General features: G+C 34.0%; 2 protein-coding genes across 8 annotated transcripts; both read right to left on the bottom strand.

Moving 5' to 3' along the window:
* Window positions 1-5,922: 5,922 nt before the first annotated feature.
* On the bottom strand, window positions 5,923-17,331 carry LOC18434379 (GDSL esterase/lipase At1g28570). Of its 5 annotated transcripts, none has more exons than XM_088870602.1 (7): window positions 17,068-17,331; window positions 16,760-16,962; window positions 16,348-16,518; window positions 11,558-11,706; window positions 8,432-8,708; window positions 7,305-7,515; window positions 5,923-6,223 (listed from the first exon to the last, which is right to left on the bottom strand). In XM_088870602.1, exons 2-7 carry the CDS (start codon window positions 16,872-16,874, stop codon window positions 6,052-6,054), a joined length of 1,095 nt encoding a protein of 364 aa, XP_088726728.1. In that variant the 5' UTR covers window positions 16,875-16,962; window positions 17,068-17,331; the 3' UTR covers window positions 5,923-6,051. The 5 variants fall into 5 exon arrangements, with proteins under 5 accessions (XP_088726728.1, XP_020522930.1, XP_011623527.2 ...); XM_020667271.2 differs by having other exon boundaries at window positions 16,348-16,548; window positions 17,068-17,321; XM_011625225.3 differs by having other exon boundaries at window positions 16,348-16,548; window positions 16,760-17,321.
* Window positions 17,332-28,361: 11,030 nt separating this feature from the next.
* Window positions 28,362-47,059, bottom strand: LOC18434381 (GDSL esterase/lipase At5g45910). Of its 3 annotated transcripts, none has more exons than XM_088870604.1 (5): window positions 46,726-47,059; window positions 32,199-32,420; window positions 31,080-31,228; window positions 29,111-29,387; window positions 28,362-28,759 (listed from the first exon to the last, which is right to left on the bottom strand). In XM_088870604.1, the coding sequence occupies exons 1-5, from the start codon at window positions 46,991-46,993 to the stop codon at window positions 28,503-28,505; spliced, it is 1,173 nt and encodes a 390-aa protein (XP_088726730.1). In that variant the 5' UTR covers window positions 46,994-47,059; the 3' UTR covers window positions 28,362-28,502. The 3 variants fall into 3 exon arrangements, with proteins under 3 accessions (XP_088726730.1, XP_011623529.2, XP_088726731.1); XM_011625227.3 differs by lacking the exon at window positions 46,726-47,059 and adding an exon at window positions 32,876-33,411; XM_088870605.1 differs by lacking the exons at window positions 32,199-32,420; window positions 46,726-47,059 and adding an exon at window positions 32,876-33,316.
* Window positions 47,060-52,991: the final 5,932 nt, after the last annotated feature.

Genomic DNA, 52,991 nt, shown 5'->3' with positions numbered 1-52,991 from the left:
ACCCATATGTTAATTTTTAAGTAGAAAGTTCTTATATTGTAGTAGTAAGGCGTACCATAAAAATCCACCCAAAAAATATTGTATGGATATGAAAAAAAAAAAGAGCTTCAAAGTCTTAAAAATAGTGTATTTTGTAAGGAAAATTGTTTCACGTGGGCTGGACCGCATTTCTACATATGTGGTCTAATCCATCTTAAAGATGGATGTAAGTAGGTGTTTCAGCTAAAAACAATAGAAACTAACGGTCCAAATGTTTTCTTACTAGAATTATTATTTTTAGTTTTTAAAATTTATTTATTTTTTTATATTCATAATCTCCATTTTAGAGATTACAATGTCCTTAAAAATTAAAAATTAAAATCCATCTCAATAATAGATTTATTTAGAGGCCTGCACTTTTACATATACGGCTTGGCCGAAACTAGGTCCATTATGTAATGTATTATCTAAGGGAAAAGTTTATATAGAGCTGAGGCTCTAAACAATCAAATTTGAACCTACCTCAATATTTTCACTAGAAAAAGTTGTTTTGATGCTCAAATATCTTCAAATTGATCATCTCGACATCAAGATGTATGAACATGAGAAAAAAATGGATTTCAAGTTTTGGAAATAATGCATTTTATAACGCATTTTTGGACTGTCAATTTTCAAGATTTTCAAGTTTTCATAGATCTGTCAATCTATACTATTTTTTAAGCCTTAAAGTTCATAAATAAATATAAAATTACATTTTAAGGCGATCACAAAGATTTCCCGTATTAAAACCACATTTCTCGATACTATTGAAGGTAGGCTCTAATTTGATTGTTTAGAGCCTAGGCTCTATACAAACCGCACCCATTATCTAAACCGTTTATTTTCCAAATTTTGAAGTATTTTGTAGATCTACACAATGAATAATATTTTTGGAGTTTCAAATTTCGAGGTGAAAATGGAGTTTTAGGTCATCGAGAGGTGCACTTTACTTTTAATTGTTTAAAGTTGACACCTGCTCTCATTTTTTCATTCCAAAAATAAAAAGGTGCGGTTTGTATAGAGCTTAGGCTCTGAATTATCAAAATTAGAGCATATTTTCAAATAGTATTGAGAAATGTAGTTTCCATACTTAAAATATTTGTGACAGCCTTAAAATATAATTTTATTTTTATTTATAAAGTTTAAAGCTTCAAAAATAATGTAGATCAATAGATCTATGAAAACTCGAAAAACTTGAAAATTTTTAAAATTGATGGTCCAAAAATGCATTACAAAATACGCTATTTCCAAAACTTGAAATCCATTTTTTTCTCATGTCCATGCATCTTGATGTTGAGATAATCAATTTGAAGATATTTTGGGCATCAAAACAGTCTCTTCTAAATAAATTTTTGAGGTAGGTTCAATTTTGATTATTTAGAGCCTCAGCTCTATATAAACTTTTCCCAAAATAAAAAGGATTGTTATATTATAATATAATAATAGATAGTATTCCCGAACTTTCTTAAAAGATAATATATATTTATTGAACTGGGGTTCCTCATTCTTGAGGTCTCCTAGGCCTCAAGGGACCTTGCCCGCCGAAGGCTTTCTAAACTCCCCATTTTTACAACTTGCATATGGAGAGTGTGGTGTGGAGTTCAGAGATTTCACTGTACGTAAGCAAACTTCACCATTGAGTTTCATGTTTAGGGACTAACATGCTGTGTTTTAGGAAGTCCGCTCCGGGCCCAACTTGGCTTTAGGGGTTGCAATGTGTCGGGTCGGGTCTAGCCGGACCCCGACCAGAAAAATGATATGGGACCCAAACCTGATCAGATCCGAAAATATATTGTGGGAATCAAACTTGTACTAGAAACGGACCTGATTGGACCCGACTCAAAAATTAAAATATCTATGTATTTAACTACATGTAAATATATTTCATATATTGGGACTCAAAAAATATTACCTTATTTAGATCCAGACCCGGACCCAAATAGTATTAGAGACAAAGATTTGGACCTGGACTTGTCTTGTTGGGTCCAATTTTTTGACCCATACCGGCCCTGCCAGCTCGGCCAATATTTAAAAAGAAAAAAAAGAAAAAAAGCTATAAAATATGGAAAATTATATAGATGTTCCATATTAAAACGTTGATTTTAGGGAAAAGTTATATACAAGGTTGCAACTTTAAATTGCAGCCTTAAGATGTACCTTAGATATCCATGGGGAAGGATGTTTTCATGTTGGAAAACCCTCTAATCCATCATCTCGACATTGAAAGGTATGGAAATAAAAAAATATATAAAAAAACTCGAATCCCAAAAATTGTGCATCTTGTAATATATTATTTGGACGGTCTATTTTCAAGATTTTTATGTGTTTATAGATCTATTTGATTTGAACTATTTTTGGAGTTCAAAATTTTATAATTGGAGAGAAAATGGATTCCCAGTTCATCCTAAGAATTTTTGACATCAAAATTACATCTTATGATAAAATTTGGAGGTGTGCTATACTTTGATGGTTTAAGGTTGCAATGCAAACTACATCATTGACTTAAGGGTGCGGTTTGTATAGAATCTAGGCTCTAAACAATCAAAATAAAACCTACATTCCAATAGTGTCGAGAAATATGGTTTCAATACTGAAAATCTTTGTGATAGCCTAAAAATATATTTCATTTTTAATTATAAAATTTAAAGCTTCAAAAAAAGTTTAAATCGAACAGATCTATGAAAATATGAAAATCTTAAAAATTGACGGTCCAAAAATGTGTTACAAGATGCACCATTTCCAAAACTTGAAATCTATTTTTTTCTCATGTCCATGCATCTTGATGTCGAGATGATCAATTTGATGATATTTGGGAATCAAAACAATCTCTTCTAATGAAATTTTTGAGGCGGGCTTTAATTTGATTGTTTAGAGCCCCAGCTCGATATAAACTTTTTCCTTGACTTAAGAGTATAAGAAGTAAGGTGCGGTTTGTATAGAGCCTAGGCTCTAAACAATCAAATTATAGCCTACCTTCAAAAAGTGTCGAGAAAAGTGGTTTCAATACTGAAAATCTTTGTAATAGCCTTAAAATATGTTTTCATCTTTATTTATAAAGTTTAAAGCTTAAAAAATAGTGTAGATCGACAAATCTATGAAAACTTGGAAATTTTCAAAATTGACAGTCCAAAAATGCATTACAAAATACACTAGTTTTACTACTTAAAATCCAATTTTTTTTCATGTCCATGCATCTTGATGTTGAGATGATCAATTTGAGGATATTTGAGCATCAAAACAACCTCTTCTAGTGAACTATTTGAGGTAGGCTCTCATTTGATTGTTTACGGCCTCGGCTCTATATAAACTTTTCCCAAATTGAAATGGCCTAAAAAAACAAAAGGGTAAAAATGATGAAAAAGTAGCCCAAATTATCAAAAAAATCGATTTTCAAGATTTTGGTTTTGATTCGTTAGGGCTTTTGTAGATCAATATAAACAATGTAGGACAATTGGAACTAATGCGCGAAATCTAAAATCTAGATATCTTTGAAGAACGGTTTTATCCAATAAATTCTGAGATTTATTTATTGGAGGGATCTAAAATAATCATTTGAAACAAATTCCAGCAAAACGTTTGGAGGGGATATCGATGGAAAAGGCGGATTGGGGGGTTTGAGCTTTGAAATGACAGTTTGTTGATCATAAATCTAGCACTAAAATGGCTTTGATCCCAAATTTTTGCTCATATGATAGGGCCAGGAGAAGATCAATATAAAGAATTCGCTCAAAAGGGATTTAAAAATGCCATTTTGACTGAAATTTAAAAAAAAATAGAAGAAATACAATACTTAACATGATAATGATAAGTTTTGGCAACGTTTTACGTTAGCTGCCTATCTAATACAATGTATCTATAAAACTATTTTGACACCAAATTTTGGACATCCATTTTTCTATTAAACTCGCACTAATGAAAAATATAAAAACAATATTTTTGATAAAATAAAACGACCAAAATACCCCTGAACGTTTCAAGGGGTATTTTAGTCATTATTTTTTATCAAAAAATTATTGTTAATATTTTTTATAGGTACGTCCCAATGAAAAGTTGACACGTACCAAATTTCATATTCAGAAAATTTGTATTAAAATAAAAATAAAATACTTTAAGACGTCGCATCTAAGATCAAATGTTGAGTGACTTCCTTGATAAAAAATGGATGGCTGGATGGTAGGGGAGGATATAACTTCTATATTGAAGGGGAAACATAAAAAGCTTACCCGAAAGTGAAAGGGTGAAAAACTGTATTTTGGGAAGTGAAAGGGTGAAAAACTGTATTTTACATTCAAGTAATTACTAATGAGGAAATGTATTAGGCTTCAAGTGTCTGAATTTATTGTTAAGTTGGTGACCACTAGCAAATAAGTTAAATGAAGATGCGTAAATTTGCTTGCAAGAAAAATTGGAGATTTTTTTGTTTATAACTCCGGTTTTCATTTTTGTATTTTTTTGTTTATTAATTAAATGAAAGAATTCATTGTGCGTCAGGATTTTCCTAACCGCAATGTGCCTTGGAATTTTCGTAAATTCATTGTACCTTATGATTCATCATATGAACAAGTTCAAAAAATAAAAATATACTTTTAGTTATTGAAGGCCTAGATCACAGACAATTACCCAGAGTCTACCCATTGGATGTCTAGATTCATTATGGAGAAGGACTCATTTCAACCTTCATTAGGGTGCAGGAACCACTTCAATTGCCCACTTTGTATATAAACCCTTTGGGTGCATCGATCAATTGAATAGTGTGCCTTAGGGACTCGGTTGAAGTTAACTCAAATGCCTCTAGTCCTAAGTTGCCTGGTAGTAGGGGTGGCAATGGGCCGGACGACTTGGCCTGGCCTAGTCAGTTCGATCCTAAACAACAAGGGCCCGGGCCACAAGATGTGGCCAGAGGGCCAGGCTAGGACCAGGCCAGGGTCATCGCAGGCCCGAGCATACACATGCTTTTATGTGAAAATGCTTAGATTAACCTATAAGCCAACATTGTACAAGTTCACTGAGGATTTTTGGAATGTCTAAAAATCCTAATGGAGTGGATGGCCATCAGATGATTGAAGGGTATTCCTCCAATGTTATTGCATGGATAAGACTAGAGTTGAAGCTGCATTCGAGATTTAGGAGTCCGTTCGATGAAATTCATTTTCTTTTGCTTCTTTCTTCTTTCTTGTGCATTGTTAGTGGCCTGTTTGATGAAATTCATTTTCTTTTGCTTTTTTTTTCTTTTGATCTTGTGCATTGTTATAAAGAGGCTGATGTGTTAGCTAAAGGGAAGCCAATTAATCATCATTAGTGATCTCTCTTTTCCTGTAGCTTTTCCTTGTATTTCGCTTTGAGGCAATGAAATCCGTGGTTAACTTTTAAAAAAAAAGTTCACCTACCCCTTAATTCGTTTTTATATGTGTGTTTTAGGGTCATTTTACCAGGATGGTCTAAGAGCACTAAATTGGCAATGTTTTTTAAAACTGATAGTTGGGCACATCAAGCCATGAATGTAACATGCAATAAAAAACAACCTTCGATAATGCACCATGTTTAGTCTCTTCAAAACACCATTCTTTGAGCTTTTCTTAATTTTCTTCATGAGGACATTCACTAATGATAACACTTTTTTTAAGCGTTTTCATTATGCGACCAATAATGGCTTGAACGGTGATCGAGGGCAAGTGGGTCCGGCCAATTAATTCAATTGTCACACTCCATTAAATCCAATCCCTAGATGAGGCCATGATAATGCATATGACCATGCTGCTTTCATAGTTGTATGGATCACATTTATTCTTTTCATTCCAACCAGGTCAGGAGAATAGTTTACATGTTATGTATATATGCACTGGACTTATGGGTAAATGTATCATTGCAAGGAGCCATTAAAGTAACTAACTAAAAAAAGATAAGTTTTTGTGTTTTGACTTCAGAAACATGGCCTCATGTGAATTTGAATTTCATTGTACTGATGTAAAAGAAAGAGGATGGATAAATGTGGTCTTCAAAAAATCTAAACACCTAGTGAGGTTTGGGCAAGCCTTACATTATATCAAGGTAAAAAGTAAAACCTTGGTTTAATTCATTCAAACAAAAGAACAAACTTGTGATTAGAAATACATAAACACATACAGTTACATGCATAGCTTCAGGACCTTGGCTTGTTGGATTCGGCATGGTCAGGGGCGGCAATGCAACATCCAAGTTTCCAATCCTACAATTACAATCCATACAAAAAATAAAATCATACAACGTACACGCATAAAAAAAGTTATATCTAGTATATATACAGTAAATTAGTCAAAATACACCGCTTTTCAGCTATTTAACATTTTTATCTTTTTCTACTATTCCAACTCAAAGTCTTTGATGTGCATTTTGAAAATTATATTATAACATATGGCAAAAATGTTAAATAGTTAATTTCTTAAGTGCATTTTGACAAACATATATATCTTATAATCCTCATGACTATGAAAAGTCCATAGTCAACAGGGGTGTCGTAGTCCATGTATATTATTATATGGTGGAGAGACTGGGAGACGGTCATGTTATGTTCCAGGAGGTCCAACTCTAAACATCATGATTCAACCATAAAGTGAATGGTAATGACATCCATCGTTATGCATCTTTTATAGTCATGAGGACTATAAATACATGATTTTGCACAACTGTGTGAGCAAAATGCACACTTATTTATCTTGGAGTATTTCTTTAACCCCAAATTTCCCGATGTAAAATAGTCATCCTCAGCTAATTTAGAACAGAATTTAAAAGGGCCTAGAAAATGTACCCCATGATTAAGGCCTAGAAAATGTACCCCATGATTGAATACTTACCATTATTTAGCTGATCAGAACTGTATGGAAAAGTATACAAGGAGATCACCTACCACTGGTACAATGTGGTCACAATTAATCTTGGCCATTGGATGTGAAATTGGGTGGCTGTATTTATTCTATTGACCAAACTCAAAGTTCAAAAGAAATTTTCTCGAACTTTGTGACACGTCTAAGCCATCAGATTTCACATCGGAGGGTTATAACTAATTTGTGACTTATTTGTATCAAAGATAAATTGTCTCATTGTGTACAAATCTTCAAATTAATGCTTTTGAGTATTCTGCTCAAGGGAGCAAGTGCACCATTTACTACAACAGGAGTGTGCTACACTCTCCCTTCAGATAATTCTAACAGGCTTCTAAGTTGTAAGTATTTTCTTTCATGGTTATTCAAATAGAACTTAGGCATCCATGTATATGGAAATCAGGCTCAGGGCAAGGGTGGTCAGACAACCTCAGGGGAGGATCTGTGAATTCTCCGCTTAGTAAAGATGCGGTGATGAACTTGTAAGCGGTTTCAGTGAGATGCATCCCGTCCCAACTTATATACGAGGCTGGGTCAGAGCATGCTGTCACCCCAGATGTACCACACATACGATTAAAATTGAAGTTGTACCGATCTCCAACTCCACAACAGGCTGAGTGAACTGTCTCCTTAGCCAACCCTGCGATTATTGTCACCGATTAATATCTCAAAAATGATGAAAAATGTGAGATTGTGTAATTCTCTCATGTCGTGAAGGTCATTCCAAAGCTGTATCTAAGATACTGGAGGAATTGGGCAGGGCCTTGGTTGGTCATGGTGCTGAAAACTGTGATGCGCCGTCTCTATGATAAAATCCCATAACTGACCCACTAAAAAACAAGTTTTCTATTTTTTTTTAAAAATGAAATTATGAATGAAAAATGACTTTATTTGGTTCAACTATGGTTGAACTCAGGGTTTGGAAAATCATTGAACAAAATTGGATTAAGGGGGTCAGCGGTCTGATTCCCTCTAGGAAAAGCGATCGGTCCTAACCTACCAATTTGTAATTTACGAAATATGTTTGAATGGAAAACTATATTTTTTGATGAATTATGTTGTATAAACCTTGATCTATTGCCCTATCCTACTGTTTTTTCTATCCTTTGTTTCATCTTTTCCTTCATTGTTCAGCCGAATTACTAATTCGGCTTATCTGGATCATTGTAGCAACTGGATGATTCAGAACCTGATTTCGGGTTTTAAAACATTGGTTCAACTTAAGCAAAATTTTGTGTATCCATCTTATTGTTTGTGTGAATTTGATGTTATGAGAGGGATCCCTAGTTTTCTAATCAACTTCAGTATTTATGTAGAATCCCCTATTCTATTGGGTTAGGGATATGAGTGATTTTTCTGTGTGTGTTTTCAATTGGATTTGGACTTTCAGAAACTTCTCCATTAGGTTTGGTATTTGAAATATGTTATTTGGTTGACATTTATCTCAATACTTCACAAATATTATTGGATTTTACCCCCTAAAATAAAATCAATTAGAGGAAGTCCTAAGATGGTAACTAACTGAAAATGTTTTGAGCATTACGACTAAAACTTACCAAATGCTTCTGGGGATTTGAAGAAGCGCAGTGCAGCGTTGTAATAATCTGCATAGATGGTAGTGGCATGGGGAAACTTCTGTCTCATCACTTGTATGGCATCTTGGAGCTTTGAGTTATAATAAATTGCAAAATCATTGAATCGTTTCAAACATCCTGTATCAGGGTCATATTCTTGTTTGTCTTGTGTTTGGAACATGGTTAGATAAGCAGTGCTGCACCCGATCGGAAGATTACCCGGTATAACAAGAGTCTCAACACCTTCGTTAATGAATTCCTGTGTTTAAGTTGAACGAATTAAGTTAAATTGAGAACAGATGATGAAGATATCAGATGTACAGATGATGAAGTTAATTTTGATAAATTATTTGCCTAGAACTGTTTTTTGTTACTTTTTATTTTTTATTTTACTTGGTCAAAAAGAAAAAAAGTTACAAGCAGTCACGCTTTAAGATGTACAGTGCAAGAACCTCTACTAATTACTTTGTTAAAAGGAGTACCTCCAAAAATTTCATATAACATTATACACTCAAACTAATGCATAGAGGAGCAGCAGGGGGAAACCTTCACTTGTGCTATAAGCTACATATGTAATTGCTATTCTAGACCGTTGGATTTGAATGAATGGCTGAGATAATTTTAGTTATACTATCACTATTTACTTTTGGGTATCTAAAATTGATTCAATGGTTTAGAGTATTTTATTCTAATTTTTTGTCTTTTAACATAAGAAGTGGCTGTGCCTGCTTCTGATAGGGCCATACCCAATAAAAATAAGTTTATGTTAAGATGATTTAGATAAAAATTAAGGAAAATTTATTAAGTTACATATAAGAGATGAATAATTTAATACTTTACTTATATCTTTTGCTTTAATTTTAAAAAATACCTATAAAAAAATATTGACTTGAGTTGGAATAATTCCAAATGGGTAAAATTTAAAGCAGTTAATTTCTTGTTGGTTTTTTGATAATTTGCCCAAAAATTAAAAATAAAAGTTTATTTAAGTGTGACATTATAGCTGAAGTTATCTCAGTCATCTATTTCGATCAACTAATAAAAATAGTCGTCACATATATTTTATATAGGTAGGTGACGCTATATGTAAAGATTTCCCTTTTATGCAAGGACCCAGATGATAGCTTATATAAAAGAGGAGGCCTTCTAATAATTTGTCACACCTAAGAGCCCTAACCAAATGACAGAAATACCATTATTTGTACAAGGTTGTTTATGATGGGGGTCGAGACGATCTTAGGATGGGAATTGACTAGATCCGAACTACAAACTGAATTTAAAAGCGAGTGGCAGAGAGTGGGACAATCAAATCCTGATTTGAGGTCAGATCTACTCAGAAATAAGTAGATCTACTATTAGATCAGTGGCAAAGTCAGCATCAATCCGAAATGCGAAATACTATGTAAAATGCATTACAACTAATTTAAATCTAATAAAAGAAACAAAAATATATGAAAGAGTAAAAATGTACCAAACTAGGCCAGTTGGGCGGCGGCTCCCGAGGCATCGAGGTCTCGCTCGTATCAAGGCATCAAGTTTATGTTATGCGTCCTCTTTGTTTATCTTCACGTTTTGACCAGGTCATGGCTTGGTTGGATGGATTTCTTAATCAAAGGTCTGTAGATGGCCTAAAAGTAAGATTTTCCTAGATCTAGGTTTTTCTTAGGTCTCACAATCTCAAAATTTGTCTCAGCACACAAGCTAATAAAGTCTAAAGAGTCTAACCTAAATTGATCCCGAAATGACCTTTTTATAAGCTGAAAATCGTATGAAATGGGTAATAACTAGAAGATTTTTCAGCCTGAACTGCCATTTTTGTGGTTCAAGGATTGAGCAATACTACTAGTATCGCCCAGACCAAAATGGTCTAGGTTTAATGAATCTAACAAAAAATGATTCGGGAGGGGTTGACATGCAAAAACTGCCAATTTGTCACCCAAATCAAATCTACTCAAAATTAGCAGATTCTAGTTTGCGGTGATTATTGGGTTGTTGGGATGCTGCCTATAAAAAATCAACCGATTTGGGTTAGTCTAGACTAGGCGACACCAGTGGTGTCTCCTAGACCAAATCTGCCAAAAATTGGCAGATTCTTGTCTGAGCTGATTTTGGAGTTGTCGAGATGCTGCCTACAAAAAATCAACCGATTTTGGTCAATCTGGGTTTGCGACAGTATTGGTGTCTCCCAGGTGACACTGGTCGTGTCGTCCAAACCAAATCTACCCAGAATCGGTAGATTCTAGTTCTGGAGGAATCTACGGGCTCTTGTGATGCCTGCCAAAATTTGGGTCAAAATGAGATGCTTTGCTATTTTTAATATTTCTTTACTAAAATAGGGAGTTATGTAGGATTTTTAATCACATGGCAGACAATATATACTATGGTAATCTATGGTATGGGGGTTTACTGAGATAGTGTGGTCTTAAGGTTGTCTATGATTTAGAAAAAAATTGAATTTGTCAGTTTTCAAGATGGGGTGTCTACAAAGATATATCAAATTCCTGAAATGCCCATGCTTGTTTAGTGTTTCCAACCCTAAACAAATGTAGTATAAGTATTTTTGAAAATATTTTTGTGGAGATAGTGAATAAAATAAAAATTAAAAAATAGACCTTTTAATATTAATTGTGAGGTTTTGACTACCAGGATTTTCGACCCCTTGAATACTAGTTCCCCTTTACAAATAATGTGCACCCACAGATTTCATCTTGAAATTACCAATCCGATTATGTATTATATTTTTCTTTTTTGAATCTTAATGAAATAAATCAGACATTTAATTGCATGGCCAATTTAGTATTGTTTGTGTAATATATTTTATGATTGTCTATAAAGATACTATGTATCTTTTGTATATGGAGGTCACAATCATTATTGTCTCTTAAATTTTAAAATGTGTGGTTGTAAGAGCGTCATTGAATAGACACAAAGTTCAAAAAAAATAAAATATCTCAAACTTTGTGGCTCACCCCAAGCCACCCAATTTAATATCTAATGAGTAGAAATAATTATGACCTCTATGTACAAAAGATAAATGATTTTTTTGTATACAATCTTATATACTTTTTTTGCATAAAGCATTACGAAAAAAGAATACATGGTTGTTACCGAAGCAGCTTTCATGATCGTGTTAATGATGGATGGCACAAAAGCCTTGACCTCCTCTGTGCTCTTCCCTTGGAAAAAGGCAAAGTTGCAATCGTTACCTCCAATCTCTCCCACCAGAAACATCGATTTTTTCATAAACTCTTTGCAATCTGCAATTAGAAACAAAATTAGGGAGAGAGAGTCGCTGCAATTTGCAATTCTATAATTCTATAAAAAAGGAAAAATAAAATAAAAAATGAGAGAGATAGGCGAAAGTGATGTGTTCTATTTTTTTTGCGGGGTAAGTCAACAGTGGGAATTGAATTTGAGATGCTAACCACTCAAGCTCAAGTCCAAATTCTAGGTACAAGTAATGTGTTTGCCTTGATGTTTTAAGAATTGATAGAGAGAGAATGAGAGGGGTGAAAATGATTCACTATTAATGATATTGATGTTTAAAGGAATCATTCAAAAATATTGAAAACATTAAAAAACATATATATATATATATATTTCTCTTTCAAGACTATCTTTTTAGTTTTTTTTTATTTTTCAGTTATATAATATAAAGAAAAAAATGTTTCTATCACTTTATGTTTGTATATTAATCATTATTTTTTATATTTATCTTTGGATGCTGATATTATCCTCTCCCATTGAGTAAATAAAAGTGCTCCATTTATAAGTAGTTTTCTTTTTTTTTTGGTATATTTATAAGTAGTTAGTCCTTTGAGCAAACTTAAGAACGGGATAATGGACGCTTACCATCATCGCTCACTTATAAGATTCAACGGTCAGCACTGAGCACCAAAACGATGCACGTGGCAAATATCCACATATTCCTCCATCATTATTTCAGGCCTTGACTTTTTATTTTTTATTCTCTTTATAGAGCTTTTCTTACATTAAAGAGCATGGAAAATACGCTTTACGGGGTGAAAGCCATTTACAATCATTAAAGGGATCTAAATTTCTCAATTGACATTATACTTTCTTCGTTTCACAAAGTATTGTAATACCTCAATTGGTCTTATTATACTTTCTTCGTTTCACAAAGTATTGTAATACCTCAATTGGTCTTTTTCAGCATAACTCTATTTTAATACCTCAATTGCTCATGTTCATCATTAAGAGAACTCTACGGAAATAAGGGATGGTATAAAATGAGATCGTTTAATGCATAAGGTGAAATTTATAGGTTGGATGTGTCACAAAGTTTGAAAAAAATTCTTTTGAGTTCTCATTTACCGTATAATGTGAAATGTGAAATCTGATATACTGGATGTGCCACAAATGTTGTTTAAGAAAAGTCATTTACCGTATACTATGAAATGCGAAATCTGATAGGTTGGATGTGTCACAAAAATTCGAAAAAAATTCAAAAATTCTTTTGAACTTTATCAACCACGAAGGAACACTTTTGCAATTTTTTATAACAACAAGGGCTCTCCCTACAATTGGTTCATGTGGGGCCATATCCCTAACAACACGCAAATCATCTAACACCTCATAAATGCAACATTGTAGCCGGTTATGAATTTTTATAGACTTTGAACTTTTTGTGGTTTTTGATGTGGGACAAGTCTCATTCCTCCTATTTCAAATCACTATAATATATATCTCTTTTTGAGCAACTAATATCTCTCTCTTCGTCCCCCTCACGCCTCCACCCACAACCAACTAATATCTCTCTCCACCTCCCACACGCCTCCACCCCTGACCAACTAATTGTCTCTCTCTCTTCACCCCCTCGTGCCTCCACCCACGACCACCCCCACCTAAATATTCTAGTGTCTCTCTCGAATAATCTGCTATAAAACTTTAAATATATGAATATTTTCACATTAAAATTAATTTAATATTATTATGTTGAATGAATATAATTATATAAAAATTCTTAACTTATTTAATATAATTATGTTAAAATTGTTATTGCTATATTGAAATTTTTATTATTATAAATATATTAAAATGTCACATAATTTAATATATTAAATTGCTTTTTATTTAACGAATTATTATTGTTATATAGATTATGTTATTTTCATATTAGGTCTAGAGTGCATTTTTAAATAATATATTTTAACTTTTATAAATACTAATAAATAATTTATTGTTATTATGTTATTATTACAATGACTTATTTTATACAACAATAAAAAATTGATATATATATTTGAATTGTATAAGTTGTTATATAGAAATTCTTGAATCATGTTTATTATAATTAATAATTAAATATTGATAACCAAATCTTGTATTTTATTTATTAATTATACATCCAGATAGGAAAATAGTGTTTCAATATTCACTTATTTTTTCAAAGTAACGAAAGTACATAATGCATCACTCCTAATTTCTTTTAGAAACTAAAAGAACACTTTTTTTTAGAGATTTCTAGTGATTTTGTTAAAAAAATTTGGGACAAAAATTGCCGATTCCGCCAATTCTCCGATTCGATCCACCAATTCTCCAATCCGACACAAGTATGGGTGTGACCGATTCAAGTTACTGATATGTTTTTTAAAAGCTTGGTGACTACCGTGTACCAAAGATAAATGGTCTCATTGTATACTTTTTCCTAAAAATTAAGGGTGGGGTTTATATAAAGGATGCAGCCTAGGTTTTATGAAAACAAAGTAATGGCTTACTTTGAATCCTCTTTTGGAAAGTACTTTAGGTATCAGAAATATCTATCGTGGCTCTAAAATCAATTTCCAATAGTGTCTTTGAAATTTGAAGTTCAAAAATAGTATAAATATTGTGGATATGTGAACACTTATTTTTAGGGCAAAATAAGCGGTTTAGATAATGTGTTACAATATGCACTATTTTTAGGTTTGATTTTTTTTTTTTTGACTACATGGTCAGGGCCGGAATGATTGATTTGAAGGTTTTCCGAAGTTCAAACTATAATTTTCGGTGAGTTTCGAGGTGAGGATTTACTTATTTTAATAAGGTTGCAAATCTCACAAAATATTTTCATTATATAAGGGGCCCTCATTATACTTTAGAAGTAAGAGGTACCTCTAAATTTTATCTGTAGATGTAGTTTCGGTATAAAAATCTTTTGATGGCTTGACAATCTATTTTCATCTTTAATTATTAAATTTAAACTTTAAAAAATAGTACAGATGAAATATATTTATAAATACTTGAAAATCTCGAATGTAGACAGTCTAGATAACTTGTTAGCACTATGTTTTAGGACATGAAAATTTTTTTTTTTTCTCCACATCCATGCATCTTGAGGTGGTGATGATCAATTGGATTTGTGATTTGTATCTACCTTCCATAAACCGTTTCGAAAAGTAAAAGCATTTCACAAATTTAAAACACCCTGAAAAAACACGGCTATTCTTCTCATTTGGTTGGAGTCTCTCACACTGATCAAATTATTAAAATGCCCCTATTTAATCCAAAGTTCCCAAGATATTTAAGCATTTTTTATAAAAAGGTACTTGAGTGATGCGAATATTAAAAAGTAAATAAATGGGATGTTTTGTCTCCTTTAATCCCCTAGATAATGACTTCCCAAAATTATATAAAAGGTAAATTTTGTATAAAGTGCCTAGCTTTTTTTTTAAAAAAAAAATTTGTTTCAATGTAAAAAAAAGCTAGGCACTTTATACAAAATTTAGAAACAATTTTTTTTTAAAAAAAAGGCTAGGCACCAAGTCCTTTCTATTTCCAAAACCGAAGTAGTTCGAGCATATCTATAAAAAATTTAAAATTTAAAATTAAAAAAATTTGTATAAAGTTGCAATTTTAAGATGTAAAATTAAAAATGTACCTCAAAAATCCATTGAAAAATATTGTTTTGATGTTGAATATCCTTCAAATTTAATCATCTCGATTATGAATGTAAGAAATGATTTGTCAGGATTAGTTTCATGGAAAAATGATTTGTCGGTGAAAGCAATGCCCACTTATAATTTATATAATTTTCCAATGAAGCCCTTTGAAGTTGTCTTCTCTTAAACCTAGAATGCGTCCAATCACAAAATTCTCCGCATTCAACGGGGAAAAGAAAACACTTCTTCTTGGACAAGCCCTCCCCCCAATAATAAACAAATATTAACAGCAAAGCTCTATATCTTTTCATTCTTTTCTTTTAACAAACATTTCATATTCTCGTAAATATTCCTAAAGATGACCATTTCTTTTACTCGGCAATTTATGCTAATAAAATATGAAACATATAACGAATTCTAACAGTTACATATTTATCTCTCCTTCACAAAAATTAACTTAATTTTGAAAATTAAAATTTTGCCATCCTCGGTAAATAATTTTGAGGAAAGTATACAAACAGATGATTTATTCTTAGTACAAAAAATTCACAATTATTTTTGCCAGTCAGATTTCAATGGGGTGATTTATGAACGTGTTATATACTGGACTCAAAACTCAAAAGAAAAAAATATTGAACTTTGTAGTTCAATCCAAACCATCCAATTTGGCATCAAACGGCTAGTATCAATTCTAACCGTTTTGTACGAAAGCCTACAAGCCTTTTTTCTCAATATTTCAAATATACAAATATTATAATTCCAACTAATTTTTATTTATGGCATATCTATCCTTCTGTTTGACAACTTCTAAATTGAATTTCATATTTAACTTGTGTCTTAAACATTTATCCTTCCAGATGGTTTGATGAATGTTCTATTAAGAGTAAGTAATTGTGGATCAAGTGCCCCTGGTTAGGGAGAGGGAATGTTCTTTCAAGAGTAACTAATTGTGGATTAAGTGCCCCTAGTTAGAGAGTGTATTTTTCTGGGTAAATAGAGAGAGAGAGAGAGAGTTACCGGAATATGGTTTACAAATAGAAGGAAGGAGTTGGTGGAACCACTGAAGCTGAGCATTGAGAGAGATGTTGGTGACTGATTGAGAAGAGGAATCAAGGGCCGTGGCACCCCCCACCGCGAAATTCACTCCTTTAGAGAAGTCATCTCCACCGTCCAATGTAGAAAGATACGCTGGAAGGAGAGGCAGACCCAACGCTTGGGCTGTGATTTTTTTTTTCAATCCGATCAAAAAACTACATGAGGAAATTGCATAAAGCTACAAAAGAAATTAGAGTGAAAAAGTGCCTGCAATGCAATGCAAGGGACATGACCCATCCGAGACATGAGATTCAGCCCTATGTCGAAACAAAACAATACAATACAATTCGGTTGGAAAAATGGAAATGGAGAGAAATTAGAAAGGAGAAAGTACCAAAGAAATCAACGACCAAGCGGCCATCAGAGAAGCGACCGGTAGGCCTGTGAAAGAAGGTCTCTCCATAAGGAAGGCGGCCAATGGGAGAGGACTGGCCCTGTAGAGAGAGCATGTTCCCCGTATCGGCAAGCGAATCACCAAAGCTGAACAGAGCTGCATAGGAGCTTGTGTTTGACTCGGCCTTAGCTGCGAATAGGCAGCTGTAGAGAGAGAAACCAAAGATGAGAGAGAATCTCACGGAAGCCATTAGTTCTTGATGAAAGAAAATGGCAAAAGAAGGGGAGTTTGGAATGGGTTTTATATACCGGGGAGAAAATGCTCTCCCCCTCCTAAATTGATTTTGCAGGAGAGTTGGACCTTTGTAATGAAATGGGCCTCTCTCTCTCTCTCTCTTATATACAGGGGAGGAAATGCTTTCTCACTCCTAAATTGATTTTGCAGGAGAGCTGGGCCTTTGTAATCAAATGGGTCTTTCTCTCCGTAAAAGGGCGACAGATCCCGCTTTGTATCTTATGAATAAAAAACGAGATCCCTCTTTGTATGGTCTGAAAGAAAAACAAAAGAACTTTAGTATTGGAAAGTAATGTATTAGTAAATTACAAAGCAAAGCAAAGCAAGCAGAGCCGTCAGTTCTCATGATGGACGGTGAATATGAGGTGATGTTGACTGACAAAGGGCTATCACAGTAGTGACCTTCACATGCATCATATGCCCGCTGTAATATTTTAATGTTTCAATTTTCAAACTGAAATGTCTTCTTTTGGAAATTTTTTTTTTTTTTTTTTGGGTAATTCAATGGTGAAGACATGCCCTGCTTTTGTTTTCAATAGATTGGGGTTTACATTTTGAAGGTATTTACCTATTTTTTCAATAGATTGGGATTTACATTTTGATGGTATTAATTGAAGGTGTCAATGATAGGAATGGATACCACGATGTGGTAACTGGGTGTGGGAATGCTAAACATAACCCCTTTCTCTTTAAAAACGTAAATCGTCGGGGATTGGGGCACTATCTTTTTGGTAAGAATGAAATCTTCTTTGGATTTTGTTTGATAAGAGTTTGATAGGGTAGGAGAGGACTTGTGTCTTCTTAATCCCCTCCCCCCACCCACCAACCAAAAAAAAAATAATATATATAATATAATGAGAACATTCACCTTGTTTATAAGGAGATCACAATTATTTACAATCATTTGATGCGAAATTTGATAGTTTGGATGTGTCACAAAGTTTAATTTTTTTTTATTTGAAGTTTGAATTTGATCAATGAAATAAATGAAACCATATAATTTCACATTCAATGGTCAAGATTAATTGTGGCTACCATGTTTAAAGATAAGGGATTATATACAATGAGATCATTTATCTTTTATACAAGAAAGTCATAATTACTTACAACCATTTGATGTAACATCTAATAGCTTGGGTGTGTCACTAAGTTTGAGAAAATTTATTTTGAAGTTTGAGTTTGGTCAACGCAATGAATGCAGCCATCCAATCTCACATCTATTGGTCAAGATTAATTGACCATTTTGTATCAAAGGTAAATGGTCTCATTATATACAAAAGATAAATGGTCTCATTATATACTTTTCTAGGTTATGTTTGGGTGCTCACACTGTGGAATAATTTATTATTGTACTCAATACTTTTAGAAACTCGGATTTGTACGTGAATCATTTTTTTAATAAGGGTAGTTTTGATCATTGGGAGGGATGTGACGTTATCTATATGGATATGACGTTGCTCACATGGATCACACTAGTGGCACTATGAAACAACCCATGTGGATGATGTCGCACCTCTCCTAATGACTAAAAATACCATTATTAAAAAATATTTTATGTATAAAATAAAATAAATTACTTCATAGTGTGAGCACCCTAAAACTATAGAGTACAATGACAAAACAAGGGTATATATATATATATATATATATATATATATATATATATATATATATATATATATATATATATATATATATATTTGGTGTATGAGACCTCTCTCATAAAAAAAAAGTAGTGAAACTGATTGATTTATTTGGGTTTTTCTTTGCAAAATGAGGTATATGGGCTTTTCAATATATTTAAAACTTTTGTTTTTAATACGAGGTTCCTCAGTTTGTTAATGCACTTTTTCTTTGAACAATGAAGCCTCTATTCATATAGGAAAAAGTTTATATAAGGTTGCAACTTTAAAATGTAGAATTAAAAGGGCACCACAAAAATCCATTATAAAAAGTTGTTTGGATGTTTGAAAACTCTAACTAATCATCTCGACATCGAGATGTATGAATATGAAAAGAAGAAAAGATTTCAGGTTTGCGAAAAGTTATAGATCTACTTGATTTCAACCATTATTAGAGTTTAAAATTGGGAAAATATCCTATTATCCCATATTTTTAACTTATATATCTCATCAGATTTAAGAATTGAAACTATTACTTGTAAGCAAAAAAATTCCATCTTTTCTATCTTCCAACCTCCTAAACCCTTTTGACCATGTATTATTAACCTCAACAACTTATGAAATGACTCTATCTCTCTCTATCTCATATCTCTATCTCTCTCTCACATCATCGTCTCTCTCTCTTAAAACTCCATCTCTCTCTAAAATCCAAACTCCATCTCTCTCTCTCACTTCATCGTCTCTCTCTCTCTCTAAACTCCATCTCTCTCCCTAAAACTCAAACTCTCTCTCTCTCTCTCAAACTCCATCTCTCTCTAAAACCCAAACTCCATCTCTCTCTCTCTAAAACTCCAGCTCCCTCTCACATATAAGAAGGTGTGCTCGTGTTTGAGCTCAAGCTAAACCCCTTGGCTGGTAAATTCACTGAGAAGCGAAGAGAGAGATGGAGTTTTAGTGAGAAAGAGATGGAGTTTGAATAGGGTGTCATTTTATTGTTTATTTGGGTAAAAAATTTATGGCTAAAATGGTCCAGGGGATTGTAAGATATAAAAAATAAAGACATTTTGTTTATAAGTAATATTTTCAATTTTTGGATCTCATGAGATATGAAAGTTAAAAATAAGAGATAAAGATATTTTTTCCCTTCAAAAGTTTATAATTAGAGATAAAAAAAGGAATCAAACCATCTTTTTTATTTTTTATTCCATTGGTTATGGGAAAAACTTCATAATTACCATTTTTTTTTGTGATAAAACTTCATAATTGGCACTTCTCTTTCTCAATACTTGATTCAATTTGGTGCCATTTTTCACAATTTTGCCCACATGCCACTAAGTTTCAAATCCTTCTATTTGACATTTTCCATTTTTTGACCAGAATTTTACACAAATGATACTAAGTTTCAAATCCTTTCATTTGGCAACTTCCACATTTTCAAATAATAATTTCCTTACTTTCCATGCTCAGTGAAGTGATCCATGCTCGCACTTTGGGTTTCCTTGGCACCTCCCTGATGATGATGATCTCAACAACATACTGTTGAAGTGTATCACTCCTCCACTCAAAAATCCATAAAAAATTTGCAATGCCAAAATGCATTTTACTCACAAAAGTTTTTTTTTTTTTGAGTGAATACTCACAAAACATTTTAAATGTCGCATATTGAAAGGATCAAGAAACTCAAGTGGTATTTATATAAGGTCGGAAATAAAGGAGGCAATAATGAAGATCTTAAGAAGAAAGTTACAAACTTTGAATTTCTAAATCCTAGGTGGACCCCTTAATATTTGTATACATACAATTGTATATTTACACATTAGCTATTTATATATGAAAAAAGTTTATATAGAGTCGAGGCTCTAAACAATCAAATTGAAGCCTACTTCAAAAATTTCATTAGAAGAGGTTGTTTAGATGATCAAATATCCTCAAATTGATCATCTCGACATCAAGATGCATGGACATGAGAAAAAAATGGATTTCAAGTTTTAGAAATAGTGCATCTTGTAACGTATTTTTGGATCGTCAATTTTCATGATTTTCAAGTTTTCATAGATCTCTCGATCTACACTATTTTTGAAGATTTAAACTTATAAATAAAAATCAAAATATACTTTAAGGCTATCACAAAGTTTTCCAGTATTGAAACTACAATTCTGGATACTATTTAAAGGTAGGCTCTAATTTGATTGTTTAGAGCCTAGGCTCTATACAAACCGCACCTTTTATATATTAGCATGCATGTCATATGTAATTTTTAAACATCTCTGACCTATGGGATCCACCTTATTTTGGACGGTATTTGTCAAATTTGATGGGGCACTCAGTCTAGGTCCGGCAACTGTAGTCTAAATAAAATATGATATGGAACTATGCAGAATGAATTTGCTAATAAAAAACCTATCAAAGAAATTATTCGCATTTGGTCCACTCATGACGTGTTGTGGTTTTTGTGGGGTATTAAGTCAAAGGCTCAAATACCCCAAAAAATCAAGGAAAGTAGACCTACCCTCTTTCTTTCATTGCGGAAAAATAGGGGTGGGTTCTTGGTAGTTCGTTAATGGGCAAGTGGGGCGTAATTTCCAAGGTTTGAATAGACTCTAACCTGACCTCACGAGGAATAAGTATTTAGTGAAAGAAATTGAAGAAGATGAGTATGTATATATTAAAAAGGAAAAAAATATGTATAATGTATGGATATGATGGAATCACTTTTGACCAGAGTTTAAAATCTTGGCGATTTTCAATATGGGTCGTCGATTTGGATGAAGGATAAATCACTATCGAACGGGTTTGACAATGGTGTGGGTTCCCGGTTCGTTTCCACCCAAATTCTTCTTTTTTTTTTTCTTTTTTTTTTTTTTTCTCTCTTTTTTTATTTGAGTTTATCAAATGTTTTTGTCCCCATTAAATCCCTACCCCCATACACTTATATTTTTATTTTATTTTGTTTTTGGATCACCAATCTAAGTAATTTGAGAACGATTTGAATCGCTGATCCAGCTAGTCTGGACTGGAATGGGGGGTGAACAATCCTCCCCATCGATCTACTTTTTTAAATAGTGCTTTTGACATCCAATTTGATTAAGCGTTTTATTAGGGTACTCCTATACATGAATTATTTTTTTAATCTACATAACATTTTTGGACACTTAAAACTTTTATCCTACAATGTAGTAACATTTTGTCTAATGACACTATTTGTGATTAATCAAAGGTAAAGTAAAATTTATTGATGAAAATAAAAATATTTATTAACTATAGTGGAGAATGACATCTTTCACACAAAAATTGACATCACCCACATGGAACATCAATTGCTTTTAACTACTAATAAAATACCACTAATTTTTAGTAGAAATATCTATTTTACCCTTTCAAATGACAAAAGGTGTCACTCGTGTACAAAAAATAATGGTAATAAGTGTTAAAAAATTTTGAGTTCATTAAATAAATACCCCTATCCTAACATAACCCTTTGATTAATTTCCAGTAGAATATTTCTAGAGTGGGCAATTAAATTTTGGTGCTTTGGTAGGCTCATGCCAATCCAACACATTTCACCCGTTGAAAATGACGAAAGTTTCGTACTTTATCGGGGCAATGGTGTACCCTTTTACTAAGTACATAGTTTTTGTACTTGGTAATTTATTTTCATTAGTTAGCTTAATCCTACCAAAAAAAGGAAACAGTTTGTACAAGGTTGCAACCTTAGATCTAGAATTAAGGTGTGCCTAAAAAATCTATCATAAAAGGTTGTTTTAATATTGCAAAGCTCTCTAATTGATCATCTCGACATTGAGATGTATGAATATGAAAAGAAAAAAAATATTTCGAGTCTTGAAAATAGTGTATCGTGCAACACATTATCTAAATTGTCCATTTTCATGATTTTCAAATATTTAGAAATCTACTTGATTTGAATCATTTTGGAGTTTAAGATTTTATAATCAGAGAGAAAATAAATTATTAAGCCATCCTAAAAAATTTTTAAGCCAAAATTATATTTATTATAAAATTTGGAAGTACACCTTGAATTGATTTTTTAAGGTTGCAACCTCATACAAACTACAACCACCAAAAAAACTTAATCGCTTCTTTCATACTCCCCAGTGCATCTTTCACTTTACACGTATAGAGATTAAACTAAAGAGGGATAAGAAAAGAGACACAGAGTTTTGAAGAGTATGAATTTCTTGGCATGTGACACTTGGTTTTAGTCTGGTTTGAATCAGATGATCATTGCTTGGGTTTCAACTATCAACAGAGAAACCTTCATAGCCGTAGAAGCTTACCCATAGATTTATGTGACCACCAAAGTACCAAATAGTCCCAGTATACACCCAACTTCACTTAAACTTTTACCCATGTTATTAGAACCTTTTCTTATTCCAATCTCATACCATTATGTAAGGATTTGAAACAGCATTCCGACCGATCACGTTTCACATCAATCCGATTAAGAGTTGGAAAGTTAGTCCTGAAATATCATTACTTGCTAGTTTAGAGTTATGCTAGGCTACGTGTAGCTAGAAAATAGCGACTCTCGGTTGGGGGTGAGAATGGGTTGAATACACCGACATCTTGATTCGGATCTAAAAAGTATATATGGGATTTGGATCCGGACCTGATAGGATCCACACTATTTGGATATGGATTCAGATCCAAATCCAAAAGATATACATGAGATCCGAATATGGATTTGGGCCCCATCGGATCCAAAAGATTATTTTATATTTATAAAATAATATATAATATTTTAATAACTAGGTAAGATCCGGATTAGATACACCTACACCCTATCTAAATTGCTATTCGGATCCAAATTTTAGAATCTGCATCCAACCCATCGGAACCATACCTAAATTCAGATAGGATTCGAAATTCGGGTTTCGGATCCAAACCGTGTAAATTCTCAACCCTGATTCTCGGGTGTAGGTGAACCATGCCCAACTAGGTGCCAGCTACATTTGATGGACTAAATCAAGGCCAGGACCCATGTATCTTATGAACTATGTAGAAGCTTCAACAAGATTACTACACCTTGGAAAACCAAAAGACTTGAAGGACGGGTGGCAGTTTTAAATGATTATTGCGACTGGAAATATCTCAAATCCTGCTCCCCACATCACCAGCACTCAAGCATTCATTCCTGCCACGATCCATGCAATGAAATGGTAATGATTGATGTATATGTTAGAATTTGTGGGAGCATAAAATGGAGAATGGAGAGAGAACACAACGTTTATGTAGTTCAGGCCGAGGCCTTCCGTCCATGGATCCAAAGCCCCAACCGGCTACATCTTTACTATTTTGGATGAATGTTTATATCAATGAGTACCTATATATGTAGAGAACAATCACACAATTAGAGGAGATAAGTATGATATGATAACTTGATGGCCAAATAACTTGGTCTCTATCTTCTACATACCTAACATTATCAAGGGATATATACATATATATCGATAATGATGTATATAAATATGAACCCGAGATATTCATATCCTAACACTCCCTCTCAAACTTAAGATACTTTGATACAAAGCAGCTAGAGTTTAACCAATACTAAGTTGTCAAAAAAAAAACAAGTAGTGATTAAATCCATGATAAATTTCACAGGTTACCATGGTCTTTCAAGAAACAACCTTGGGCTCTCTACTTTCTCTAGAGACTTTCTCTCTCTAGGGTCTTTCAAGAAACAACATTTTTTGGGCTCTCTATTTTCTTCTAGAGACTTTCTCTCTTTAGAGTTTTCTTCTCTGAAGATCTTATCTCTTGGAGGCTTCTTTTCTTTCTAGAGGTTTTCTCTTTTTAAAAGAAAATGATATTTATTTATCTCTTCTTCGGAATATCAGGGATCGAGTAACAAAAAACATGACAATCATCACACAGGATAGAGCAACGGAAAACTCCATTATCAAAACAGGATCAAGTAACGAAAAACTTGATCATCAACCAGGATCGAGAAATTCGATTATCAAACTGAAACTGAAACTGGAACTAGAGTTTTGAAACCAAAAAGTTGCCAAAGACACTTGCATTGCTATCACTGACATATTTGAATAGTCTGCAAGAGCGAAGATATGTAATATTGGATACGTGATCACCAAACTTGCTTTAAAGACCACTAAAAGTACTACAAAGGTAGCACAAAGACGGCTCTGCGATAAATAAAGTGGCAACGAACACTGAAGATTTATGAAAACTTCTCTTTAAAAAATCTGTTAATCATGAATGTATGTGTTCCTCTTGACGATGTCACTACAACAATGGTGTGATGAAGTACTCTGCAACATGGCGAGGCACTAGAAGCAAATAACACGCGAGACAACTAAAAAAATGCAAATAACGCGTGAGACAACTGAAAAATGCTCGAATAGCGAAACTGATGTTCTTGTCCACATAGAGGGTACATTAGAGATGTCGACTTCATATCTACTGATCTCATCTCCATATCTCCTATACTTTCCCCCTCAAGTTGGGTGTGGATGCAAAGAAGTACCCAACTTGTAATATATATATATATATAATGAAATTGGGCTTCTAGACAGTAGCCCAAATCTTAAAAAATATACCACTCATTTTTCTCTTCTTGTCCACTTCTTTTTTTTTTCTTTTTTTGCAATTGGACTTATTTGTTTTTTCCATGATGCGCTGCAACTCCTTGTGAGATCCCAAAGTCATGGCTAAAAAGATGCGCTGAGAAGTTGTTCAACACGTCTCTTGAGAAAATCGTTGTTGCTAATAACGATAACTATGAAAACCATTTTTCACGGCATAAAGAAACTGGTCAAGGTCCCCTTGTTTCCTGATTGGAATGTTTGGATGCAATTTCTTGACAAAATAACTGGAGGTCTTAGACTGGATGGATTGGCAGAGTCACATCCCATAGAGGTTGAGATAAACCATGCTCGTGAGGTTGATAAAATCTTTGATGCCATAAGCTATATAAAGGGTGCATCTGTTATTTGCATGCTGCCATAAGCTATATGAAGGGTGTAGAATCGAAAAGCAATCCACTAAACAAGAAAGAAGAAACAAACATAAAAGAAAGAGGCAACCAAGTACAATGCAAAGATATATATGGTTCGGCAACGTGCCTATGTCCACTGGGAGATGATAGCTGCTTTACTGGCAATGGAGAATTGGTTACAATGACTCTCGTCCTTATACCTCTCTCTGTTTCGTATTACAAAGAAATATCCTTTGTTTCCTCAACTCTAATAGAACCCCCATCGCAACAATATATATAGTTCTAGGCAGATGGTACAAATTACCAAAGTACCCCATGTACAGATACTTTAACGGCCTTCAAGAGTCGTCCCTTTGACTCCACCTTGGTAGATCTATTTCCTCATAATACAATACATCAATCATCAACAAAGGGTGCATATGTTATTCGTATGCTGCATGTTTACCTCGAGGCTAAAACTTTTCAGAGATCTTTGGCTTCATACATAAAGAGGCATGCATATAAAAATGCAAAGACAAAAGACTTATGCGCTGTGCTTTCTAAGGAATCTGGAGAACCAACGAATTCGTGAGCAGCAACAGAGATCATGAGGGAAATGGTGGAGGCAAATATCACAAAAGGACGAGCAACAACAAAGATCGGATCTTTCTTGCTCTAATACCATGTTAGAATTTGTGGGAGCATAGAATCGAGAATGGAGAGAGAACACAACATTTACGTGGTTCAGGCCGAAGCCTTATGTCCACGGATCCAAAACCCCAACCGGCTATGTCTTCACTATTTTGGATGAATGTTTACATCAATGAGTACCTCTATATAGAGGACAATCACACAATTAGAGGAGATAAATATGGTATGATAACTTGATGACCAAGTAACTTTGTCTCTATCTTCTAGATACCTAATATTATCAAGATATATATATGTATATATATAATGATGTATATCAATATGAACCCGAGATATCTATATCCTAACAGTATCGGATTTTCCTCTTAGATCCTAGTGGTGGGGTAATGGGCTCTAAACTTCATTTTTATCGATTGATACTTGTGGTTCCAGATATGGGGGATATCAATAAATGCAACGAAAGACTCCTCTTATGGAGGAATGAATTGTATGGCAGTACAAGCACATGAAGATGCCTCCTCCTTTCCAACCCCTTCTTCATTCTCTTTTATCTGACTCTACTAAGGTTTGAATGTATCAACCAACAACATAATCATCATGCACCAAGGTTTGAGTAGAGTGGATACAAATTCGGCTTGCGAAATCGATCCATACAGCGCAGTTGTTCATTTGAAGCCCTCGATCCCAGAATCTGTTAATAGCCCCTCAGCCTGCATTAGTGCATTCAGTTCCTAGAATAGAGAGAAAACCCTAGGATGTTTTTTGATAAGTAGAAGTTCCAAATGAAACTTAACGCTCTAAGGTATAACCGAGTTTTGAAGGAGACTTGAAGTTTGCTAAAAAACAAAGAACTCATTTCCTTCAACTTTTGGACCCAAAGGCATGAGACGCTCTAGCTGATTTCAAGGTATTTGATGGCCAACTTGAAAAATCCAAAACACAATCAGGTCGTGATGAGAATACCCTTAGAATACAACCGATCCCAATGAAGTCTTTTGTAGAATTCTTCAAGTTGCACATTCCAAGCCTTTGACAATGTCGTGCGCTAATTTGTCCTTAAATATACTTGACATGGGTAAATATACTTGATCTGGTTCAAATATGACTGCAGTTCTGTAAGTACATCTTAATTTACAGAAAGGTTTTAACAGTTATGGATGCAAGTTAATTGCGTAAAAAATTAAAACAGGGGAATGAACTTAAAAATCAATCTCAAATGGGTTTAAATGCAGAAATATCTTGGATAACTACAGTGAAAGCTATTAACTATTGAAATGGTGGAAGAAATATGGCAATCATGTGTTGACACACCTCTTGAGAAGAGTGAAACTTGACAAGGAACTTAGGGTGTGGGAGAAAGAAACCATGGCGAACGGCATTGTAGTGCCATAACCGTAGCAAATAGATGTTTTAACATCACAACCAAAGTGAGAGACCCTGAAGAAAAGGCTTTGTAACACCACAATCGCGGTGAAAAGACTTTCTACCATCATAACTCCAGTGAAGATTTGCTTTGATGTTATAACTGAGGCGAAAAATCAGGTCTGAAATCCGAATAGCCAATGTCAGAGGTTGATCCAAATCTGGCTATTAAAGACACAACAAAATATTGGAATCTTTAGAAAAAGGCTACAAATAGGCTTACAAAGGCTTAAACATGGTGAGAAGTTCAGCTTCTTCTCTTAACCTTTTTTAAAGGTTATCAAAAAGTTTTGTCAACAAAAAGATCAACTTTAACCCAAATCCAAACCTTGGACACAGCATATGGCCCAGCCCAACAGGGAAAACATGTGTTGTCAAGCACATACACCCAAAAAACTCGTAGTCTCGCTCTACTTATCCGAGACAGAAATAAGTAAATTTCCCACTTATAAGGCCATAGAGAAGCTTTCCTGCTGGCAGCATGATACAAAATTTTTGACTTTAGCCAAGCCATATCATGCCTTAAATTTTAGAAATGCCCTAAAAATTGGAAAAATACTGATGTTATGTTATAAAACACCCTTTTCATATTGACATGTACGTTACATTTGTTTTCGCTTATAGAGAAGGTTTTCCGCCGGTACCATGAGACTTAAAGTTTGAGTTGATCCATACTTTACCGTAAGTGTTAGAAATCGTCTATCAAATGGAAAAATAGTATTTCATGTTACCTAACACCATTTACATATTGAGATGTAGGTTACATTTGTTTTCCTCTCATATGATTTTAAAGTCATTCTTAGGCAACCATATTTAGATCAGTCTCAAAACGTGGCTGGTCAAGCTTGAGCGGAGGATGTGTGAATTCTCCACTAAGCAATGCGGTCGCAATGACTTTGTAAGCAGCTTCAGTGAGATGGATTCCATCCCAATTTGTGTACAAGGATGGGTCATCACACACTGTCGCCCCTGGTTTGCCACACGTACGGCGAGGGTCAAAGTTGTATTGGCCTCCAACTCCACAGCAGGCAGAGAGAACTGTCTCTTTAGGGAAACCTGCAAATATGGTTGTAGATCCATGGCTCAATGAACATGAGGAAAATTAGATTATGTAATGCTTTTAGCTTGGGATGAAACTTTTATTTGCGAGTTGTGATTGAAAATACGTAAGAGGAAGAAAGTTTCTCAGATCAATTATGATTAAACTTTAGGAAATTTCAGTAAATATGTCCCTATTTGTTCATATGAAACCAATGATATAGTGAGGGACTCCTAGTTTGTAACCTACTTTAGTATTTATGTACTCCACAAAAATTGTTGGATCTTTAACCAAAAAAACAAAACAGAAACTGCTAAGAATGTCACTAAGAAATTGCAGATATTTTGAGAACATGGCTAAAAAGTTACCGATTAATCCTGGGGATTCGAAGAAAAGCATCGCAGCGTTGTAGTAATCGGCATAGATGATGGTGGCTTGGGGAAACCTTACTCTCATGTCTTTAATGGCATCTTGAAGCTTCGAGTTGTAGTAGCATGCGAAATCGTTGAAGCGTGTCAAACATCCAGTATTGGGGTCATATTGACCCTTATCGAGTGTATGATGTTGTGTAAGGTACATAGTGCTGCAGCCAATTGGAAGGTTTCCAGGTATTATCAGAGTCTCAGCACCTTCACTAATGAGTATCTGTGTTTAAGCAAATGCTTTTATCAATTGGAGATCAAATTATGGACAGAAAACATTATAAAGCTAAATACGGTTGCCTTTTTAAGCACAGCTACAAGGTGTAATAAAAAAAAAGGTATATTGTGATCCATATGACCATAGTAATTCTATGGACTAGAGTGATTAGAATAGCACCGCATATGTCGATGGTCATATTCTTGTTTGTCTTGTGTTTGGAATATGGATCCATATGACCATAGTAATTCTATGGACTAGAGTGATTAGAATAGCACTGCATATGTCGATGGTCATATTCTTGTTTGTCTTGTGTTTGGAATATGGTTAAATACGCAGTGCTGCACCCGATTGGAAGATTATCTGATATAACTGGGGTCTCAAAACTTTCATTAATGAATGCCCGCGTTTAAGTTGAATGAGTGAAGTTAAATTGAGAACATATATTAGCAGTATATCACACTAGTTAGTGCTCTCTCACTGTGTCAATATAGCTTTTGGTGACTCCTGTTTTTTCTAATACCCATCATATTAAATCTCTAGGTACACTATCATATTATTTCTCTAAATCAATAAATACCATGTGGAGGTCTTTTCTTTTCATCCTAAACTTCTCAATCAGTTGCTTAAGTAGAAAACTTGTTTCAATAGTTGACCTCCCTAACATAAAAAACTTTCCATACCGATTAAGTTAGAGGGTTTACATTTTAAGTTTCATTACTCATGTATCATCTCAAAAAAAGAAAGGCATAAGAAACCTTCAAAAATATCTTAATTGCCCCTATTCAGTGAACGAAACCCTGATCAAGCAGAGACATTTTAATAATTGGTACTCCTAAGAGTCCCCAACCAAATGGTAGGAGTACCCTTATTTGTAAAAGGTGTATCAAATTCCGGAAATGCCCGTGCTTATTTAGAGTTTCCAACCCTAAACAAATATAATGTATGTATTTTTGAAAGGGAAAAGTTTATATAGAGCCGAGGCTCTAAACAATCAAATAAGAGCCTACCTCAAAAATTTCACTAGAAGAGGTTGTTTTGATGCTCAAATTGATCATCTCGACATCAAGATGCATGGACATGAGAAAAAAAAAAAAAGGATTTCAAGTTTTGGAAATAGTATATTTTGTAAAAAAAATTTGGACAATCAATTTTCAAGTTTTCATAAATCTGTCGATCTATACTATTTTTAAAGCTTTAAAATTTATAAATAAAAATGAAAATACATTTTAAGGCTATCACAAAGATTTCCAACATTGAAACCACATTTCTCGATACTATTTGAAAGTAGGCTCTAATTTGATTGTTTAGAGCTTAGGCTCTATACAAACCACACCCTTTTTGAAAAGGAAAAGTATTCCATAAGACCATATATATTTGGTACATGAAGGTAACAATTGATTCTGATGATTGGATGTAAAATTAGGTACTTGTTTCTATTGATCAGGTTCAAAATTCAAAAAAACATTTTATAAACTTTGTGAAGTACCAATCTGCCAGATTTTACATTAAATAGTTATAGATAATATTGACCTCCTTGTTCCTTTTATATTTTTCTGCTTTTGAATCTTGATAGGGTAATTAAAAATTTTAAATTGCACAGCCAAATTAGAATTGTTTGTGTAATATATTTTTTCTTGCAAAAACTGTTTGGATTCTCATCTTTAGAGCAGTGGAAAGTGAATAAATAGTCATTACCGAGGCAGCTTTCATGATCGTGTCAATGATGTCAGGCACAAAAGCCTTGACCTCCTCAGTGCTGTTCCCTCGGGCGAAGGCATAGTTGCAGTCATTACCTCCTATCTCTCCCACCAGGAACATCGCTTTTTTCATAAACTCTTTGCAGCCTGTGGTTAGAAACAAAATGAGGGGGAGAGACACTCTACAATTTGCAATTATGTAAAATAAAAAGGAAAAAAAGAGAGAGAGAGAGAGAGGGGTGAAAGCGACATGTTCTTTTTTAATTGGGGCATGCCCGCGGTAGGAATTAAATCTGAGATGTAACATTATTGAAGTCAACTGCTAACTACTCGAGCTCGAGTCCAGTTTCTAGGTAAAAGCAATGTGTTTTCTTTGAAAACCATTCTCGATCTCATAATATATCAGGATCCGCCTATCTCCCTCCCGGATAGTCGATTTCACTTGCCGATTCTCCAATTGATCCGCCTGTCTCCCTCCCGGATCGTCGATTTCACTCGCCGATTCTCCACTGGATAATCCTACAGTCCATCGGCTGCCCCATTTTGTTTCTTCTCTTACATATCATATTATAGTTTCTAGCCCATTTCTGCTCTCTCTATTTTTGAAAGACGCCATTCTTACTTTGGTAGAGATTCCAGTCCAACTTGATAAGATTATTATGGACCTTTAACTTCTTAATATATAATTTTTATTTTTGAATACTTCATTCTCTTTCTCTGTCTACGGAAAAATTGAGTTTGAATAAGTAATGAAAGAGTTGTTTATCCAAAGGTAAATATGACTATTACTGCGCCACCAAACATGGTAGTTTGATAAAACAATGAAAACTATAATGTAATACGCCAAATTTCTTTGTAAACACAATAAACTAGATTTTTAAAGAAATTTCATTGTTTTTTGAAAATTTTTATGGGATAAAGTTGGTCGATCTGGCCAATTTTTTGATCCGAATCACCGATCCAACTTAACTTTGGTGAAAACAATGTGCATTTCATGATATTGATGTTTTAAGCAATCATTCGAAAATGTTTTAAGCAATCTTGAGAGAGAGAAAATATTTTATTTTTTGAACCGTCATTAATTGTGGATTAATTAGAGGGAGAGAGAGAGTGTTACCAGAATATGGTTTACAAAGAGAAGGTAGGAGTTGGTGGAACCACTCAAGCTGAACACCAAGAGAGTAATTGGTCCAATGTTGTTCAAACCCTTTCGATATAAAATAAGAGGAATCAAGGGCCGTGGCACCCCCCACCGCGAAATTCACTCCTTTAGAGAAGTCGTCTCCACCGTCCAATGTAGAAAGATACGGTGGAAGGAGAGGCACACCCAACGCTTGCGCTGAGCATTATTTTCAAATCAAATAAAACACCTAGGTGTTAGTACATAAGCAAATTGTATAAAGCTAAGAGCGATTTACATAGGGGTCCCTAAAATTTTTGAAAAAATATGAAATGCTTCACTTTTAGGTGAAAATTACAATAGAGGGTTGGTTACTCCTTCCTTTTTTTTTTTTTTTTTTTTAAATTGTCTCTCGGTCATCCTGAATTTTGATTTTTTTAATTATTTTTAATTTTTTGTTAGTAGGGCAGTGTTCGGTCAGCCTGAATTTTGACGTTTTTTAGTTCTTTTTAAATTTTTTTTTTAGTAGGGCAGTGCTTTAAAGCTTAAGGCATCGCCTTATTAAAAAAAAAAAAAAAACTCAAAAAAAAAAAAAAACAATCGAGAGAAACCCAAAATGGGATGGATGGAGAGAGTATAGGTGAGAGAAAGAGAAATTAGGAGAGAGAAAATACCAAAGAAATCGACGACCAAGCGGCCATTAGAGAAGCGACCAGTAGGCCTATGAAAGAAGGTCTCTCCATAAGGAAGGCGGCCAGTTGGAGAGGACCCGCCATTTAGAGAGAGAAGCGTGTTCCCGGTATCAGCAAGTGAATCACCAAAGCTGAATAAAGCAGCATAAGACTCGGCCTTAGCCTCGAATAGGCAGCTGTAGAGAGAGAAACCAAAGAAGAGATAGAATCTCATGGACGCCATGAGTTCTTGATGAAAGGAAATGGCAAAAGAATGGGAGTTTGATTTTGCAGGGGAGAAAATGCTTTCTCACTCCTAAATTGATTTTGCAGGAGAGGGGCTTTGTAATGAAATCGCTCTCTCTCTACATATATCTCTATCGCCATGTTAGAGGGGCGTTGACAGACCAAAAGGCCATCACAATATTGGCATGTTTTCAATTCTGATATATTTTCTTTGGATTTCGATTGATAGAGTTTGATACGGAAGGAGAGTCCCATTCCCCTTTTAAAAATTCAAAAAATAAAGGATCCACCAAGGATTAAGATACAAAATGCATGTACAAATATTAAAGGGTCCACCTAAGATTAAGAAAGTCAAAGTTTTCCAACTTTCGTTCTAAGATCGTCATTATTGTTTTGCGATCTTCATTATTGCCTCGTTTATTTTCGACCTTATATAAATACCACTAATGATTTACGACTTTTAAAAGGAGAAAGTTTATATAGAACCGAGACTCTAAACAATCAAATTAGAGCCTCGTTAAAATTTTACTGGAAGAGGTTATTTTGATGCCCAAATATCCTCAAATTGATCATGTCGACATCAAGATGCATGGACATGAGAAAAAATAGATTTCAAGTTTTAAAAATAGTGCATTTTATGACACATTTTTAGACCGTCAATTTTCAAGGTTTTCAAGTTTTCATATATCTCCACTATTTTTTAAGCATTTATAATTCAAAATGAAAATCTATTTTAAGGCTATTACAAAAAATTTCAATGTTAAAACCACATTTCTCGACACTATTTAAATATGTGTTGTACTTTGATTGTTCAAAGCCTTTGCTTTATACAAACGGCACCCTTATTGTAATTGTCACCTTCTTCAACCAACCAATAGGCTTTGTCAAATTTGATGGCACTTAGTCTAGGTCCGGCACTTGCAGTCTAATAAAATATACGAAAAATTACGTATATATTCGTTATATTTTTGTGTTATTATAGATGTACCGAATAGTTCTGTTATTATATATTTGTCTTTTTTTTACCTTTCATAATATAAATTTGAAAAGAAGATGACTCTATCTTTTTTTTGGGTGTTGAAGAACCGAATTGAAGGGTTTTTCGAATTGGTCAACATCCGAATTCAATGAATTTTTAGTTGTTGAACAATATCAGTCACATTTATGAAAGCTTGCATTGCCAACATCCGAACATGTGACTGCGAAATTCTAGAAACCTTAAGAAAGTAAAGTCATCTTTTTAAAAAAATTACGTTATAAAAGGTAAAAATAGACAGACATGTAATAACGAAAACTATTTGGTACATCCGTAATAACGTAAAGTATAACGGATATGTATGTAATTTTCTCTAAAATATAATATGGAACTATGTAGAATGAATTTGCTAATAAAAAAGAAACAATATACAATGAGACCATTTATTGTTGGTACAAGGTGGTCGCAGATAATCTTGACTATTGGATGTAAAATTCAGTGGCTGAATCATTCCATTGACTAAGCTCAAAGTTAAAAAAAAAAATATTGTCGAAGTTTGAGACACTCCCAAGCTATCAGATTTCGCATTAGATGGTCATAGGTAATTGTGATCTCCTTGCACCGAAGGTAAAAGGTCTCATTATATACAATCTCAATAAAAAAAGACCTCATAGCAAGAATGTTCAATCTTCTTGGTGAAAGGTCAATTTTTTTTTGGAAACCTCTTAGGTTTTTTTCAATGGAAAATTTGCCGGAGTAAACTTAGTATGTAAAATTTTAAATTATTTAACGTTTCACCCTTATCTTTTATATCTAATTTTAAATAGAATATTGTTCTTTTGATTAAATTTCAAATAGCCCATCAAATTACATATGAGTTTTGATTTACCATATTACTAAGGTGCGGTTTGTATAGAGCCTACCTTCAAATAGTGTCAAGAAATATAGTTTCAAAACTAAAAATCTTTTGGATAACCTTAAAATATATTTTCGTCTTTATTTATAAAGTTTAAAGCTTGAAAAATAGTGTAGATAGAGAGATCTATGAAAACTTGAAATTCTTGAAAATTGACGGTAAAAAAATGCGTTACAAAATACATAATTTCCAAAACTTAAAATCCATTTTTTTCTCATGTTCATACATCTTAATGTCGAGATGATGAATTTGAGCATCAAAACAATATCTTTTAGTGAAATTTTTGAGATAGGCTCAAATTTAATTGTTTAGAGCCTCAGCTCAATATAAACTTTTCCCTATCACTAATAGGTTAAAACAATGGTTTAAAAGCGGATCGGTGACCCGGATCGGGCACCTAAAAAACCGATCCGGATCTACGAATCGGTGATCTGGATCGAGAATCGGCTGAATCGATCGGATTAAAGCTTCAAAAAAAATCCGAAAAAATTATTAAAATTCATTATAAATGTTGTTTTTTAGGATCCAATAAAAAATGAGGGTACTACATTATTAACTTTCATTTTTTTTATCAATTTGTGAATATTTAGATGCTCTTTTCCTGTATAAACTTATTTTAACTATTAAATTTGCATCACATAAAAGAAAAATCATAGAATTATCATGGATAAAATATATAATTATATATGGACTATTATAAAGAGTAGACTAATCAATGAAACAATGGCCATTAAAATCTCGTTTTGGCGAAAAACCCTAACCCGCTAAAAAAACCCAAACTATTACAGCCTAACTAACTATAATCCAAAATTATTACAACCTCACTAATTATAATATTATATACTGAATTTATAATTATTAGTTTACATTTTATAATTATTTTATTAGACAAATAATAACAAATTAAAAATATTTTATAATATTATCTAATTTAAAATGTATTTTTGACAAATGTAAGAAAAATAGTACATTACATGATTTATAATGTAAAAATTCATAAATAAAATAAAATATTTGGTTATCAATGTAAAAATTAATAAAATGCGTACAAATTTTGGAAATAACACTTCAATTTTTCAAAAATTTAATTTTTTAGGTTTCTATAATAAATTTAGTAAAAGAGATTGTTAGTAGAAAGATGGAGATTTCAAATAGAATAAACTTTTTTATTTTTATTTTTTTTATAACTTTCATATAATTTACAAAAATAATTATACCACTATATAAAAAAAAAATAAGTGTTATATAAAAAATTATTTTTTTATTTTTCATTTTTTTATGTCTTTTATATTATTTACAAAAATATTTATATTTATACCAACCACTATATACACAACAAAAATATTTATATTTATACCAACCACTATATATACAACAAAAATGCAACACATGCGATTCGACCTTGGGACCTCAAGTAAAAAAACCAAAGTCATAACTGCCAAGCCATCTAATTACATGTGATTATAAATTGCTGATTAATAGACTATATTTACATTTCGTTTTCATTTAATGATGTTTGGGAATTATCCCACATCGAAAGATAGGTATTCAACTTTGGTATATAAATACCTATGTAATATGAATTATAATATGTGTATAAAAATATTAAGGCAACCTCATACGTGCGCTTGGATATACGCAAGTGAGTGTGCGTGGGGCATGCTCGCAAGTGCACTTGGACACACGTGTGAGTGTGCGTGGGGGCACGATCGCATGTACGCTTGGATACACGTGTGCACGTGTGAGTGTGCGTGGGGCACCCTCAACACGTGCGTGGGGCACGCACGCACGTGCACTTGGACACACGTGTGAGTGTGCGTGGGGGCACGATCGCATGTACTCTTGGATACACGTGTGCACGTGTGAGTGTGCGTGGGGCACCCTCAACACATGCGCTTGGACACACGTGTGCACATGTGAGTGTGTGTGGGGCACGCTCGCACGTGCGTGTCATGCGTTACATATATGAACCGGATGGGAACCGACGGTTCCACTCTAGAACCGGCCTGTTCCACTCTAAAACCGGCCGGTTCCACTCTAGAACCCGGGCGGTTCTCGGTTTTGTGTTGGAACCGGCACGGTCTGTGCCGATTCCCAAGTCGAACCGGGCGAGTTTGGTTTAACACGTGTGCACGTGTGAGTGTGCGTGGGGCACCCTCAACACATGCGCTTGGACACACGTGTGCACATGTGAGTGTGTGTGGGGCACGCTCGCACGTGCGTGTCATGCGTTACATATATGAACCGGATGGGAACCGACGGTTCCACTCTAGAACCGGCCTGTTCCACTCTAAAACCGGCCGGTTCCACTCTAGAACCCGGGCGGTTCTCGGTTTTGTGTTGGAACCGGCACGGTCTGTGCCGATTCCCAAGTCGAACCGGGCGAGTTTGGTTTAACTCGCCGTTTTTTAAAGCACTGGGTTAAAACGTTAAATAGTTCAATTTTTAAGTATATTGTAATAAATTTCCCTTTTTTCTATTTGTCGTCTCAACATGAACTATCCCCTTTATCTCTTGAACTGACCAAGATAACCCTCCTTTAGAATCGGTATGTTCCCGGTTTTGTGTTGGAACTGGCACGGTCTGTGTCGGTTCTCGAGTTGAACCGGGCGAGTCCGGTTTGACTCGCCATTTATTAAAACACTGAGTTAAAACATTAAATAGTTCAATTTTTAAGTATATTTTAATAAATTTCCCTTTTTTCTATTTGTCGTCTCCACATGAACTATCCCCTTTATCTCCTGAAATGACCAAGATAACCCTCCTCTGAAAATTGCTCAACCAAAAAACCAACTCTTAATCTATTTGAAAAAAATAAAAAATATGTAAAAAAAAAAAATAAAAAAATAAAAAAAAAAAAAAAAAGAGAAAAGAAAGAAGATGTCGATGCAAACCACACAAGCCCGGGTCCAATTTCTAATAACTTTTCATCCCCCTGGAATCCAACACCCATCTCATCTCACAACGGTGGGTAGAATCTCGCCCACATTCTTAATGTAGGCATAATTTCCATGGCATTGCTTATCTAACGAAAATTCTAAAAAAATAAATAATTAAAGAGTTTTGCTAACAGGATCTTCTAGTAATTATGTTAACTTACCCCCAAATATTTTTGAAAAAAACTATTGAGGTAAATTCCATCATTTAATATTGGACCAGCATATTGATGATAATTGTCCAATAAAAGGAGGACTAGATACTTCTATAATATACAGGAAAAAGAGAACTAGATACTTCTATAATATAGAGGAAAAAGTTTATATAAGGGCGAGGCCCTAAACAATCAAATTAAGGTACATCTCAAAAACTCACTAAAAGAAGTTGTTTTGATGTTCAAAAATCCTCAAATTGATCATTTCGACGTCAAGATGTATAGACATGAGAAAGATGGATTTCAACCCTCGGAAATAATGCATCTTGTATTACGTTTTTGGACCGTCAATTTTCAATTGTTCATGGATCAACTCGATAAACATTATTTTTAAAGCTTTATATTTTAAAGTTAGAGAAAAAAACAATTTTTTAAACCATCATAAAGATTTCCAGTAATAAAACAATATTTTTCCGAACTATTTGGACGTGTACCTTACTTTGATTGGTTAGGGCCTCGGCCCTATACAAATTGCACCCTATAAGGAATTCTTCTAAAATAAAAATAAAAATAAATCAATAAGCTAATAAGAAAATGACCAAAGGAGCCCAAATTAAAATATTTAGATAAGGTAGACTTACCTGGGCCATCATTATACGGCCATGAATGATTAGGACAATTAATCACATTGGAAAAGTATGGGCACCAACTAAAAATGTGGGTCCACCGTTATCCAAAGTTCAAAGTGATTAGAAAAATGGGCCCCACATTTTGTTGGCCCAATTTGGAGATTAATGGTTCATTTGCTCATCTAAATTCTAATCCCAAGTGTTCATCTCATTGTATAATTATCCTACTAATATATGAACAAAAATTGTTTTCACTTTTCTTTCTTTTTTTCTGTTTTTTTTGGGGTAAATGGGGTCTCTCATAGCTGGGAGGATTCCTGGTAGGGATGCTGAGGAAATGGACAAGTATTGGACCACAAAGTGCACAAGCTCAAAATCATGATTTTTCTTTTTTTTCCACTTGGGCTTCATAAATGTTTGATTTTTTAAAAATTTGTAAGGGTATGGATCAAATTACATAGGATGTGATGTAAAATATGGTTGTTTTGATATATGGGGCATGTGACTTTTAAGGTTGTTGGTTATTAGCCACCGTTGTGGCCCATAAGTCCCAAAACTAAGGGGCTCGCCCTTGTTAATGAAAGATTGTATCAAGTAAAAATATACAACAACTATTTATTTTCTCTTAGGCTTGGATATTCGTTTTTGCTCTACAGGGACCATACTATCTTCTCGCTCTCTCTAGGATTTTTTTTCCCTCTGCGATCTTGTTTGGGCCTTCTGTTCTCTACTCGGTAGCTTATCTTATATGTATTTCATTCTTCTTGTGGTACTTCTCTCTCATCAGTTTAGGCCTTATGTTCGAGCCTTCGGTACAACTCTTTCTCTGCTTAGTATTTATATCTAATCTATTTTTGTCTTTCTACCGAGTCATGTTTCGAATCTGTCTGCTGAGTTGTATTTCGACTCTCTGATTTGTTTTGAATCTTTCCATTCTTAACTCCGAATGTAAGGTCCAACTGTGATTGTTGATCTGCCGCTGATTTCTGTTAGCTCTTCCAAGTGCCTCATGTTAGATGATCGAATTTTTCGATCCTGGTTGATGATCAAGTTTTATGTTACTCCATCCTGTGCTTGATCATATCTGTTCCGAATGCTTGTTGATTTGCTGTTATACGAGATTGTTTGATATGTCGGTTTATGAGGATCGTTAATTTGCATCTGCTCAAGCTTCTTATGTTCCTGCTTTGTTACTAATGCTGCTTTCAGTTGTCCAAACTTAAGTTGCTATCTCTTAATGCATATTGAGTTTGAGAGAGTGTGTGGAAAATATAGAAACCTGATGTTTAGGAACTATATTTTCCTTTCTTTTATGTGTACCCTTATTAAGAAGGTGTTACATATATTAGTTTCTTTAGTAATATACAATTGTGTGACCCCTATAAATTGTGGTTCTTGTTCACATATATGATAACTTCAATAATTCATCTTCATAGGGCATAAGGCTCAATTATACAGAAATACAGTTGCTCACCGTAGGAGTGGATCCCACAATATGATAACTGAGTGTGGGGATGCTACCACCACGACCCCAGCCCCTTTCCTATAAACGTATCAATGTGCTCCAGAAAAAGTGCGCATTTTTCATTATATTGGTTTTGAGGTATACTCATACAATAAACCATATTTCTAAATCTAAAATTGCGTTCCAACCCGACAGGTCCTGAGGCACACTCATGCAGTAAACAATCTTTCAAAATATTAAAACTAAGTTTAATTTTTATTTTATTTTATTTGATTTTTGAATCACCAATCCAGACAATCCAAGAATGATATGAATCGTTGATCCAAATTGGGGGTGGACAATCTACCCTAGTGATGTGCTTTGTTAGACGCTGCTTTTGACATGTAATTTGATTAAGGGTTTTGTTAGGGTACTCTTATACATATAGTATTTACTTAATGTACTTAATATTTTTAGACGCTTAATAAAAGTAGCCCATGACGTAGTAACATTTGGTCTAAAGGCACTATTGGCCGTTAATCAAAAGTAAAATATATAATTTATTGATAAAAAAAAAACATTTTTAGATATAGTGAAAAATGATAAGGTTAACTTTCAAAAGATATCGTAAGTTTGGCTAACAAAACGATGAACTTCTAGCCCAATCCAAACTCACATGCCTATATATATATATATATATATATATATATATATATATATATATATATATATATATATATATATATATATATATATATATATATATATATATATATATATAGAGAGAGAGAGAGAGAGAGAGAGAGAGAGAGAGAGAGGGGGAGGGTTTAAGGATGATGATGTGGGGTTCTTATAATTTAAATGCAAAAAAACTCACATGTCTAGAACTTGAGGGAAAAAAAGAGGCATGGGGGCGGTTTGCCTCTGTAATTTGAGAATTTCTATTTTGTATTTGATCCCAATATGGTCGATATGTAATTTTTTTTTAAAGTTTTATGAATTCAAAATGGTATTTTTGTAAACAAAAAAGTATTTGGGGGTATTTGTTCGAAAAGTTTATTTTGGAAAAAATAGTGAAAAAAATTTGGTTGGAAGTAACTTGTACAAAACCTAGTCTTGAGGTTGTTTGTAATTTTACGGAAAAAATAAATGAAGAGAGAGAAAATGGATGAAGAAAAGAGAGGGACAACACAAAACAAGAAAGGAAAGTAAACCTACGCAGGTAATTCGTAAAGTAAAACTAGAAAAGAGAGAAGGGAGGAGAGAAAAAATACCGAAGTGGCCAGTATGAAACAAGAGTTGAGAGATGGCTTGAGAATTTATGAAACAAGGCTGCAACCTTAACCAATCCAATTAAGACACACCTCTAAAGTTTATAATAAATGCATTTTTCATATAAAATTTTTTTAGGATGGCTTCATAATTTATTTTTATCTCTAATTATAAATTTTAAAATTTTAAAATTGCTTCAAATCAAGTAAATCTATAATAGCATGAAAATCTTGAAATTGGACGGTCCAAATAATTTGTTGCAGGATATACAATTTCACATCCTTGAGGTTGTTTGTAATTTTACGGAAAAAATAAATGAAGAGAGAGAAAATGGCTGAAGAAAAGAGAGGGACAACACAAAACAAGAAAGAAAATTAAACCTACGCAGGTGATTCCTAAAGTAAAACTAGAAAAGAGAGAAGGGAGGAGAGAGAAAATACAGAAGTGGCCAGTATGAAACAAGAGTTGAGAGACGGCTTGAGAGTTTATGAAACAAGGCTGCAACTTTAACCAATCCAATTAAGACACACCTCTAAAGTTTATAATAAATGCAATTTTCATATAAAATTTTTTTAGGATGGCTTCATAATTTATTTTTATCTCTAATTATAAATTTTTAAATTTTAAAATTGCTTCAAATCAAGTAAATCTATAATAGCATGAAAATCTTGAAATTGGACGGTCCAAATAATTTGTTGCAGGATACACAATTTCACATCCTTGAGGTTGTTTGTAATTTTACGGAAAAAATAAATGAAGAGAGAGAAAATGGATGAAGAAAAGAGAGGGACAACACAAAACAAGAAAGGAAAGTAAACCTACGCAGGTAATTCGTAAAGTAAAACTAGAAAAGAGAGAAGGGAGGAGAGAAAAAATACCGAAGTGGCCAGTATGAAACAAGAGTTGAGAGATGGCTTGAGAATTTATGAAACAAGGCTGCAACCTTAACCAATCCAATTAAGACACACCTCTAAAGTTTATAATAAATGCATTTTTCATATAAAATTTTTTTAGGATGGCTTCATAATTTATTTTTATCTCTAATTATAAATTTTAAAATTTTAAAATTGCTTCAAATCAAGTAAATCTATAATAGCATGAAAATCTTGAAATTGGACGGTCCAAATAATTTGTTGCAGGATATACAATTTCACATCCTTGAGGTTGTTTGTAATTTTACGGAAAAAATAAATGAAGAGAGAGAAAATGGCTGAAGAAAAGAGAGGGACAACACAAAACAAGAAAGAAAATTAAACCTACGCAGGTGATTCCTAAAGTAAAACTAGAAAAGAGAGATGGGAGGAGAGAGAAAATACAGAAGTGGCCAGTATGAAACAAGAGTTGAGAGACGGCTTGAGAATTTATGAAACAAGGCTGCAACCTTAACCAATCCAATTAAGACACACCTCTAAAGTTTATAATAAATGCAATTTTCATATAAAATTTTTTTAGGATGGCTTCATAATTTATTTTTATCTCTAATTATAAATTTTTAAATTTTAAATTTGCTTCAAATCAAGTAAATCTATAATAGCATGAAAATCTTGAAATTGGACGGTCCAAATAATTTGTTGCAGGATACACAATTTCACATCCTTGAGGTTGTTTGTAATTTTACAGAAAAAAATAAATGAAGAGAGAGAAAATGGCTGAAGAAAAGAGAGGGACAACACAAAACAAGAAAGGAAAGTAAACCTACGCAGGTGATTCCTAAAGTAAAACTAGAAAAGAGAGAAGGGAGGAGAGAGAAAATACCGAAGTGGCCAGTATGAAACAAGAGTTGAGAGATGGTTTGAGAATTTATGAAACAAGGCTTCAACCTTAACCAATCCAATTAAGACACACCTCTAAAGTTTATAATAAATGCAATTTTCATATAAAATTTTTTTAGGATGGCTTCATAATTTATTTTTATCTCTAATTATAAATTTTAAAATTTTAAAATTGCTTCAAATCAAGTAAATCTATAATAGCATGAAAATCTTGAAATTGGACGGTCCAAATAATTTGTTGCAGGATATACAATTTCACATCCTTGAGGTTGTTTGTAATTTTACGGAAAAAATAAATGAAGAGAGAGAAAATGGCTGAAGAAAAGAGAGGGACAACACAAAGCAAGAAAGGAAAGTAAACCTACGCAGGTGATTCCTAAAGTAAAACTAGAAAAGAGAGAAGGGAGGAGAGAGAAAATACCGAAGTGGCCAGTATGAAACAAGAGTTGAGAGACGGCTTGAGAATTTATGAAACAAGGCTGCAACCTTAACCAATCCAATTAAGACACACCTCTAAAGTTTATAATAAATGCAATTTTCATATAAAATTTTTTTAGGATGGCTTCATAATTTATTTTTATCTCTAATTATAAATTTTTAAATTTTAAAATTGCTTCAAATCAAGTAAATCTATAATAGCATGAAAATCTTGAAATTGGACTGTCCAAATAATTTCTTGCAGGATATACAATTTCACATCCTTGAGGTTGTTTGTAATTTTACGGAAAAAATAAATGAAGAGAGAGAAAATGGCTGAAGAAAAGAGAGGGGCAACACAAAGCAAGAAAGGAAAGTAAACCTACGCAGGTGATTCCTAAAGTAAAACTAGAAAATAGAGAAGGGAGGAGAGAGAAAATACCGGAGTGGCCAGTATGAAACAAGAGTTGAGAGATGGCTTGAGAATTTATGAAACAAGGCTGCAACCTTAACCAATCCAATTAAGACACACCTCTAAAGTTTATAATAAATGCAATTTTCATATAAATTTTTTTTTGGATGGCTTCATAATTTATTTTTATCTCTAATTATAAATTTTAAAATTTTAAAATTGCTTCAAATCAAGTAAATCTATAATAGCATGAAAATCTTGAAATTGGACGGTCCAAATAATTTGTTGCAGGATACACAATTTCACATCCTTGAAGTTGTTTGTAATTTTACGGAAAAAATAAATGAAGAGAGAGAAAATGGTTGAAGAAAAGAGAGGGACAACACAAAGCAAGAAAGGAAAGTAAACCTACGCAGGTGATTCCTAAAGTAAAACTAGAAAAGAGAAAAGGGAGGAGAGAGAAAATACCGAAGTGGCCAGTATGAAACAAGAGTTGAGAGATGGTTTGAGAATTTATGAAACAAGGCTTCAACCTTAACCAATCCAATTAAGACACACCTCTAAAGTTTATAATAAATGCAATTTTCATATAAAACTTTTTTAGGATGGCTTCATAATTTATTTTTATCTCTAATTATAAATTTTAAAATTTTAAAATTGCTTCAAATCAAGTAAATCTATAATAGCATGAAAATCTTGAAATTGGACGGTCCAAATAATTTGTTGCAGGATATACAATTTCACATCCTTGAGGTTGTTTGTAATTTTACGGAAAAAATAAATGAAGAGAGAGAAAATGGCTGAAGAAAAGAGAGGGACAACACAAAGCAAGAATGGAAAGTAAACCTACGCAGGTGATTCCTAAAGTAAAACTAGAAAAGAGAGAAGGGAGGAGAGAGAAAATACCGAAGTGGCTAGTATGAAACAAGAGTTGAGAGATAGCTTGAGAATTTATGAAACAAGGCTGCAACCTTAACCAATCCAATTAAGACACACCTCTAAAGTTTATAATAAATGCAATTTTCATATAAATTTTTTTTAGGATGGCTTCATAATTTATTTTTATCTCTAATTATAAATTTTTAAATTTTAAATATGCTTCAAATCAAGTAAATCTATAATAGCATGAAAATCTTGAAATTGGACGGTCCAAATAATTTGTTACAGGATATACAATTTCACATCCTTGAGGTTGTTTGTAATTTTACGGAAAAAATAAATGAAGAGAGAGAAAATGGCTGAAGAAAAGAGAGGGACAACACAAAGAAAGAAAGGAAAGTAAACCTACGCAGGTGATTCCTAAAGTAAAACTAGAAAAGAGAGAAGGGAGGAGAGAGAAAATACCGAAGTGGCCAGTATGAAACAAGAGTTGAGAGATGGCTTGAGAATTTACGAAACAAGGCTGCAACCTTAACCAATCCAATTAAGACACACCTCTAAAGTTTATAATAAATGCAATTTTCATATAAAATTTTTTTAGGATGGCTTCATAATTTATTTTTACCTCTAATTAGAAATTTTTAAATTTTAAAATTGCTTCAAATCAAGTAAATCTATAATAGCATGAAAATCTTGAAATTGGACGGTCTAAATAATTTGTTGCAGGATACACAATTTCACATCCTTGAGGTTGTTTGTAATTTTACGGAAAAAATAAATGAAGAGAGAGAAAATGGTTGAAGAAAAGAGAGGGACAACACAAAGCAAGAAAGGAAAGTAAACCTACGCAGGTGATTCCTATAGTAAAACTAGAAAAGAGAGAAGGGAGGAGAGAGAAAATACCGAAGTGGCCAGTATGAAACAAGAGTTGAGAGATGGCTTGAGAATTTATGAAACAAGGCTGCAACCTTAACCAATCCAATTAAGACACACCTCTAAAGTTTATAATAAATGCAATTTTCATATAAAATTTTTTTAGGATGGCTTCATAATTTATTTTTACCTCTAATTAGAAATTTTTAAATTTTAAAATTTGCTTCAAATCAAGTAAATCTATAATAGCATGAAAATCTTGAAATTGGACGGTCTAAATAATTTGTTGCAGGATACACAATTTCACATCCTTGAGGTTGTTTGTAATTTTACGGAAAAAATAAATGAAAAGAGAGAAAATGGTTGAAAAAAAGAGAGGGACAACACAAAGCAAGAAAGGAAAGTAAACCTACGCAGGTGATTCCTATAGTAAAACTAGAAAAGGGAGAAAGGAGGAGAGAGAAAATACCGAAGTGGCCAGTATGAAACAAGAGTTGAGAGATGGCTTGAGAATTTATGAAACAAGGCTGCAACCTTAACCAATCCAATTAAGACATACCTCTAAAGTTTATAATAAATGCACTTTTTATATAAAATTTTTTTAGGATGGCTTCATAATTTATTTTTACCTCTAATTAGAAATTTTTAAATTTTAAAATTGCTTCAAATCAGGTAAATCTATAATAGCATGAAAATCTTGAAATTGGATGGTCCAAATAATTTATTGCAGGATACACAATTTCACATCCTCAAAATCTAGTTTTCTTTTCATATCCATAAGTGTCGAAATGATCAATTAGAGGGTTTTCCAACATCCTTACAATTTTTTATGATGGATTTTTAAAATGTTGCAACCTTATATAAACTTTTTGTTTAAAGGAATAAAGGGGAAAAGCGAAAAGTTAAAGGGAAGAGAGAGAAAGTACCGAAGAAATCGACGACCAATCTGCCATCGGAGTGGCGACCAGTTGGCTTGTGAAAGAAGGTCTCTCCATAGGGCCAGTGGGCAATAGGAAGGAGATTGCCATGTGGATAGAGAAGACTGTTGCCAGTATCAGCAAGTGAATCGCCGAAGCTGATCAAAGCAGCGTAGGGACTGTAATTCGCTATCGCGATTGGTACAGAGATGCAGATGTAGAGAGAGAAAGTGAAGAACACAGAGAACTTCGCAAGGGAAAAAGACGAAGAAGCCATTAGAGCTTGATCAAAGACACTGGTGGAAAAAGGAAATTCCTCTCTCTCTCTCCAACCCAACTATTTGCCAGAATGACACCCGCCATCCCGCTTTCGCTTTGGACCCTTTGTCCCGATGCGTGGTCCCCATGCACGCAGTGTATCTTTATAGTACGTACAGTCACGGCCGTCTGTACCGTTGGACGCACTTTCCTGTAGCCCTATTTGTTGAACTTGGGCGTGGGTTGAGGTTTGTATAGACCCGAAGCTCTAAACAATCAAAGTAAAACACACCTTCAAATAGTATTGAGAAATGTGGTTTTAATACTGAAAATCTTTGTAATAGCTTTAATATATATATGTTTAATTATAAAATTTAATGTTTCAAAAATAATGTAGATCGAGCAGATCTACGTAAACTTAAAATCTTGAAAACTGACGGCCCAAAAACAAGATGCTCCATTTCAAAAACTTGAAATCCATTATTTCTCATGTCCATGCATCTTGATGTTTAGATGATCAATTTGAGGATATTTGACCATCAAAAGAACCTCTTCTAATGAAGTTTTTGAGGTGCGCTGTAATTTGATTGTTTAGAGCTTCAGCTCTACATAAACTTTTTCCAAACATGAAACATGCGGCTATAAAAAATCTATTGTTTATAAAAGCTCTTTGCCACCTGATTTATGCATGGACGGTGATGCAGAAAGAGCTAAGACTCATGCCCTTACTTTATGTCATTTTCTGATGTGTCCAGATCAGTGTTTGTCGGCGTACATACATTGATTTAAGGTTATTTGCATTTGTAATTCAATAATGAGACGTATTCATCGCATCATCAAACGACCATCTTTAACAGGAAAGTTGGTAATTAACAAACGGTGTAGTTTGTGTCGAGAGGAGGCTCTAAACCAATTAAAGTAAGGCACACCTTCTAAAAGTATAAAGAAATGTGGTTTCAATATTGTCAATCTTTGCGATAGCCTTAACATTTATGTTTATATTTAATTATAAAATTTAGAGCTTAAAAATAGTGTCGATCGAGCAGACGTATGAAAACTTGGAAATCTTTAAAATTGACGGTCAAAAAATGCATCACAAGATGCATTATTTTTGAAACTTAAAATGTATTTTTTTCTCATGTCCATACATCTTGATGTCGAGATGATAAATTCGAGGATATTCGGGCATTAATCTTTCTCTGCAGTTGCCATATCAGTTGCAGTTGCCATATTTGCTCACAAAAACAACCTCTTTTAGTGAAATTTTTTAGGTGGGCTCTAATTTGATTGTTTAGAGCCTTTAACTCTATATAAACTTTTTCCATTCAAAAGGTTGATACTACTATCAATATCTAATGGGTGCGGTTTGTATAGAGAGGAAGCTCTAAACAATCAAAGTAGAACAACTGCAAATAGTGTCGAGAAGTGTGGCTTTAATACTAAAAATCTTTGTGATAGACTTAAAAATATATTTTCATATCGAATTATAAAATTTAAAGCTTGAAAAATAGTGTAGATCGAGCAGATATATAAAAACTTAACAGTCTTGAAAATTGACCGTCCAAAAGTGCATTACAATATGCATTATTTCTAAGACTCATTTTTTTCTCATGTCCATGCATCTTGATGTCGGGATGATCAATTTGATGATATTTGGTAATCAAAACAATCTCTTATAGTAAATTTTTTGAGATGTACTCTAGTTTGATTGTTTAGAGCCTCAGCCCTATATAAACTTTTTCCATATCTAATAGAGTATTCAAAATGAAAAGCCTATAGTAAAAATTGGGTGCGGTTTGCACAACGTTGGACGATGAGATAATTTGACCAAGTCAACTAGGGTAACGGGACACCCAAAAAGCTCGTTATCTCCTTTTTTTTTTTTTTTTTTGAAAATTTCATAGAACCCCCCAAAATGAACTTCCTAAGCACTTTACCCCCAACATAGGTTTTTCCAACAACTTTTTTCTCAAAATTACCTTTCCTAGCAATTAACCCCCCCAACTCAAAAACAGAAAAAAGCTAGACTAAAATACCCCTCCTTTACCCACACGTAGCCCTAACTCATTTTTTATATTTTTCTCTTTCTACTATGAGGACCCACTTTTGCCTATCTCTCTCTCCCTCTCTCTCTCTTCACATTGGTTGGGCTCCCTCTCTCTTGCTCGCTCTCTCCACATTGGCCCGGGCTCCCTCTCTCGTGCTCTCTCCCCAAAACCAGGCCCGAGCTCCCTCTCTCTTGATCTCTCTCCCCAAAACCATGCCCGAACTCCCACTCACTGGGTCTTTCTCCCCCAAACCAAGCCCGAGCTGCCTCTCTCTCGCTCTCTCTCCAGAAGAAGGCCTGAGCTTTTCCCTCTATCTCGACCTCTCTCTACCTGAATCCAAGGCCCCATCTCTCACCCTATCTCTCGCTCTATCTCCACGAAGGACCCATGATCTCTTACTGACTCTATGAACCATCTTGGGCTATCGATTTCTCAGCCCCAGCCCAAGTTCCCAAAGCCCGAGCTCGATTTGTATCTCGATCTCTTAGCCCCAAATCAGCCCATCAAAGATATGAAAGAGTATTTTATTTATTTTTTATAAAAATAAAAAATAAATGGCTGTCACATTCCCCAAATCATTCCCATATTCTCTTTTTCAATAATGCTTACATTTCTATCTGTTTTTCTCTTTGATCCCACATGAAATTTTACCTTATTGGACTTTATTTAGGCAAATTATTGATGATATATATTGCTGTCACATTCCTTTCGTGGCTAGATAGCATACATTGTAGATTTAAATCGGAGAGAATAAATTGAATCCCTGTGTATCTGTTTCTCACTCTCAATTATCCACTATGTTTAAATAATTTAAAAGAATAGATGATTGGTTTGAATGTGGTATCCTTTAGAGCTTGGATGTTTTTGGTATTTGTAAATTTTTATTCCCTACTGTAAATTTATTCTCTATTGGGCAGTGCTAGCTAAACACTTGGGCAGTGCTAGCTACACCCTGTCGAAGATGTTAAAGACTTATTTGGATATGGCTTGTGGCCACTTTGATAAAGTTGTTGATTTACTGTCTCAAACTACAACCATAGATCACAATGTACAACTAAGCCATAGCAATGCCTTAGTTCAGGAGAAGGAACTCATTTATAATTGCTACAACAAAGCCTACAAAATGAGGAAGCTATAGGCTGGTAGATAGATCAATATAATCTGGAAGTTATAAAATGGAATGCACCAAAGAGGGGTAGAAGCTTGCTTGTTATAAGTGTCATTTTAGTAGAGTTCAAGTATATTTCATACTCGCTCCAATACCTCTTAAGCTTTTTTCCCTTTCCAAATAGTACTTCTGGTGCTGCATAGCTAGCACTGCCCAAATGTTTAACTACTATTCAACTAAATTTTTATTTTCTATTGTAAATTTATTCTCTATTGGGTTTGTTTTACTGTAAATTTTGGGTATGAATGATCTATCCTATTTTTTTTGTTCAAATTTAATTTGTCATTAAAAAACACAAATTATACCTAGCTCTTGTTAATTTTAGTAGTAGCTCTTGTTTTTGTAGGTTATATACCCCCTAACAAAATGCCTACCTATTGTTAAAATTTAATTGTAGCTCTTTGAAAAAAAATCTAGCAGCCTGTCAAACTTCCACAAGTTCAAGGCTAATATTAATGCAATGTGTGGAGTGTAAATTATTATGATTCTTGTACAGGACAAAAGAAAATGGGTTATAAAATATTGATTTATTGTATGTTTGAGGGAGAACTACGATCAAGTATTAGCAAGGGAATTCAGACGTATATACAAACAATCCATGATTTGATATTGCAGAACACTCTTATGGAGACGGGTGCCAAGGAGATGGTGGAAGTGAGAGCGATGAGAGAGATGGTGGAGATGATGAAAGTGTGAGCGATGACGGATATAGTGGAGATGAGGAAATCGAGATTGAAGATGGAGATGGTGGACATGAGGAACGTGAGACTGAGGAGGGAGATGGTGGAGATGAGGAAAGAGAGCGAGACTGATGAGGAAAATGAGACGAGAACAAAGAGTATAAATGACAAGAGCAAAAACCACCAGATTGAAACTATATCGGCCTTACATGATGAATCCAAGAGGAAAGGCCTAGGGAGGAACCGGTTGTAAAGGGAAAGGGTATTGCAAGCCGGCCAAAAAATGGTTGAGGTGAAGAAAGTGATTGACATGTATTTTTTTAGATGATACCCGATTATGTAATTTGAAAAGTGACCAATGCAAGTTGCAAAAACTATTAACCTCTTTTGAGTTGTATTTTTCAATTGATATGTATATTTGAACAGATGTTAAGTAGTGAGATTCAAATAGTGAAATGTCCATTGAAGCTACTCCATCATAACAGCCAGCTAATGAAATGTCCATTCTTTTTGTTATCATGTAAAGGCTATGAACCTTTTTTTAGATGTATTTTTCAATTGATATTTATTTTTGACTTTGATATGTATGTTTGAAACAGATGTTAAGTAGTGAGCTTTGAAGAGTGAAATGTTCATTCTTTTTATACAATTAAAGCTACTCTATCATTGCAACCAACTAATGAAATGTCCATTCTTTTTGTTATCATGTAAACTTCCAAATACAGGTTGAAAGAGGCCTATAATAAATGCCATTGAACACTCACATATATGGATACTATTTTTTTCTTCCATTTGGAGTTCTTAAGAAAGTTGCCAGTAGCTAAACTTGATTTGCAGTATTAGAATGCAATTACTTCATATCTTCTCATGATAATATGACACTATGGGATGGTGATAGAGGTTGATGTTGGCATGAGCAAAGGTCCCCATAGAATTTAGTAAAACTTTCATAACAAAAATATCAAATGAGCTAATTGGAACATCTAATTGGAATTTAGAAGTCCAGCACTGAAGTTTGGTACGGTCTGACGTTTAGAAGGGGTAGTCCGACACTTCAAGCAGACAGTCCGGTAGTTCTAGGAGGCAGTTTGGCACTGAGGTCACTACAACTCATCGGTCCGGTGTTTGAAAGGAGTAGTCCGACACTAAAGTCACTATAAATGGTACTGTCCGGCATTTGGAAAGGGCAGTCCGGCACTTAAGTCATTGGAATTGGTCCGGTCTGGCGTTTCGAAGGGCAAGTCCGACACTTCAAGCTGCTAGTCCTACAGTTCCAGGAGGCAGTCAGGCACTGAGGTCACTAAAACTCGCCGGTCCGGTATTTGGACGGGTAGTCCGGCACTAAAGTCATTGTAAATGGTACAGACCGGCATTTGGAAGGAGCAGTCTGGCACTAAAGTCATTGGAATTGGCCCGGTCAGGCGTTTCGAAGGGGCAATCCGAAACTTCAAGTGACCAATTTGGCAGTTCCAAGAGGCAGATCGGCACTGATGCCATTGCAATTCGCTGGTTCGACATTTGGAAGGGACAGTTCAGCACTGAAGTCATTATAAATGGTACAGTCCGGCATTTGGAAGCGGCAGTTTGGCATTGAAGTAACTGGAGTTGGCCCAGTCCGATGTTACAAAGGGGTAGTCCAGTGAATATGTCAATGGAGGGTTCGATCCAGTGTTTGTAAGACGTGGTCCGACAACTATCTATGCGGTCCGGCGTTTCGATGTCACGGTCTGGGATTTATGCTACTGGAGGGGCAATCTGGCATTTTACAAGTGTAGCCCAGCAATTGATCCTAGATTAATGAGCGATCCTGCATTTGTGAGCTGTGGTCCGGCGTCTGGAGAGGGAGGTCTGGCTTTTGGCAACCGCGATCCAGTATTTCATTTTATTGGGATCTGAAAATGATTTGTTATGTACGGGAATGGTATTTTCATAAATAAAAAAAAAAATTGAACTGTTTGTATTTGGGGTAGTTGCTAGGAAACATGGTTTTGAGGAAAAAGTTATTAGAAAAAGATAAATTGGGGGTAAATTACTTAGAAATTCCATTTTGGGGGGTTTTATGCAATTTTCCATTCTTTTTTTTTACCAAAATCTTGCTTTTTAAAACCTCGTATATTTTCT

Source organism: Amborella trichopoda, chromosome 6 (assembly GCF_054954075.1).
Source record: "Amborella trichopoda isolate Santa Cruz 75 chromosome 6, AtrichopodaSantaCruz75HAP2 v2.0, whole genome shotgun sequence".
NCBI classification, from domain to species: Eukaryota; Viridiplantae; Streptophyta; class Magnoliopsida; order Amborellales; family Amborellaceae; genus Amborella; species Amborella trichopoda.
Note: the sequence above shows the minus strand (reverse complement) of the source record. Positions and strands in the feature narration are given on the sequence as shown.

Coding starts and splice junctions, on each gene's coding strand:
- LOC18434379 (XM_011625225.3), bottom strand. CDS start 17,009: ATGGCTTCCGTGAGATTCTCTCTCATCTTTGGTTTCTCTCTCTACAGC. Junction 16,549..16,759: donor CTTGGTCGTTGATTTCTTTG/GTACTTTCTCCT, acceptor AAAAAATCACAG/CCCAAGCGTTGGGTCTGCCT. Junction 7,516..8,431: donor CAAATCCCCAGAAGCATTTG/GTAAGTTTTAGT, acceptor CAATAATCGCAG/GGTTGGCTAAGGAGACAGTT.
- LOC18434381 (XM_088870604.1), bottom strand. CDS start 46,993: ATGGCTTCTTCGTCTTTTTCCCTTGCGAAGTTCTCTGTGTTCTTCACT. Junction 32,421..46,725: donor ATTGGTCGTCGATTTCTTCG/GTACTTTCTCTC, acceptor AATAATGCTCAG/CGCAAGCGTTGGGTGTGCCT. Junction 28,760..29,110: donor CGAATCCCCAGGATTAATCG/GTAACTTTTTAG, acceptor CCATATTTGCAG/GTTTCCCTAAAGAGACAGTT.